The following is a 63,507-nucleotide window of genomic DNA, read 5'->3' as shown; positions in this document are numbered from 1 at the left end:
GGTACTTTGTTTATATATATATATATTTGCAGGAGCTCGTGAAGGAGACTTGAATCTGTTGTCTACTTTCTCAGTTTGGAGTTTGACTTTTTCCTAGGATGTGACAACGATGGCAGCTTGGTTTATGCTGCTTCAGATTAGGGTTTCTTTATTGTTTGTTTTTGCTGCCTTTGGTGCCTAAGTTTGTGTGGGCTTTCTGCTGTATCTTGGGTTGTTGCTCTTATTTTGCTTGGGCCCTTTACTTTATCTGTTGTTGTTTAGCTGGCTCTTTTTTAGCCTTGTACTAGTTTTTAATAAAAATAATCTTGTTTGACCAAAAAAATAAATAAATAAATTAGTGCATAATTTTGCACTGCTAGAGATTAGAAAAACTAAAGCCGAGATTATATGTTGTAAATGATATATTGGTAAACCACAATGTAGCCTTCCGCGCTCTTTAGCCTTCGCCGCCGAAGATGTCCTTACTATGGCCTCAAATAATCAATCTTCCCACATGAAGATGGAGAGAGGCTTTCTCCATCCCTTTGCAAGGATAAAGTAGGTGATTATTCCTTACTGAACCAGATGACATAGAATATTTACGTGTCAAGCAAAGTGAGGATACTCTGTCTGAACTTGGAAAAAGTGGAAATATAAATAGAGTAGTGCGAGACGAAATTTGAAGGCAAATTTTGTAAACTAAAACAACCTTCAAAAGAGATGTCAAATCATAAGTAGAATGTTATGTAATCAAATTTGAAGGTAAAAGAAAGTTCTAACTGATATGTCAATCCACGTAAGATTGACATATCAAGTTTCATATGTCAAATTTGACATATGAGAAAATGTTATGTCAAATAATTTTTAATTCTTTTATTATGTGGATCTCAATAATGCATCAATTATAGATTTTGAATACTTATTTTAATTGATTTCTTTTTAAAATGGGTTCTAGAAATATAATTTTTTTTTAGAGCAAATGAAATATCATTTATAACAAAAAAAACATATCAATTGGAAAAAAAAAAAAATTGACATTTTCATTTCAGCCATCAAATTTACATTTGTCATTTATCTTTTGACACCTCCTTTACATATGCTCTAAAATAACGTGTTACTAATAAAAAATGAGCATGTTTATCAACGCTTAAGTAATAATTCGATAATCAACTTTTATGTCATTTAGTTTATAAATTTTTATCTATAAATTTAATTTCTCTAACAGTATCTATATAAATATCAGCACATCAAAATTGGCATGAAAGACATTTGAAGCAACAAGCAACAACCACCAAGGTGGCGCTTCAAAAAGGCCAGACGCCAACATTGACCTCTTCTCCTTCTCTGCCTCCACCCTTTCCTATTCCTTCCCTCCGCCGAGGCCGACTCCCCTTTGACCTACTGGCCCTTCAGCAATTTTTGTAATAATCAAATGCAACGCTTTCAAACAATATGAATTTACTCCTTAATTTGGAACCCAGTAACGGAAAAAAAGGTTACGAATTTACGGTGACAATACAAGTAACATAACGATATAGCACGTAACATAATGGTGTTTAACACGTTGAGGTTGATAGACATTTTATAAAAATACGCATGATTATTAATACGATTTGCATCTTATATGATCCAATAAACTCTTAAAAATGATGTCTGATTTTATTTTTCCTTTCATTGTACTAGAATAAAAGAGATAAAAGTCCGGATAAAGTCACGAGATTAAAATTCAAAATTAAAATCTCTTCTAATATTGAAAAAAAAAAACGTAATACTAAATTGTGAGCTAATTGACGAGTTTCGTTGCTTAATACTATCATCATAGTGAATTGCAAGATTCGATACCTACTTATTTGACAGTAACTATTTTGTTCCTAGTTAATCACTTTTGACCCAATTTCTCTAACAACACCACCACCGCAAGAACACAAATCTCTTGTGCTTTTGGTGAATAAAGTGGAATATTCCCACAACCGACATCTTTTTGGAAATATCCAATGAATCATAAACCCTAATGCCACGTCGCCTTCCTCAAAATATCTCCTCTCTTATGACATGCTCAATTACCAGCTTCATAGATATTTTGTCCCAACCAGATTACGACTTCCACAATTTTTATTCTAATCATAAAGCAAAAGCCATTGCCACACACTCGCAAAGACACTAGAGATGGAGTAGCTTTTAGTCTTTCCAAATTCCACTACAGTCCCACTGGCGTGAAGGAGTTAAAACCTTAATACGTCCTTTCGTTTCGACTTTCGACTTTCTTAAGAACGGTTTGTAATTCAGGTCGTTAAATTTTATAAAAAATAATTTGTATCTTAAGTTGTTAAGAGTGTAAATCGAGTATTTCATTTTTTCCCCCTAACAAAAAGTCCGACTCTTGTAACCGTGACACATGTCCTGCTTCAAAGTTTTTTTTTTTTTGGTTTTTATGCAAGTGTTGATTAAACAAACGAGGAAAAAGTTAAGGGCCAAAGACGTAAGAATCCTTTGTGTAGTTGTTGCCAACTGCTACTCAGCTAGTGGATTTTTATCAATTAAATATGACAAAATTGCATAATCTATTCTCCCAAGTATGACTGTTCAAACCACTCTTGGCATAACATTACTCTAAGATCCAACCACGGCAGTTATGAACGAATTGGTCTCTATTTTTGAGATTCAACCCTGCCCCGCTTCGGTTCATAAAAATAAATGAAATATCTGAAAAAATAATCATAAATTAAATTTCAATTATTGAACTAATCATATATAATATCAACATCGTCCTAATAATTGATTATTTACGCAACTAGAATTTAAAAAAAAAATGATCGTTTCAGCCAATTTCTCGATATAAATTGAATTATGTGATCTAATCACTGGCATCATGCCCTTTCAATAAAGAACCAGCTCATACAACCACACTGAGTGTTACAAGCCGCTGCCACAAGCTACGAAGGTGAGAAGGAAGAAAACAAATCATATTTAATGTATCCACAAGGCAAATTTATCTACAGTTTAACAACTCGAACCGAATCAAAATCAAGAATTTTGTGACACGTCTATACAAATTAAGAAAATAATGAGAGTCAATCTATAACCAGATGCATAGATTAGTAGCAAAAACTGAAAAGACAAATGTGAGAAGCACATTTTTGTTTTCCTTCATGCAATACACTTTACGGTACAGAAGTTAGTAGAACAATGCACCAACCATGACAATAAACCCTTACAGATCTCTATGAATGCCTAATCTCAAGTCAACATAAGATCGTTGCCCCCGAGGTGAGGGCGGAGGCAAACACGAACCTCGTGTTCTTCTGGCCCGGCGCGGAGTTTTGGAACCATAATCTCAAGCACAGAACCTGGCCCGTCGTAGTAAGCTTCTATGTTAGCGTCTTCAGGAATGCGGGTGGCAAGCGGGATCTCTCTGACAAACTCTCCTGGGGGACAATGCTCAGAGGCTGGATCCGTAAGCATGAAAGTCCGATCATGTCTCTTGATGTATGGCATGCGGGACGTGCTCATACAAGATACCTTAATGATGCCTTGAGTAAGGGTATTCCTCCAAGAAACTTTCACCCTCTGAAGATCCACAAAGGGTAAGCTGATGATGATTAAATAACCTGCATCATCCTCATAGATTGTTTTGGAAGCTGTAACAGGCCCGTAGACATTCTTCATTACGCCACTAAATTGATTTGGCCATTGCACCTCATTTGGGTGGGTTTCCGTATCTGGGATTCGATCAGACAGAGGATTAACAGCCAGGTAGCAATCATCATCGTTCCCGTGGGGGAAAAACTCCTTCCTCCTCTTGCTGACAGGAGATAGGTCCATTCCATCAGAATTGTTGCTGTTAGATGGCTGGGTAGACAAATTTAGCCCAGATCCATTCAGAAGTTTCTTTGAGTGGGAATTGGGCGCGCTCTTTATTGGAGCTGGTGGCCTCTCAAGCTCAAAATCTGTATTCGGAAGGTTTCTCCACGAACTAAAATCGCCCGCTTCTGTAGGAATTGTGAAGTTCACATCCCTCCCAGTCAGTTCCATCCACCTTTTACGGTCTTCTTCATCAAGAGCAATCAAATTAGGTGTCCGAACAAGCTCAATCCCATGCACACACTGGGGGTTTGAAAGACCCCGATAATGCTTCCGCTGCATCCTGTGAGATCGAACAAAACCCTTGTCGACACTAAACGGAAATGGACGCTCCCCTTGGCGGGAATGCCCATTCATGTAGCTCCTTAGCTGCATCTTCCCCAACGCATTCTCAGGCCTCTCCTTGAAAACCCACATGTACATGTTCTCCATATCATGCTGCACCATGAAAACATCGAGCTTGAGATCAGATTTATCAAACCCAGAAACCCCATTGCTGTCCCGGACAATTTTGGCCTTTGACTTCTCATTCAATGCGGGCTTGAAGTAAAAACTGAAGAAGAACCAAGCGCCCCATATGCTGTCTACTCGCTTGGCGCATTTCCGTCCAACCTTGGGGATCGTCAGCAAAGTCTCGGTCTCATACACCTGGGGACCAAGCCCAACATCTAGAATATCACAAGCGTCTGAATTCCACGAAGGCGGAGGTGGGCTGCGCTCGGCTGACAGGGGCAAGTTGATATCAGGGGGGCGGGAAAGTATGATCTGTCGATTCATCTCCAAATCCAATTCGTCGTGAGAGGAAGCGCTGGAATCCATGGACAATAACGTGGACGGGTGGTGATTCTCCATTGACAGGGCCGTGAGCAGAGAATCTCCCATTTCAGCTGAACAACTCCTGGGTGGGGATTGTTGCTGGTGGATTGAATATTTCCATTTTTCCAAAAACAATTCAAAGAAAGAACTTCATCACATCAATCAATCCCCACTATATCTCCCCTCCATCAAAACCCTAGATTTATCAAACCAGATAAGAAATTCCTCACACACCCACATCAAATATTCAACAATATAAAACAAGATTCAATATCCCCCAATAAATCATTTATAAAAATAAATAAAATTTCTGAAAAAAATCAATCAGAAGAAATTACAGTATATAATTTATTTCAATCACTTAACTATGGAGGGAGAGATATTTCTAAAAACGCTATAGAAAAACGGTACCCAACTCTAGCCCAAGAATCTCCTGAATTCCACCAGACCCAGGTGGGAGACACTGAATCATAACCATCAAATCCATGAATTTTTAAAATTAAAAAAAATCTAAAAAAGCAAAAACCCACCCAAAAAGCACAAATTTTATCCCAAAAAAGCTACAAATCCAGAAAATCCAGAAGCAGAAAATCGAAGGAGGGATCTTGAAACAGATTACCTTTTGGGATAAACATCGGGGAAGCGGAAGCAAGAGGAACCTCCAGAGGCGACCATGATGCTCATCTCCAGCATATCATCAACTACCATGTTTGCTCTTTCCTTATTCCAGTTTTAATTATCTTTAATTTCTCTCTAATTTTTAATTGAAAATTTAATTAAAATTTTGGGTTAATTTGGCTTCCGAAAATACAGAGACATGCGTGGAGGGTGAAACAAAGAGGGCTAAAATTGGATTTGGGATTTAGGGTTTGAGGGTGGGAAATGGGATTTGAGTTAGAAAGCGAAATCAGAAACGTGCGGGAGCGTCTACTTATAGGAGGTGGTGGTTCAACGCCCCCACTAGCTGTCACCCGTTTGGTCTGCCGTTACCGCCGTGAAGGTGCTTGTTTGTTCCTTTCGGGTATTTTTTTTTTGGGTCCGAATTTTGTACTTTTGGTTTGGACTGTGAATTCACCTAATTGAATCAGAATTTATGATTTTTGTTATATCTACGAAAGAATCCAACCATTGACCTAATTTTATTATGTTCTATTTTTTGTTAGTTAACTCAAATATTTTGGGGTGGTGCTATGTACATTAACTTCGCGCGTCAAATATTATGGGGCATTCTACACTATATATAAACTTTTATTATAATTAATTGTTTTATTAAACGATAAATTTTGTTAAATTAGATATTAGATTAGTTTTTGACGGAGTTTGAATCCACGTCATCATGCAATGACTTAACACCTTTCCATTATAGTAAAGAGCCACTTGGTTTAATGTAAAATTGAGTGGTGACACATTCATTAGAGTACAAATTTAGTGTACCCAGTATTATTCTTTTGTTATTATTTATTCAGTATTTTGAGTTTAGTCAAGTTAAGTTTTTTTTAACAAAATGAACTTCGGATGCATGAGTGAATGCTATTACCCAACTAAGTTACAAGCTACTTACATTTAATAAAGTTAGTTACAGTAGCGTATTTTTGCACCGGTGTTTGAATCTTCTTTTGTGTGTTAAATTATCCTATTGCTTATAAAAGGTTTGTATTTAATTTACAAGTTAAACCACAAAAAGAAGAATCTACATTTTAGGTGCAGAAAACGAGCACATTGGTCTAACAAATTTTGGCAACACCCATGTTTATTGGTCAATCCAAACAACTTGATGGAATAGACCAATTTCATATGCTTATATAATTGCACCAGTTTAGTAAGATAACTTTTACCAAATAAAAAAATAAATTAAGCATGCTGTCATAATAAGAAACACTAAATTTCACAAAAGCAAGTGTTGACTTGACTTGTATTATTCCCCCTCCTTATCATTCAACTCTTATCTCTATCTTTCTCTTTTGCCACTTGCTTTTAACTAATTTACAATACTACCCATTTTATTTTGAAAGTTATTTTCATTTAAATAAGGATTACAATTGTTAGCAAATGAAAACAGCTTGTTTGGGATTGCTTAAATTTTTTTTAAAGGCAGCGTCTTAAAAAAGTTGGGGCTCTAATTGTGTTAAGTAAATGAAAAAAAAAATAAAAAATTTCTTTCCCAAAATTATGGGTCCAAAACAGCAAAAATCAGAGACATCTCTACACATGCTTCTCAAAAAAACAAAAAAGCGTTTTTTTCTTTAGAGGCAGACAAACAATACCAATTAATGAAACTTTCATGCTGCCAATCTTACCCCCATATATATATATATATATATATATATATATATATATATATTTTTTTTTACTAAAAATACTTTTAGCATTATAATTTATCAAACACTTACTGTTTTTTTTGTTCACAAATATTTATTATTACATGACAGCAAATGCAGTTTTGAAAAAGAAACATAGTACTTGCTGACTAGCCGACTGTTCATATCGGATAGGAACATGTCATATACATTCCCATAAAGCCATAACCACATAAAATAATACATATCTATTTATAATCACCAAATTACCATTGGGTATTCCCATAACCAAACCATTAAGTAACGAAGTCCCATTAATTAACGATTTATCCATTTCATCAATAAATACTTTTTTATTTTCTCATAATTAATTAAACAAATCTTTGATTAGATGATGTCAAGCAACATTAAAAAGAATTTATGAATGGAGAACCTAACCTTAAATCATCCACATCCAAAACCAAAAATTATGATTGGAGAAAATAAAAATAGTGTATAACCATACAATACTTGGTTGTTGACGTTTTATGATTAAATCTCTACCCTTCATCTTACTTTATTTTGGTTCATAATTGTCGTCATGAAAGTAGCCAAAGGTTTTGGCTCCAATTGTCACCCTTGATATGAGTTTTAAGCTGCAAGGCAAGAAAGCTCTAGGATTGTGCCAGTTTCTGGTTTAGTCAGTAAGGGACTATGAGTTTAGTTGGTATGATAATCTGGTTCTCTTTGGGATGCATAAGGGCAACACTGTCATGTTCCATTAGCTTGACTTTGTTTAATAATTTTTTAAAGGGAACTTTAACGAAAAACTATCGGTACTGTTCACTTTAACGAAAAAACATATTTTTATACTAAAAAGTTAATCCTAATACTATTCACTTTACCCTTTATTTTGTCGGGGTGTGCTATTCACACACCCCATTTTACTTCTCACACACCCTTTGATAATTTTTGTTTGTTGATCTTTTTCAATTCATCCGATCCGACGCCCGAAAATTAAAAAGATGTGTGAGAAGTAAAATGGGGTGTGTGGATATCACATCCGTATTTTGTCCTTATCGTTAAAACTCAAAGTTTTCAAGTCACTTTCATTCGTTTTTTTTTTATTTTTAAATGATCTTTGTGTCATAGGAAATTTAACGACTCTATTGATCCCTTTAATCTTGTAATTCCCATTAAACTCGACTTTCAACAAAGTGCTTGTAGTATACATGCTCATTGTTTTGCAATCAGTCGTGCTTTGTTCTATTTTTTCTTTAAATCTAGTTTTTTTTTTTTTTTTTTTTTGGGTCAAATGATAGATTTTGTTAGATTAGTTACCGACAGAGTTCAAACTGACGCCATCATGTAAAGGCCCAACCCCTTTCCATCATTGTAGTAAATGATCACTTGCTTATTTAAATTTAGTTTGAAAGAACTCTCTTAATTTTAATATATATATATATATATATATATATATATTATAATGCTCTTTATTCAAAATAAATTAAAATTTGTTGATGATGTTGTAGTTGTACCAAACACTCTATACGTTTGTCAAGAGATGGAAATGATGAGTAATTAATTTACTAGGTGGCTGAGGAAACTGTGGCTATGGATGCTCTCTCTTGTTATATGGAAACATTTTTGCTCACCACCATTTAGTATAGTGTATGCTCATCATCTTATTTATCACCGTTAGATAAGTTTTAATTTCAAAATTTGTGTAGTGGATAAGTACAAATCTCAAAATTCAAACTTATCTAACAATGATAAATAAAATGGTGAGCATACACTACACTAAATAGTAGTGAGCAAAAATACACTCCTTGTTATATTATTAAAGCTCTCGACTCATTTAGTCTTTGAGGGACCTCCCCGCACTCCCTAAACGCCCAAAATTCTATCATCCCATTCCCACCCAATCAATAAAGTGGTATTGCTTCTTTATATAATGTTCAATGTTGTGGTTTGTGCGCACATTCAATAATTTTTAGCTTTTGTTGTGCTTAATGGAACAAAAGATATAGCTTCTCTCTCTAATATCTCTAGTGCAGTTTAAAATGGATAACGTTTCTTCAATTATTCACATTTAAAATGAACTGTTATTAACATTTTAAAATGTTCATTATGTGAAGCAATTCAATGTCTCTTGTATAAATCGTTTTAGTGGGCAGCACAACTGACATAACACTTGTCACATTGTCGTTGTGACATCTCAATAATAAAACGACATATGTAAATTTCCCTTTGCATAATGTCGAATGACTTGTAAGTGAGAAGTCTTAGGTTTGATTTATGCCAAAGGCAGAGTTGAACCATATTATTATGACCACCCCTATTGTAAAGCTTAGCACACTCCCTACCGTCTTAGTGTAAATATTATTACTTGTTAATGTCGTATCAGTGATATAAAAGTAAAACGTTATAATAATTATGTATATATATATCATGTAAGTCGATTTTACTGATGAGATCGCATTTGATAAAACAAATATTCGACAATTGCATTGTCCCACATGAGCAATAATGACTTTGGTCCATTAAGTCCCAAGTGTAAAAAGCTAATGGTGACAAGCAAACACAGTTTCCTCATATGCTTACCACATAAACTATATATTTTCATCGTACATAGTATTAGTACAGGATAGTCCTCTACATTTTTATTTATTTACTCGCGTCCAATTATTATACACCTCATCTGCACCTTTTCTTCTTTTCTTTTTCTTTTTTTTTTTTATATATTTTTTTTCTTTTTCTTTTTCTCAGCTTCTATTTTGGAGTCAAAATCAAAGACGCAAGCCAATACATCAGTTGAGCAAGTGCAATAATGTAAAGCTCATAATAATTATATCCCACGTAGTCAGAGAAGGATTTACGTACTACAATTTGTACAAGTAGGGCCCGGATTTTTGTACCGGAATACGAATCCGACTTGTAAAATCCCAAATTGAGTACCTAAGCCAATTGAACTGTTTCGGTCCGGAGATGATGACCTCCTCGCCATATTTGCTATGGGTTGTGATTTTCACACATTCTTAACTACTTTTTCCACGTCTTTTCATATTTTTTTAATACTTAATTGATATCCTACTATTTAATATTCCATATATACCCCTCTCTATTTAATCTTTTATTAATTACCATAAAAAAGTAGAAAGGGTATATATGAAAGATTAAATAATAGGATACCAATTAAGTATTAAAAAAATAAAAAGGGGTGTGGGAAAAGTAGTTAAGGGTATGTGAAAATCACAACCCATTTGCAATTATCTTGAACCGAGCCGAAAATTAATATATATATATATATTTAAATTTTTGTTAAACAATATAGATAATTTTAAATAATAATAGTCATCGGATTGATTGGGATTAAATCTCAACTATTACTTTGAAGTCTTATCTTAGAGTTTGAAGATGAGTTTTCTCTCTCGAGTCTCTCATCCTTTCGATGTGGAATCGAACCAGACTTAAACAATACCTTATTAGTCACCACCACTATTGGATCGCATTTCTCTTCTTGTTCTAAACAACGGCCAACCATCACCACTCATCTACTCCATTGTTAGATAGAACACCACCGGTGCACCACTGGCACACCTTTGTTTCTCTCTCAATCTCCAACCTCTTCCTCCACCTTCCTAACGAAACAAATCTGGGTTTGGGAGGAACCTCACCTCAACTCCATTTTCCACTTTCAATTCAATATGTAATAGAAAATGTAAAATTTGAAATTAGGTTTTTGATGGTCGAATCGGGGTTAGAATTTCCTCAAAACCGAATTAATTTTTTTGGTATTACCAAATTTCAGAATCCTAAAAGTTTTGGTTTGGTATCGGTATACAATTTGATTGAATTAAAAATTTTGATTTGGTTTTTAGAATAAGAATTTTGGTTCGGTTACAGAATCCAACCCAACCCTAAGTACAAGTTCCCCATTACACATGTGGTGTTGTTGTTTTTGTTGTTATTGTTGTTGTGGGGTGTGTGTTCTCTAAAGTCTGAGGTATCCCACACTTTGAAAAGTAATCTTTAGTGGGGCCCGAAAAGGCTAAAAATATTTTAGCATACCCCCTAGCCATAGTCAAATGGCACACGTCTTTCAGAAGTTTTTAACCAGGAAATCACCTGTATTTTTGCCAACTTTGTACATCAAACCCAATACCATTATATAATGTTTTAATCAACAATATAACATCATGTGAGGAGAAATATTCATATAACATTGTATTATTAGACTCGAACATCATTTGTCATTATACTTGTTCCATGTAAATTGCCTTTCACTTAATCACCTCCTAGTTAAAACAGCATTTAACTAATCATTCCTTCAATTACACAGAAAAATAAATTCCAATATAACTAATCTTTTAAACATGAATAAACTAGAACGTGCACTATACATTGGGTGGCTAACACAATACAATTGATCGACCATCCACTCACATCACACTCAAATCACGCAAGATTTATCTCGCACACCACACAAGATTTGTCCCCCGCATAAGAATTCTTGTTATTTGCATAATTAAATGTCTTTGTACTAAATATTATGTTATTTACGTAATGAACAATTTCAATTACGAGTTTATGATTCAGATAGTGTAACATGTATGCATGTTAAGAAGATCACTAGTTTTACTAATCTATGAGCAGATTCCTGGTAAATGTGGAGAAGTAAAGTGCACTCTCATTAGCATACATTACACCAAATGATGGTAAGCAAAAATGCACTCCTTGTTATATTATTAAAGCTCTCGACTCATTTCGTCTTTGAGGGACCTCCCCGCACTCCCTAAACGCCCAAAAATCTATCATCCCATTCTCACCCAATCAACAAAGTGGTATTGATTCTTTATTTAATGTTCAATGTTGTGGTTTGTGCACACATTCAATAATTTTCAGCTTGGGGTGTGCTATCCACGCACCCCAATTTACTTTTCACACACCCTTTGTTAATTTCTATCCATTGAACTTCTTTAATTCATCTGATCCGACGATCGAAAATTAGAAGAGTGTGTAAGAAGTAAAATGGGGTGTGTGGATATCACACCCCTTTAGCTTTTGTTGTGCTTAATGGAACAAAAGATATAGCTTCTCCCTCTAATGTCTCTATTGCAGTTTAAAATGGATAAGATTTCTTCAATTATTCACATTTAAATTGGACTGTTATTAGCATTTTAAAATGTTCGTTATGTGATTCGTTATGTGAAGCAATTCAATATCTCTTGTATAAATCGTTTTAGTGGGCAGCACAACTGACACAATACGTGTTACATTGTCGTTGTGACATCTCAATAATAAAACGACATATGTAAATTTCTCTTTGCATAATGTCGAATGACTTATAAGTGAGAAGTCTTAGGTTCGATTCGTGCTAAAGGCAGAGTTGAACCACATTATTATGACCACCCCTATTGTAAAGCTTAGCACACTCCCTACCACCTTAGTGTAAATATTATTACTTGTTAATGTCGTATCAGTGATATAAAAGTAAAACGTTATAATAATTATGTATACATGTCATGTAAGTCGATCTTACTGATGGGATCACATTTGATAAAACAAATATTCGACAATTGCATTTGTCCCACATGAGCAATAATGACTTTGGTCCATTAAGTCCCAAGTGTAAACAGCTAATGGTGACAAGCAAACGCAGTTTCCTCATATGCTCACCGCATAAACTATATATTTTATATAGTATATAGTATTAGAACAGGATAGTCCTCTACATTTTTATTTATTTAGGGTCTAAAATTTTGATACTCGCGTCCAATTATCGTACACTTCATCTGCACCCTTTTCTTCTTTCTTTTTTTGTTTTCTTTTTTTTTTCTCAGCTTCTCTTTTGGAGTCAAAATCAAAGACGCAAGCCAATACATCAGCTGAGCAAGTGCAATAATGTAAAGCTTATAATAATTACATCCCACGTAGTCAGAGAAGGATTTACGTACAACAACTTGTACAAGTAGGGCCCGGATTGTTGTACCGGAATACGAAACCGACCTGTAAAATCGCAAATTGAATATCTAAACCAGTTGAACTGTTCGGGAATTGATACCGAAAATTTTCGAGAATTCGGTATGGAGATCAGGACCGTCTGGCTATATTTGCAGTTATCTTGAACCGAACCAAAAATTAAATATATTTATTTAAATTTTTGTTATACAATAAAGATAATTCTAAATAATAATATTCGTCGGATTGGTTAAGATTAAATCTCAACTATCAGTCTGAAGATGAGTCTTCTCTCTCGAGTCTCTCATATTTTCGATGTGAAATCGAATCAGACTTAGACAATACCTTACTAACCACCACCATTACTTCGTCATCTTTCTCCTCTCATTCTAAACAACGGCTAACCATCACCACTCGTCTACTACATTGTTAGATAGAACACCACCGGTGCACCACTGGCACACTTCTATTTCTCTCTCAATCTCCAACCTCTTCCTCCACCTTCCTAACGAAACAAATTTGGGTTTGGGAGGAACCTCACCTCAACTCCATTTTCCACCTTCAATTCAATGTCTTAGAAATTGTAAAATTTGAAATTAAGTTTTTGATGGTCGAATTGGGGTCAAAATTTCCTCAAAACCGAATTTTTTTTTTTTTTTTTTTTTTTTTTGTATTACCAAATTTCATAATTCTAAAAATTTTGGTTTGGTATCAGTATACAATTTGATTGAATTGAAAATTTTGATTCGTTTTTTAGAATAAGAATTTTGGTTCGGTTACAGAATCCAACCCAACCCTAAGTACAAGTACCCCGTTACATATGTGGTGGTGGTGTTTTTGTTGTGGGGGTGTGTGTGTTCTCTAAAGTCTGAGGTATCTCACACTTTGAAAAGTAATCTTTAGTGGGGCCCGAAAAGGCTAAAAATATTTTAGCCTACCCCTAGCCATAGTTAAATGGCACACGTCTTTCAGAAGTTTTTAATTGGGGAATCACCCGTATTTTTGCCAACTTTGTACATCAAACCCAATACCATTATATAATGTTTTAATCAACAATATAACATCATGTGAGGAGAAATTTTCATATAACATTGTATTATTAGACTCGAACATCATTTGTCATTATACTCGTTCCATGTAAATTGCCTTTCACTTAATCACCTCCTAGTTAAAACAACATTTAACTAATCATTCCTCCAATTACACAGAAAAATAAATTCCAAGACAACTAATCTTTTAAACATGAATAAACTAGAACGTGCACTATGCATTGGGTGGCTACACAATACAATTGATCGACCATCCACTCACATCACACTCAAATCACGCAAGATTTTTCTTGCAAACCACGCAAGATTTGTCCCCCCGCGTAAGAATTCCTGTTATTTGCATAATTAAATGTCTTTGTACTAAACATTATGTTATTTACATAATGAACGATTTCAATTACGAGTTTGTGATTCAGATAGTGTAACATGTATGCATGTTAAGAAGAGCACTAGTTTTACTAATCTATGAGCAGATTCCTGGTAAATGTGGAGAAGTAAAGTGCACTCTCATTAGGATACACACTTTCGAGGCAGCAGCCACTGACTCAATTATTTAATGGGAACACACATAAAAACAGAAAAGGATCATCGTTGGATTTTTTTTTTTAGAGATCTCGTGATTGTGACCGTTCATCGTACATCGTGCGATTAGAAATCATTTCAAAATTTAAAATTTAAAATTAACTATAAATAATACTTAACGAAAATTAATCGTACAATGTACGATGAACGGTCACGATCACGAAATTCCTAAGATCCTCAAGAAAAAAATCCGATGAGAATACTTTTCCCATAAAAACCCTAGATAAATTGTTTAAAGCAGAGATAATTTGTTCAATTTTTCCACTTAAAGCAGAGAGGGAAATGGGGTTTTTCTTAAAAAAAAAACATGAAAGTGCAGAAGAATAATGGACACATATGTACTGTACAAGCCAGCCTCAGATATCACCTACAGATATAATTCAGGTGTCTTCTGTTTGAGAGAGTGCACTTACCGGCTCCAGGTCTGTGTCTTCTGTTTGAGAGAATGCACTTACCGGCTCCAGGTCTGCTGTCCTGAGAGCATTTTTGCTCACCATCCTATTTATTATCGTTAGATAAGCTTGAATTTTAAGATTCATATAATGGATAACTACAAATTTTAAAATTCAAACTCATCTAATGATGATAAATAGGATGATGAACATACACCATACTAAATGATAGTAAGCAAAAATACAATCGTATTTCTTGTCTCATTTGTTTCTCTTGTTTAATTTTATGACAAGTGTCTCCTACTTTACACCTACATCTAACACTGTTAAGTTAACTTAACAAAAACACTGTTAACTTTTTATAAAATTCTTTAAAAAATTAAAGAAAGCAACTCTCGACCCACCCCAAGACTTTTCATCTCTCTCTTTCTCTCTCACCTGGGAATTCTTTGTGTTGTACTGTGATTTAGAAGTCAGGTGTACAGAATTCAAACGACGGTTCCGATGAGGGGTGCCGTCAAGCACAAATTCTTCAAAAAAAAATCAAACAACTGCAGACCATTGCTATCGTGATTGATCGGATCAGAGCTCCCACCGTTTGGCTCCCAATCGCAGCGTGTGGGCTCCGGCCCTCTTGGCCGACCGATCTCGCTGGTCTCTTTATTTAGCAAGCCATTGTCGTCATCTTCTTCTTCTTTAGCTTGATTTTCTAGTTTTTCTGCGATGAGTTCAGTTTGCTCCTTGCTGGGTTTGCGATTGCGAGGTGGACGAGCACAGAAGCCGAATGCTCTCTCTGTGCTGGATTTGCCATTGTTCGATGAGAATAGACGCTCCAGATTAACCCGTTTGGTTTAACTTTTGGTTTTTATTTATTTTATAATTAGTTTTATTAAAACTAAACAGCTTTAGATGTGGGTGTAAAATAAGAGATTTTAATTATAATTCTGATAAGTTTGATATCAATTTATTATTTCATCTTTAATACAAATATATATTTATTTAAAAAAACGTGTATAATCTTTCATAATCGTTGTTTATGTGTGTATATGGAAATCAAATCTTCTGCACCCATAGGTGTGACATTTTTATGGCCTCAATAAGTGTCTGACACGTATTCATTATTTTAACTTGTTTTAATTTTGTTGTCATAAATTTAATATGTGTCACACATTTATTGGAGTCACAGAAAAACTACACTCACTTTGAGTGCATAAAATTTGATCTCGTGTATATGCGGGTCTCTCTATTTTTAGCAACATAACCACTAAAATATTTAGACCACATCCGCACCGTACTAGGTTGGAGTATAAATTTTCTTCACGCCGACCACAAATAAGCTTTTCTCTCGAGCGACGAAATTAGGTTATGGTGCAATATGGTTATGAAAGATGAAGATAGATTCATAAAGGGGAAGTGTCATTGAGTTTGTTGGAATCTTTGTGTGGGCTTAGTATATAGGGGCAGTTTAGTCACGCATTTCACGAGAAAAAAAATAACCATTTAATTTGTAATTTAGTCTCCAAATTTAGTTTTTTTAGCATTATCCTTAGAGAATTCCATACCAAAAGCAAGAAGAAAGTTGAAATGGAGTATCATGATGTTTGTTTGTAGTACAAGAAAGTGTTGACCCTAAATTTTATAAAGCTTAAGTGGCGCGCTAGCCATGTAACTATGAACTAACTACATTATTTTTGTGAATGTGGGCATGCCAACTCGCATCGTGGTCGGTCAGGCGAGTAGAATAGATGTGGTGATGGTGGTGTCGAATGCTTGCCTACTTCTGAACTTGAGCAACTACGGCCAATGAAGGAACTCGTCTCCGTCTTGGGTTTGAGAACCTAAAAACAAGGTTGCTTAGTTCATTGCGAAGTTTAGGATCTCATGTACCAAGTTTGGCTGCCTTGACTATATTCATGAGAATAAAGGCACACTGAATTTGTACTAGGCTGTAAGGGCACATGTACTCAAAGGAGATGAACGTTTTTATGGTGAACGTGGTTCAATTGTCTGAATGCCAAAATGCAAAATGCACCTAAGAATAACCAATCATAGAACATTTCACTTCGCTAGGAAGCTAATGAAGCTACCTTTTTGGGCAACAGAATTAAGAACTCTTTGCCTGGCCAAAAAAAATGGAAATCCTGCTAATGCTTTGAATTTTTTTTTTACAATTTTATTATTATTATTTATTTACAAAAATTTTCCTATAACTTCTATTTTTCATATTTTTTTTAAATTCCATTTTTTTCCTATAACTTTTATTTTACAAAATTTGTTTCATATATATTTTTTTAAATTCCATTTTTTTCCTGTAACTTTTATTTTACAAAACTTGTTTCATATATTTTTTTTTAAATTCCATTTTTTCCTATAACTTCTATTTCACAAAATTTGTTTCATTTTATTTTAAATTCTATTTTTTTTTCCTATAACTTCTATTTCACAAAATTTGTTTCATATTTTTTTTTAATTCTATTTTTTTTCCTATAACTTCCTAAGCCATTATACAACATTAAATTAAATTAAGTAACATGAAACAACATTAAATAACATTAACCAACATAAAAATTATACTACATAAAAAAAAACATTTAACAACATGAAACTTAAACAACATTTAAGTTGTAGTTTTTAAATAATAAATTATGTTTTGACACACCCCGACCTAGATCAGGGCGTGCTGGCCGTCACGTGGAAGTGACGTAGCCATGTGCACAGTGCGGAAGCTAATAAAATAGTAATGTAAATAGTACGAATAATAAAAACTAGCATACAAAAGGTAATAGAAACAAGTGCTAGCGTAAGTGAGACACAAGTTCAGAGCATAAGCCTAAAGCAGTCCAAATGAAAATGATGCGACAACAGTACACCCAAAGATGGCCCTACGCTGGTGATCGTCTGTCAGAAATGCTGGGAAAGTCCTCTGGGGAAAACCACCAAACCTGCTAGTCAACTAGAACCTGGAGGGGCGCAAAACAAAAGCGCGAGTGGGCAAAAACAAAGCTTTTCGAAAACCATTAATAAATACTTTCTAACCCCTCGTCGTAAAACCTGTATACTTCCCAGAAAATAGATATACGTATATATATACCAATCATGCTCAAGAATACGCCATGCCAAAACCTAAAAATGAAATGCAAGTGCTCAGGTATAAATCATATCGATAACATATAATCTGGCAGCCGGAGTCACCTAACGTGACTTGTACGGCTGAATCTAGAGCTCAAATCTCAATCTCACTAGCTGGACCTGCACACGAGTCGGAACCACCTAAAGTGGTCTGTACGACAGGCCTGGGTGTAATACATATATACGCTCTAGTGCTACGATCACGTGAAGGCTGGGCGAATAATCGCGAGTCACCTACGAGTCGGAACCACCTAAAGTGGTCTGTACGACAGGACTGTGCACCTAACTTGGATCCAAGCTGAGCGTGTGGTGCGGGAGGTGAACATCACGTGAAGGACTGTGCCCAACTCTGGGCGGGAGCACTAACATCGGGGGTACAGGTTATGAGCTCTCTATGCATCTCAAATCACTACTGAATATAAACATGAATAACATTTACCTGGCACTTACCTGTGCGTTCGCAGCACCAAATATGCATATAAGTATGTATACGATTAATATTGCAACTAACGATGCATAAACAACGATAATATAATGCATGGCCTATGGCAAATAACAATTCAAATCGATTTCTAGGAAAATATATATATATATATATATAGGTATATACGGAAAACCAAAAGCCCATTCACTGGTATGTGGAAGGGTCGTAGCCCCCCTACCTCGAGTGACCACGCTCGTCCTCGGGATAGGTATCACCTATATGCGAAACAACTACAAAAACGTCAATTTTAAAGCACATAACCAAACCTTTAGAAATAACTTCTCATATAATGCTCAAATGGGGTGTATGAATACACCAACGTGATCTACTCAACCTCAGGAACATCCCCATATTTTTAAAATAATTTTTCACCGTCACAAACGCCCCCACGCGCCGGCCAAGGCACGGCCACACGCGCCGGCCACGCGCAGGCACGTGCCTGGCACGCTGATGGCGTCAGTTGACGGCGTCAGGAATATTCCGTCAGTTTTAAGAGATTCCGTCAACGGCGTCAGGAATATTCCATCAGACTTGACGGAATATTCCGTCGTCTTCTCTGGCGAGCCTCCGGCGCTGGAAAACTCGGAAATTTTCAAACTTTGATATCTTCTTCGTTTTTCACCCAAATTTCACAAAATTGGTACCAAAATGAAGCTTAGAACTAGAGGAACACAATCATACTACTTCCAAGGGCTAAAATCCACGAAATCTCACCTGGAAAATCACCCCAAATCCGGCCAACCTCGAAACTCACTATCCCGACGTCCAAAACCTTCAAACGAACCACCCCGAGCCTCCTAGGGACTTCACCAAGCTTCCTACAAGCTTGAAATTCCCTAAAACGTGAGAAATCACGTGAGCATGAACAATATCAAAATCGGGCATCGTGAGTTCGACGTGAAAACGAGGGTATTCTCACCTGGAAAAGGTATGGTTGGACTCCTACAAGCCTCACGAGCACGAATATGGCCTTGGTTTCTTCGATCTGTGGAGGTTTGATAGGTTTGTGGGTGTGTCCGTACGTTTCAAGAAGAATGGGAAGGAATGGGGACTCGGGACAGGGTGCAGGAAACAGGAGGAAAGGTGGTGGAGTGTGGGAAAGTGTGTGTGGCTCCAAACATGCCAACAAAACACAAAAAACGTAACACAAAACGTAATGGAAATAAACTGGGGGTAAAATAGTATTTTCACGCGTACGTTTTAATATTTTTGGGACGGGCTGTCACATGTTTAGCCCTCTGTTGGAGACCGTTTTTTGTGACAATGCTAAAACGAGCCCTCTGACCCTTTGGCCCTTGGTTGGAGACGAAGGCAAATATGGCCATGTATTGTTCATTAAAATATTAATATCTTGGAGGGTCAGATGGCTTAAACGAGCCCTTTGGCCAACCATCGGTTGGAGATGGCTTTAGAAGTAGTGCTGTTTATCCAAACTGAAAGTGCTCTTATGTTGTTTCAATCTACGGTGCCAATGTTGTTTACTTATCCAAATTGAAGGTGTTGCCGGTTGTCAACACAGTACTGTTTACTTATCCAAATTGAAGATTTGTTGACAAGAGGGTTTGGATAGTTAGTGTTTTTCTTAAAGGTGTGAGAAGGGTTTCACGTACAGTATTTGAGTTGTTAATTGGTTGAAGGGGCTCTCTACATTGCAAATCCTCTTGTATTTATAGGAATGAATACGTGATGGCCAAGTATACCGAATGGTATCATTATGATATTCTAGTTCTTCGACGTAGTCTCTAAATATACTCATAATTATTCTCGGCCAAATCTCTATCACCACCAAGTTTCGCAGTTTTCGATTAGGAATCCAAACCTGAATTAATTATGCAATTGATTCAACTTTTATCCGGAAACCAATCTTGATCTTTAATATTTTTCTCATCCAACAACTTAGAGTATAAGCTGAGTGCGTGCAAAATCGGTCCAAACATAACCTTGTTATTTATGGAGGATTTAAGTCGGCAGCCTATATATGTCGTTGGCAATGACAAGTAACATGTGAAAATGGCAAACCGAGGAAGTAGTATGTGCAGATCAAGGCCATTCCCTTGACATTTGGGACACGTTTTGCAAGACCCGAACGATATAATAAAAATCAAACAATAAAAATAAGTTAGAAAGAGAAAGATTTATAAAATAATTATGTGAAAATGAATTAAAATACCACAATAATTGAGGCAGCTGGGAGAAGAGATAGAGATCTTGAAAACGAGGTGTGAAGATTTCTGGAGAGAGGATTGGTGGCATTTGGAACCCTACTCGTCCACAGATACAGAAAGTGCAGAGCTTTTTACATGGAAAAGCAACATCTCTTAACAATAATTTGAACAATCTTTTGGGGTTTGAGAGTTGGTTGGAATCAAATCTTTGTAGTTATCATCATCTATGTTGTGCTTAGTTGGACTAATAGCAATCTGCCAACGTGTGATGTTAATTTTCAAGTTAATTTTGTTGTTTTGGTCATTAAGTACTATAGTCTAATAATATTTATCTTCACTTGTAAACGAGAAATTTTATATTTGATGCTGATAGATTACGAGTTCAAATCAAATTATTGATGCTAACTTATTGTATATATATCCTTGTCTTGAGAAAAGGTCAAACATACCAATTTACATTTTCTTCTATTTATTTTTTATCCACTTTCAAAAGAATTACATGTGAGAGAATAAGAGGTGCATTTCGACACGCATAAACGACAAAAGTTGATAATTATGTTCGATGCAACTACAAATTGGCTCAATACAACTCGAGTTCTGAACATATTTAGGTCAAACTAGAAGGGTAGAGAAGGCTAGAAAGGTGTTGGTACATGAAGAGAATGTAATAGAGCAATACTGGCGGTGCCTTGAGTATGTTCTAGGGTTGATTATGTTTCAACTGTATGTTTTACTTGGGAACAGGATCCTTTCCTGATCTTTGTATGGGGATCCTCATAACCAATAAGTGTGGGCCGTTAGATGAAAATCCAACAGTTATAAATATAGGGGTCATTTTAAAGTTATAATAATTATAGCCGTTCATCCAACAGTCCACACTTCTTGGTCATGAGGATCCCCATACAAAGATTAGGAGAGGATCCTGATCCTTTTACTTGTCACAAATTTTGGATTTGAATCCCATCCGAATCCAAATTGAGGGGATTCTAGGAATCCTCACATTATAATCATTCATCGTGTATCATGCAGTTAAATTATTTGATTTTTTTATTTAAAATTAAACATAAATAGTATCTGACGAAAATTGACCACATAATATATGATAAATAGTTAAGAAGTTAAAATTCCTATGCTCCCCACAAAATAGATCTAGAGAGAATGCTCTTCCACAAATTCTAGCATCAAATCATAAAGATGTGCATATACTATCTAGTGTGGACCCCAAGGAATAAGCAATTAGAGGAAGAATGGCTGGCCCATGATCAAAAGGAATCTCCTTGGACCCATGTTACCAAAAATTAAAATAAAATAAAAAATAGGTTTTTTACAAAATGATCTATAAAATTTGTATAACTTCTCATTTTAGTTCCTGGAATTTAAAATTGATAGAGTTAGTCCCTGCATTTGTCCACCATCAATCATTTTTGTTATTCTGTGAAAAATCTTCATTAAATAAAGATAAAATGACAAAAATACTCTCAATTTTTGTCAAATCATTTTGGCCTATTGTTTATTAAATTGAAGGTAGTTTTGTTATTTTAATCTTTATTTAACAAAACTTTTCACGAAATGACCAAAATGATTGATGATGAACAATCTCAAGGACCACTTGTATTAATTTCAAATTCTAGAGATCAAAGTAAAGAGTTATGCAAATCTCAATGATCATTTTAGCTTGAAAGCCTAAAAAAATAAAAGAAAGAAGCAGCGGCCGAATTGAACGAACAATTTTCACTTCTATCAGAGTTTGGGCTGGATCAAGTCACTACATGTTTGTGATGGACCAACTTTACTTGAATTGGGCTTCCTCACACCAAAACCCATAAGCTATTGACCGACAGCGTTGACTTAAATTCCCTACTGTGTTGACTGCTACCTTGATGATATTTGATGTTCAAATGCTAACATTTATCCTTACACAAGTCAATATTTTTATATTATTCCTAATTATACTTGTAATAAAGTCATTTTCTTTTTATCCGTAACACCGACGTTTAAACTGAGCATATATTAAAGCCTTTATTTTGTCACAATGTCACAAGACAAAATCTCAAATCTCTCCAGGTCACCTATAAAACAACAATGCCAATTTAACATGCCCAAATCCTCCTCTCCATCAGCCACCATCTTTATCTCTGATCTCTCCACCATGGCCGACGGAGAACCGCACCACGGATACCAACTCACCCCCGAACTCATCGGCCTACTGGGCGTTGCAGCCGGAGCTATAATTGTCACGACGTACCAACTCATTGTCATCCACTTTTGTTGCAGCCAAATGCGCGAAGAAAACAACATACAACAAGAGCAAACACAACATGAACAACGTCGTCAATGGCATGACGTCAACCGAAACTTCAGATCAACAACTGCACGCAGCGTTAATTCGCCCTCCTACGAAAAGAGGATCCCAGTTTTGAAGTACACCAAGGAATGCAGTGAAGGAACCTGCGCCGTTTGTTTGTGTGTGTTGAATAAGTGGCCAAGTGGCCATTCTTTAGAATTAACAATCCAAAGGTGGAAACACCTTTCCTTATTTTGGGGAGGAAAATGGGAAAAGATGTTTTGTTGTCTCTTAAACACCCGTGAGTGTTGGCTAAAAGAAAAGGAAATATTGGTTCAAAGCAAGGGAGTTCATTCATTTCGGTTTTGGTAGGAAACAAGTGAGAGAAAAAAAAGCTCCTTTTGCAAAGAGAAAAGATAGAGTTTTGCAGAGAGTTTTGCAGGGAGCAAGGGAGTCTTGCAGTCAGCCCAAAAAGAAGAACAAGTTGCTGCTTCAATTGGTTAGTAATCATCCACCAAAGTAGGTGTTGTTGTAATAGCCGAGAGCTATATGTATAGAGAAGAAATTATTCATTATATTTCTTTCTCTATTTGTTTCTTTGGTGTGTGAGAGCTATTGGGTGTATTGGGCTTTTGGGTTGAGAGATTGTCAACACTTTGTAAACTCCCATTTGGTTGATAGTGGATTATTGGGTGAGCTCCTACTGCTCCGAGGACGTACTCCAGTTACACTGACTGTGGAGGAACCTCGTTAAAATCTTGGTGTCTTTTATATTTTGTTCTTGCATTTTATTTGATATATTTCCTGTGGGTTAGCTTGAGTTGGTTCCAAAATAGATTTGGTGCTATCCTAGCACAACAATTGGTATCAGAGCACTGGTTGCTCTTGGGTACTGTCTAGTTGCCAAAGATGTCAGACGGGCAAGATGAGAATCCTTTTGGAAGCAGCTCCGGGTTTGCAAGAACTACGGTGCAAAATGCAAAGTTCGAAGTGGAAAAGTTTGATGGCACAAACAACTTCGGGATGTGGCAATGTGAGGTTAAAGATGTGTTGGCTCAACAAGATCTTCTTGCCGCCTTGGGAGAGAAGCCTGAAGCTATGTCGAAACTGGAATGGGAGAAATTAAATTTGTGGGCTTGCTCTTCAATTCGGTTGTGCCTTGCAAAAACTCAGAAGTATTTTGTGATGCGGGAGACTTTGGCAAGTGTGTTGTGGCAAAAATTGGAAGACAAGTATATGACGAAGAGTGCAGAGAACCGGCTACACTTGAAGAAAAAGCTCTACCGCTTCCAATACAAAGAAGGTACAAAAATGATTAGACACCTTGATGCTTTTAATAAGTTGATTGCCGACTTGTTAAATTTAGATGAGGATATTAAGGATGAAGATAAGGCCTTAATATTGTTGAATTCCTTGCCGGACTCTTATGAGCATTTTGTTACCACTATTATGCATGGTAAAGAAACTGTGAAATTTGAAGATGTGTCAAATGCCTTGATGAATTATGAAATGAGGCATAGAGATAAAAATCATGATAGTACCTCTGAAGCTTTATTTGTTAGAGGTAGATCATCGGAGAGGAGATCCTCTTCTAGCAGGAAAAAATCACAGTCTCGACCTAGAGGAAACTCTAAAGGTAGAAAACCTTTGGAAAGGGATGAATGTGCCTTTTGTCGTAATAAGGGCCATTGGAAGAAAGATTGTCCTAGATTGAAGACCAAAGGCAAAGAAAGTTCTGAAGCTAATGTTGCTGAGGTTGAAACAGATTTTTCTGATTTTGCTTTAACCACTTCCTCATCATTTGATTGTGCTACTAAGTGGGTGTTGGATACGGGTTGTACTCATCATATGACTCCTCACAAGGATTGGTTTTCAAGCTTGAAAGAGTTTGATGGTGGTGTTGTGTTCATGGGAGATGACAATCCTTGCACAACAAAAGGGATTGGTACAGTTCGTTTGAAGTTGCATGATGGCATGGTTAAAGAGTTGACAGGTGTTCGGTATGTACCGAATTTGAAGAAAAATCTTATTTCTTTGGGAACTTTGGAAGCCAAGGGCTTCAGGTTTCATTCAGATGGGCAGACATTGAAGGTGACTTATGGTGCACTTGTTGTGATGAAAGCTCCTCGAAGTGGCCATTTGTATTTATTGCAAGGAAACACTGTGACAGGTGAAGCATCTGTAGTCTCAGAAAATATGGGCACATCCGATTCTGATACTACTAGATTGTGGCATATGAGATTAGGCCATGCCGGTGAGAAAGCTCTACAAGGGCTTGTGAAACAAGGTCTTCTAAAAGGTGCCACGACTTGTAAGCTTGATTTCTGTGAGCATTGTGTCTTGGGAAAGCAAACTAGAGTGAAGTTTGGTACTGCTGTACATCAGACGAAGGGCATTCTTGATTATGTGCATTCGGATGTTTGGGGTCCTACAAAGACTCCCTCTTTGAGTGGTAGACATTGGTTCGTGACCTTTGTTGATGATTATTCAAGAAGGTCTTGGGTCTACACTATGAAGCACAAGAGTGAGGTGTTGAGTATTTTCTTGGGTTGGAAGAAAATGGTTGAGAACCAGACTGGGAGAAAGATTAAGATTTTGAGATCGGATAATGGTGGTGAATACACATCCGACCCTTTCTTTAAAGTTTGCAAAGAAGAAGGGATTGTAAGACATTTCAGTGTCAAGGGAACTCCACAACAAAATGGAGTTGCAGAAAGATTGAATCGAACCTTGCTTGAGAAGGTTAGATGCATGTTGTCTCAGTCGGGTTTGAGCAAGTCGTTTTGGGCAGAGGCAGTTACTTATGCATGTCACATCATCAACCGATTACCCTCAGCTGCTATTCAGGGTCAGACGCCAATGGAGGTATGGACTGGAAAACCTTCTAATGATTATAATTATATTCGTATTTTTGGTTCACCTGCTTATTTTCATGTAACTGAAAATAAACTTGATCCTAGAACCAAAAAGGCTATCTTTCTTGGTTTTAGTAGTGGTGTCAAAGGTTACAGGTTATGGTGCCCGGAGATGAAGAAACTCGTAATCAGCAGAGATGTGACATTTGATGAAGAAAATATGTTCAGAGACTCTGAAAAGAATGTGAAAGATGTCCAACAGGTGGAGCTTGAGAAAGTTGCCTCTAGTACTTCAAATCCTATTTCCGCTGATGTCGAAGCCACTACAAGTGAAGAAGTGGGAGACCATGAGGATGTTGAAGAAGTTGAACTTGAAGATTCTATTCAAGTTGAAGAGCAAGTTTCACCTCAAGAGTCTATTGCCAAGAACAGAGGAAAAAGACAAATTACCAAGCCAGCTCGGTATAGTGACTATGTTGCTTTTACTCTTCCTATTATCACTGATGAGATTCCATCCAATTTTGAGGAAGCCATTGAGAGTGAGGAAAAGGAGAAGTGGTGCAATGCCATGGGTGACGAGATGAATTCTCTCATGAAAAACAAGACTTGGGAGTTAGCTAAATTGCCTAAGGGTAAGAAAGCTATTGGTTGCAAATGGGTGTATGCCAAGAAGGAAGATGCTGATGAGAAACGCAATGTCAGATTCAAAGCAAGATTAGTTGCTAAAGGGTATGCACAAAAGGAGGGCATTGACTACAATGAAATCTTTTCTCCAGTTGTGAAGCACTCCTCAATTCGCATTATGTTAGCTCTTGTTGCACAATATGATCTTGAACTTGTGCAACTTGATGTGAAAACGGCTTTCCTACATGGTGATTTGAATGAAGAGATCTATATGTGTCAACCGGATGGGTATATGGTGAAAGGGAAAGAAAATTTGTTTTGCAAGTTGAAGAAATCACTTTATGGCTTGAAGCAATCTCCAAGACAATGGTATTTGAGGTTTGATAAATTTATGAGAGGCCAAAATTATTCTAGAAGTCAATATGATCATTGTGTGTACTTCAAGAAGTTGCAAGATGGGTCTTTCATTTATTTGTTGATATATGTTGATGATATGTTGATTGCCTCAAAGAATGTTGAAGAGATTGAGAAATTGAAGAATCAAATGAAGAATGAGTTCGAGATGAAGGATCTTGGTGAAGCAAAGAAGATCCTTGGCATGGAGATCACTAGAGACAGAGAGAAGGGTTTGGTTTGTTTGAATCAAAGACAATACCTTGAGAAGTTGATTCGGAAGTTTGGAGTTCATGATTCAACTAAACCAGTTAGTACCCCTTTGGCTCCTCATTTTAAATTGAGTTCTCTACAATGTCCTAAAACTGATCAAGAGAAGCTACAAATGAAAAATATACCATATGCAAATTTGGTTGGTAGTTTGATGTATGCAATGGTATGCTCTAGACCGGATATTGCTCATGCAGTTGGCATGGTGAGTCGATATATGCATAATCCTGGTAAAGAGCATTGGAATGCAGCTAAGTGGATATTGAGGTATCTCCATGGTACTCGAGATGTTGGTTTATGCTTTGAGAGGGATGACTCTGGTATTGGTCATTTTGCTGTTGGTTATGTTGATTCAGATTATGCAGGTGATCTGGATGGAAGGAAGTCTACTACAGGCTATGTGTTTACTATGGCTAAAGGGCCAGTTTGTTGGAGGTCCATTTTGCAGTCGTCTGTTGCCTTGTCTACTACAGAGGCTGAATATATGGCAGTTGCTGAAGCTATAAAGGAGGCCATTTGGATACATGGACTGATTAGAGATTTGGGGGTTGATCAGAAGCAGGTGGAGGTGCATTGTGATAGTCAGAGTGCCATTTATTTGGCTAAGTATCAGGTTCATCATGCGAGGACCAAGCACATAGATGTGCGTTATCACTTTGTTCGTGAAGTTGTTGGTGAAGGAGAAATCATTCTCCAGAAGATTCCAACTAAAGACAACCCCGCTGATATGTTGACTAAGGTTGTTGGTGTAGCCAAGTTTGTTCATTGCTTGAACTTGGCTCACATTTTGCCTATATAAAGAAGGCGTTGAGCAGTAGGAGTTTTTGGAGATTTGGCTCGGCATGAGTTGTTCTCTTGCTAGTGATTGGGAGTGATGTTGTGTGTTAATTGTGTTGTTTGGCTTATCATGGCGTTTTTCGGAACTTGGCCAAGGTGGAGATTGTTGAATAAGTGGCCAAGTGGCCATTCTTTAGAATTAACAATCCAAAGGTGGAAACACCTTTCCTTATTTTGGGGAGGAAAATGGGAAAAGATGTTTTGTTGTCTCTTAAACACCCGTGAGTGTTGGCTAAAAGAAAAGGAAATATTGGTTCAAAGCAAGGGAGTTCATTCATTTCGGTTTTGGTAGGAAACAAGTGAGAGAAAAAAAAGCTCCTTTTGCAAAGAGAAAAGATAGAGTTTTGCAGAGAGTTTTGCAGAGAGCAAGGGAGTCTTGCAGTCAGCCCAAAAAGAAGAACAAGTTGCTGCTTCAATTGGTTAGTAATCATCCACCAAAGTAGGTGTTGTTGTAATAGCCGAGAGCTATATGTATAGAGAAGAAATTATTCATTATATTTCTTTCTCTATTTGTTTCTTTGGTGTGTGAGAGCTATTGGGTGTATTGGGCTTTTGGGTTGAGAGATTGTCAACACTTTGTAAACTCCCATTTGGTTGATAGTGGATTATTGGGTGAGCTCCTACTGCTCCGAGGACGTACTCCAGTTACACTGACTGTGGAGGAACCTCGTTAAAATCTTGGTGTCTTTTATATTTTGTTCTTGCATTTTATTTGATATATTTCCTGTGGGTTAGCTTGAGTTGGTTCCAAAATAGATTTGGTGCTATCCTAGCACAACAGTGTGAATTTACCGACGGCGAGGAAATCCGTGTGCTGCCGGAATGTGCACACTTGTTCCATGTGGGGTGCATTGACATGTGGCTCAGCTCACACTCTAACTGCCCTCTTTGTCGAACTGATATTATTCCTAGACGAGCACCGCTACACGTTGTTCCTCCTCCGCAAGATGTTGAGGCTCCTCCTCCGCAGAATGCTTTGCCTGCACCACATGTTGTGATACTGATGACAAGTGTTGGAGTATGAGTACTTGTTCTGTGGAGTCATGGATTGATGGCTTTTATTTTGAGTTGATTAAGCCACTTTTGTTGAAGGAGTGTGTGCAATTAGACTGAACTCAAATTAGTGGAGGTTTCATGTAAGGGTTGTGATTTTGACTCTCCAATTTAGCTTCTGATACTGTGGCTTACGTAACTATACACTCGTAATTAGAGTGACAAAACCTCAAACGAAAGTGGAGTTTTCATTCATATGTAACTGTAACTATAATCTAAACTGCTTTTGAATTACTGGATGCATATGTGCCCTTATTGCGAAGGACTATAGGATTGGAATAATAGTCATCTCAGCTCGTTTGGCAGCTGGGACGAAGCGGATTGAAAATAAGTCCAATCTGAATGAAAGTCTCACCTTTTATGTAGAAAAAAATTTCTAGAGTCCGCTAGTCGAACCATAAAAAGGGTCCTTTATGGTACAGTTTGGTATGCAAACAGGATAGAACGAGACAGAATGGGATGGAACGGAGGTTCCATGCTACGTTTGGTGTACGCTAGGCCGGAATGGAATGAAGGATTAAATGACAATCGTACCCATCCACTCTTACGAGTTCGACCTTACCTGGGCCACCGCTGACGAGTTCCACCTTACCTGAGCCACCGCCGACGAGTTCCACGTCATTCTTCACATCTTTTGCCTAATCCTCGCCGTCCCATCCCTCGAGCAATGGCGTCAGCCACGTCCTGCGAGTGGGTGGTCTTAAGGTTTTCGCGGTGGAGGGCGACAGTCTAGTTGTGGGACTAGCTAGCAGGGAGGAAGGTGGGGTTGGGTTCGGATGGGTTGCTGGGTTTATGGTGGAGGAGGAGGAGGCTACATGAGTTGGTAGGGGGGGAGTAGAAGAGAGGGAAGCTACGGGAGAGAGAGTAGATAGTGAAATTAATGAAAAAAAGGAGGGGTATTAGTATCCAAAAAGTTATAATTTTGTGTTCTATGGGCTGGAACAAGTCGTTCCAGGGGGAGGGTGGCACAAAAAATTGACATTTTAATTCAATGGGATAGTGCACCCTAGGAAAATTGGTGCACCAAACGTGGGATGAGTACGTCCTGTCTTACTGCGTTCCGTCCCATCCCACGTACTAAACAGTATAAACGTTGGAATCGTCCATTGCGATATACTACCTTTTTCTGCCGTCCCTATCCGTAGTCTCACGGTCTCACCCAGTTCTCTCTAAAACTTGGGCGGTTGATGAAAGTTTTTTCTTTCAGTAGAGGAGATTTGTAAGCCGCTACCCGATACGATATCATAGATTGTTAGTTTGAATCCATTTAGTCATATCATGCACAACATGTCTTACCCTTAAACAAGTAAATATATCGTTCCATTTAAAAGAAAAACAAATCAATCCAACATGCCAAACTTGCACACCAACAGCCAATTACCAATTGTTCGATAGCAAGTCAACTTCGAATCATATTGCAAAAGGTAGCAAGGGCCCAGATAGGAAATCATGTTTTAGAGTCATTAGGGTGGGAAATCCCAAAATTAAGCCCCATAGTTTCAACTATTCATCTATATGTATGATTTTATTAAACTTTTGTACTTCATTGATTTTTTTATATTAATATTTTTGGAATTAGTTTATGTATAATCTATCTTGTTTTATTTTTACGAACATTTTGATGTAACAAAATTCAAATTCCGAAAAAAATTTGCTCAGATATTTTTGAGTCGGATGGGTATTACAAAGTCTTTTTTTGGATTTCTTAATAATATTATTTTGATTATAGATTTAAATTTAAGCTGTTTGATTTTTTTTTTTTATCGTTAAAATTGATTAACCTAGATGTGAGCTGTTGGGTTTAAAAAAAATAATCATTGAAAAAAGAAAAAAACTAAAAAAAATGACCATTGGATTGCAATGGTAAAAAAATATGCGCCACACAACAAAAACGCATTCAAGTGGAGTGTAGCTGGGTGCCCCGCAATAGATCATAATGAAAAAAGTTGAGGTTCTGTCATAAAACTAATTAGCAATATGGTGAGTAGCCTAACCTCTTAGACCATCTCCAACCCTAAGGGATAAAACTTAAAAATTTAAGTTAGAAAATTTTAAGCCATAACTCAGAAATTATTTATCTCCTTCAACTCTTATTGTTTAAAATTTTAATTCGAGATTATTAAATAATGATTATAGCCTAATTTTTTTTTTTTTTGGTATTTTTTTTAAAAAAATAAAATTTATGTAGATTATGCTTTGTTGCAGTCTTATTAGATTAGAGATGTGATTGTGTAAATCCTAGTGTATATAGGGATATCTTAGAATATTCCCTAAGAGTTAGATATTATCCTATTAGAATAGTAATCCTATTAGGATAAAGATTTAACCTATCATACTACTATAAATAAAGGCACAATGGACTGATACAACACACACCTCAGAATTACGTCTCTCTCTTACCGCCAGCCTTCTCCTTCTCTAGTCCCAAATACAGTTCTGTAAATTAGGCCTACAACATGTTATCAGCACGATCTTGCCAGAAACTAAGAAACTGAAGGATCGCGGAGGAGGCTCTTCCACACAATCAAGGGCTTAATCATTTTCTGCCAATCACGTTCTTTAAAAATAAATTAAGATATTTGAAACAACCTTTAAGCATGAAAACATTCCCCATGATGCATGAACACTCTATATTTATATTTCCTTTCAATTATATATATTGCATATGTGTTAAATATTTTTTCAATATATATATTTGTTCATGCAATACGCAATTAAGCTATATGGAATTTGTGAGTCAAACCATCGAAATTAATTTAAAAGCAATTAGGGTTTTTAACCTTAGAATTCGAAGAAAGAAAAAATTGGATTTTTCATGGTTGAGTCACAACTCCATGCTGCGCCGTCGAGCCGACATAACTGGCCTGTAGCCACGTCACCAGGACGGCGTCGTTTCGACGTCATGGACCATCTTGCAATATCCCCGTGGGCTTGCTGCCCCTGCACTGACAACCAAGCTTCGACCTGGGTTGGGTTTTACGCGAACCTAAAGCTTTGAGCCCACCAACAGGCCTACAACTTTGTTGGACCGTCCCCTACAGCTTACCCCAACCTGCCAACAAGCCTTGTGCTTGCTGAGCTTTGTCCTAGCTCCGGCCTGCCTGTAGCAAGCCTCGGCTTGCTGGGCTTCACCATTTATCACGACCCGCTATCACCAAAGCTAGCCCAGATGGCTGAGCTTGTTTCCCAAGCCCAAAATTGAAGCCAGCATGCGGCTAGGCTTCACGCGCACACCCCCAGGCCATCACATGTGTTGGGCTCGTCTCCCTTCGCACCATTTTGGCCCAAAACTAGTTGCTTGGGCTGCTAGGTTCCTTCCCATAACCGGCCCGTGGCCTACATCCATGATTGGGCTGCCTTTGCAACCAACCCGTGGCCCATTAAACCCCTTAAGGGCTTTGCCCCGTACACGACAACCAGCCCACTAATATTAGGCTATGATTTTTCAAATCCAATGCTATTTTTTTAGCATTCCCGCTAATATTACCCCGAATGTTATTATATTGCTCCTACATTAAACCTGGATGGTTACAATCTATTAAATTAATTAAAGTGACCAGCAGTCCATTAATCTGACAATTAATTCAAAATTATTGGCTTGAAGCTTATTTTTTAGCAATTAACGATTCAATAAATTATTTCTTTTCTTTGAACAGTTGACTATCTTTCGTAGTCCCGACACACTCACACATAGGTTCCTGAAGCAATCCACAAACTCACTACACTTAGTTGTATATTGTATTCTGTGTTCTTGCAAGTACCCCTATATATGAACTAAACATTCATAACTAAATCGAACATGTAGTTTGGAATTAGCGCCTTTGAAACCCGAAGTTTTCATTCAAAACTTACCACATGAAACCCGTAGCTTTCATACTTAAATTAAACCAATACGTCTATAGAACCCAAATGTTCTGTAATGTATATCTATGGTTTTCCATATGACTAACCAAGTTTTTGTTGTACCATCTGTTTTAGGGACATGTCGAACTTAAACAAGCTCGATTTCACTGCTTTGGAAGTATTTGGCAGAAACTACCTAAAGTGGATTCAAGACATGAAGCTTCATCTTACTGCAAAGAGTCTTCGAGCCACCATCGAGGAACCTACCGACAACCCACTCAATGAAGCTCAGAAAGCTACTGCTATGATCTTCATCCAAAGACACATCCATGATGCACTGCAGATTGAGTACTTCACTGAAAATGACCTTCGCACCCTCTGCGTTACTCTGGCCGATCGTTTCGATCACCAAAAAAACATTTACTTGCCGAAGCAAGACACAATTGGCAGCATTTACGCTTCTAAGACTTTAAGTTTGTGAATGAATACAACTCTGAAGTTTGTCAAATCCGATCACTGCTTAAGTTCTATGAAGAGAACTTAACTGAAGAGGATTTCATAGAGAAGACCTATTCGACCTTCAATGCCACTAATATTCTCATACAACAACAATATAGGGCATAAAAGTTCACTAAATTTTCGGATTTGATTTTTGTTTTACTTCTCGCTGAAAAGTAGAATCAACTTTTGATGAAGAATTATCAAGCTCGACCTACTGGCTCGAACGCTTCGCCTGAAACGCATACAACGAATTCTAGCATGCACAACAGACAAAAATCCTGTCATGTTCGTGGAAATGGGCGGCAAACCCCACAATGAGCCTAAGGTCAACAAAGCAAAGGCCCACCCAAAGGAGGAAATTTGACCCAGAAACGTCAACCCATTGCCCTTAAGGCCCAAAACTTCAAGAATAAGAGAAAAGTTACCGTTCAATTGAATTTCACTGAGTTGGACATGTGCTACCGCTATGGATCAAAGGATCATTGGTCACGCATATGCCGAGCTACCCCCAAGGCTATTGCCAATTATCATTCTCGTCGTACATGTGGAACATCCCGAAGATGCTACTACAACTATGGAGGTTTTAGATATTCAAGAGGTATCTGCTCCCATGGAAGAATAAAGTTTTATTTTCCTAAGACATGTTAGGGTGTTTTATACCCCTACTGGCCAAACTCACTAGGTGTGGCCGAACCCCCTTATTTTTCTAGGTTTATCTTTAATTTTTGGACAATTTTTCTAAGTCTTTGGAATTATTTGTTTGGTTTTGGTTTGTTTTGAATTATGGATAACTATTTTTATGGATATTATTTCTTGATTAATTAATTGACTTAATGGAATTATATTTATGCATGTGACCGATTCAATTAAATTATTTCTAGGTAAGACTAGTGGGGAAGTTAGTTATCTGGCTGATAGTGCTACCTTGCACACCATCTTGTGTAAGGAACACTATTTTACTAACTTCATACCTAAAAATGCACATTTGACAACCCTCTTAGGCCTATCCAACCTGATAGAAGGATAGAGAAATGCCGTATAATATTGTCTAATGGTACTGAATTAACCATTAAAGATGCCCTCTAGTATCCAAGTTCCGAAAGAAAGTTGCTGAGCTTTAGAGATATTCACGAGAATCAATATCATGTTGAAACCACCGAAGAGAATGGTTCTGAATTTCTTTGTATCACTTCTTACGAATATGGCTAGAAGCGTATTCACGAAAAGCTGTAACGTCTCCCGAATGGGTTGTACATAACAACCATTTGATCTGTGGAGACCCACCATATGGCCCACCCTATGCCTGGGTTCCAGAGCACTCTCTTGCTTTGGCATGATCATATAGGACATCCTATACGGGATATGATACGCCGTATCTTCAAAGTATCACATGGGCATCACCTAAAATCTTATCCTGACCATTTACCATGCAAAGCATGCTCCATGGAGAAGTTGAATATTCAACCCTTAGCTATAAAGATTATTCACGACCCCCTTAAGTTTCTTCAGAGAATTTAAGGGGATACTTGTGGACTTATCGAACCAACATGTGGACCATTTAAATACTTCATGGTATTGGTTAATGCATCAACACGTTGGTCACATGTCTGCTTATTGTGCATACGCAAATCATTAAGCTTAGGGCTTATCACCCTAATTATCCGATTAAGTTAATTCGACCGGATAATGGTAGAGAGTTTACGTCACAGACTTTTGATGATTATTGCATGTCAGTTGGGGTTGAAGTTGAACATCCATTACCCCATGTTCACACCCAAAATGGCCCAGCAGAAGCTTTCATAAAGTGCATTCAAACGATAGCTCGGACTTTGGTTATGCGAACCGAATTGCCGGTATTTGCCTGGAGCCAGACAATATTGCATGCAGCTATACTGGTTCACCTGAGGCCTACCTCTATGAAACCTCATTCATCGTTATGGTTGGTTACTGGATAGGAGCTTGATATTTTGCATTTATGTGTGTTTTGCTGCGCAATCTATGTGCCAATAGCGCCGTCGCTACGTACCAAAATGGGTCATCAAAGAAGAATAGGAATATATGTCGGTTATGATTCACTATCAATTATTCGCTACTTAGAGCCCTTGAAAGGAGATCTCTTTACTGCACGTTTAATCGATTATCACTTCGATGAGACAGTCTTCCGATCGTTAGGGGAAGATAAGATCACTAACGTTCCTATAGAACGCTACGAATTGTCATGGATTACTCCCACTTTTGTATCATTTAGATCCCCGCATTACCCAGTCTAAAATTGAAGTACAACATATTCTAGATCTTCAGAGCATTGCTCAAAGCATGCCGGATGCTTTTATTGATTTAGCAAAGATGACGAGATCACATATACCCGCTGTTAATACACTTGCAAGGATGAACGTACTTAACGTATGCCATAACACCACATTGGAAGGCCGAACCATCCCCAAATGTGGGGTGGCCGCACCTCCCACGCGGCCCAGTACATTAATGGTTAGCCAATCATTTGCTTTTACCCTAAAGCATGGCAAACCCTTTGGTTTAAAGGATTCACAACCCCGGAAGAGGAAAATGACACAAACTAGTGACTCTAGTCTAAATCCGACCACCGCTTACTCTTCTGTCCAACACATAAGGTTATTCTAGATTATAATGATGCCTTAAACGAGACTAACCGGCCTTCTGAAAATCGTGAGATTTCAGTCCATTACACAGTATTGGATGAGGTTTGGAATCAAAATGAGAGGATTGTTGATGATGCATTAACGTATATAGTTGCTACCGACATCATGCTTAGAGATGACATTAAACCACGTTCCATCGATAAATGTCGACGTAGAGCCGATTGGTCAAACTGGAAACAAGCAATCTAGGTCAAACTCGATTCGCTTGCGAACCACAAAGTGTTTGGGCCCGTAACTCTTACTCCACCACATGTGAAGCCTGTAAGCTACACGTGGGTTTTTCGTGATGAAGCGTAATGAAAAGAATGAAATAGTGCGAGCGATACAAAGCATGCCTCGTAATGCAAGGCTTCTCTCAACGCCCTGGGATTGATTACGAAGAGACGTATTCCCCTGTAATGAACGTCATAACGTTCAACTATTTTATTAGTTTGGTAGTTTTCAAAAAACTGAATATGAAAATTATCGACGTGACCGCGTATCTCTATAGGGATCTAAATACGGAAATCTACATGAAAGTTCCAGAAGGATTTCCATTGACTAGATCAAATAGTTCTAAACTGCGGAACACCCTTTTGATTAGATTGAGGAGATCACCCTACAGATTGAAACAATCTGGACGGATGTGGTATAACTGTTTAAGTGAATATTTGACAAGTCATGGTTATGTGAACAATGAACTATACCCATGTGTGTTTATCAAGAATTCACATTTGGGATTTGCGATCGTTGCAATTTATGTCGATGACATGTATCTCATCGAAACTCCGGCGGTGTTTGAGGAAATTGTTTACTTGAAATCGGAATTTGAGATAAAAGATCTTAAGAAAACTCAATATTGTTTCTGCCTGGAGATCGGGCATTGTTTGGATGAAATCCTAGTATATCAACTAATCCCGTAAGGTGTTGCGACGTTTTAATGAGGATAAAGCAAAGCCTTCAAGTACTCATATAGTCATTCAGACTCTAGACACTAAACAAGATCCCTTACGTCCCAAGGAGGATGATGAAGATATTTTGGAGCCTAAAGTTTCATACCTAAGTGTAATTGGTGTTTTATTGTACTTGACTTAATGCACTAGACCCGACATCTCCTTTGCTTTTAATCTTTTGGCTAGATACAGCAACGCGCCTACAAGCAGACACTAGAATGGTGTTAATGACATTTTCCACTACCTCAAGGGTACGACGGATTTGGGCTTATTTTACACTTACGAATCCTTGAGAGAGTCGCCGTCCTCCTTGGTCATCGGGTTGATTCTCGCCTTGTTAGTTATGCAGATGTTATTTATCTATCTGACCCACATAGGGCGCGTTCTTAAACGGGCAATGTCTTTATTGTTAGAGACACTGCACTATCTTAGAGGTCTACCAAGCAAATGCTAGTTGCAACTTCTTCGAACCATGTTGAGATTTTCGCCTTGCATGAAGCCTCGTGTGAGTGTTTTTGGTTGAAAGTAGTCATAGAACACATTCGAAACACTAGTGGTCTTACTACCGTCGTTGACCTTCCTACAACGATCTTTGAAGACGATGCAACATATATTGAGCTGTTAAAGAAGGGATACATTAAGAGAGACAATACCAAGCATATAGCTTTGAAGTTCTTTTAATCTCACCAGCAACAACATCAGAACATTGAAGTTAAGCAAATTTGTTCCCATGACAATCTGGCTGATCTCTTCACCAAGTCTACTTTTTAGAAGCTCGTCCAAAGAATCGGAATGCTTAAACTATCTAAGTTGAATTGCTTGTAGTTTTTTTATTTGAAAATTATGTCTAACTCAGGGGGGAGTATCCAAAAGCATACTTACTTGATCTTAATGTACTCTTTTTCCTACGATTAGGAGCATTTTTCCCATTTGTTTTTGCTACTTAACGAGGTTTTGATGAGGCACCCATTCTGGGATGATCATATTCCATTGAGTTCACTACTTTCATCCCATTTGACATTTGTTTTAGACATTATGCATACTTCTCACTCTTCTCCTTAGTCTATGGGTGTTTACCTACCTTAGGTTTTACCATAGCGAAGTTTTGTGAGTTTTTACTACTATTGCATACTTTCTTTAAATTTGAGACTCACATTTGCCCGTTGTGCCGATGGCTTCACTACTGGTCAACCTTAATTGCTGAAGACCTGATGCGAAGCTTTGTTTAAGTATTTGCACACTCAAGGGGGAGTGTTGCAGTCCTATTAGATTATGAATGTGATTGTGTAAATCCTAGTGTATCTAGGGATATCTTGGAAATATTTCCTAGGGTTAGATATTATCCTATTGGAGTTGTAATCCTATTAGGCCTCGTTTGGCATGCCGTATAAGATCATCGGATAGTACTAATAATACGGAGCGGATGTTTGGTGAGTGTTGTATTAAATAAGCACCAAATTATTTAATTCGGCCCCACTTGTTTTATCCCCTTCACACTCGCTTGTTTATCCCGTCCCAAACCTCTGTATTATTAGTCGGGTGCATCTCTCTCGTTCACACTGGCTCACTCCGTCCCTCTTTCACGTACTCTCCTTCAACTCTCTCACATCGCCTGCTATCTCTCGTCTACTTCCAGGTTCATCTTCGTTGCCATCTTTTTTTTTTCTCTCTCTTTTCCTCCCTTCTTCTTTGCACATACACCTCCCACATCTCTGTTCGCCTTTGATTTCTGACAACAAAACTTTCCATGGGTTGAAGGAGGAAGACGATGATTCAAATTCTTCCGATCTGGGCTCCGACGACGAGAATGACGACAAGGAATGGAGCTAGGCTCCGACGAGGAGGGGGATAACAATTTGGATCTGGGCTACGATGAGAAGGGGGACAGGAATTCGAATATAGGCCCCAAGTTCTTGACCTTGGCCCCTGCTCCTCTGCAATTGGTCGCCAAGGGTGGGATTGATTTGCCAGGAAGATGGTGAAGAACGAAGATGTGATTGAGAAGAGTCCTGGGTTTTTTTTTCTTCCTTCTGTATTTTGTATTTTGTATTTTTTTTTCAATTTTGTCTACAATGATGTTTAATTTTTTTTTTCTTTCTGTTTTTGTCTTCCTTTTTTTTTTTTTTTTTTTTTTTTTAATTTTAACAACAATTATTGTGAATTTAAAAAAAAAATTATTATAGTCGGATGTATTATCCGATGCATAAATTAATTTAATACAATACCAAACGCCTGACTAATTTAGTCAGTATCATCCGACGACTATTTATCCTATCCAACTGAAATAGTCAGTACAGTCTGAGCTACCAAACGAGGCCTTAGGGTAATGATTTAACATATCCTACTACTATAAATAAAAGCACAATGGGGGTGATACAACACACACTTCAGAATTACATCTCTCTCATCTCTTTCTCTTGTTACTAGCCCTCTCCCTCTCTAGTCCCAAATACAGTTTTGTAAATTAAGCCTACAACACTATTTGTTTTTATGAACATTTTAATCTAAAAATATTTAAATTCTGATAAGTAATTAAAAATCATACAAATACATAGGTATATAAAAAGTTTTAAGTTAAATTCGATTTAAATAATTTTCTTAAATTATTTTAGATGTCAAATTTAATTTTGGACCGTCAAATCAATTTTTTTACCATTAGATTTGGTCTCATTTGATCATAGCCGTTAGATTATAAGTTAAAAACAAAAAAAATGTTCGAAATATGACAGTTTGGCGGTCCAGAAAAATTTAAGTCAAGTTTAAATTCTGAGGGGAATCTAACCCAGAGATATATTTTCTCTTCACGGCTTATTTTAGCTCACTAGTTGGAGATGATATTGGGGGGGGGGGAGAGGGGTTTAAACTTATATTTTAAGCTTTATCTTATGGGTTGAAGATATCTATGTAAGATCCTTCATTTCATCAATATTGAACTCATTATCAACAACATAACACAGGAACGTGCGCCAGCCGTTGGATTCCAACAGTGCACCAATCCCAGTCGTAGAAAGGTTGCTTGTTGTGCACTCGCCCATATACAATCTCTCCACGCTTCTGCATCTGACGCACAGAGCCTGCTTTTGTCTTGTCTTCACGTGCACTGCAAGCTGTGGCCCTCGACCCACTTGTTTCCCTTGTCCATCCGCGGGGGAAAGGGTGGCAAAACCAAATTCCCACCCTCAAACTCTTCTTCTTCATTTTTTTCCACCCTCAAAATACGTTTTTGGAGATATTGTGGGACCCAGAATTCAGGTTTCTCTTTTTTTGGGTTTTTTTCCGCCCTCCCTTAAAGACAACCTTACATAACTAGCAATACAACTAGGCCATACTTCGTGGAGCTTTTGTCCATATTTTCCTGGGCTGGTTTAATCCAGTCTGTTCTACAAAGTAGGCTTCTCTCGCTCTTCAAAAAAAAAGGTAGGCTTCTCTCTCGTCCAATTATCTTTATCTTCCCTCAATTCGTCTTACATTTTTGTTTTTGTCTTTTTCTTTATATAAAAAATTTAAAACAAGATATGAATGTAATTTAATCGTAACCGTTTAAATAAAATGGAAGAAAATAAGAGAGATTAGAAAGGGAGAGAACACTCAAGACCCAAATACACACAAGATCCCTTATTAATAGGGCCTAGACAAAGCTCCAAATTATTGAATATCTAACAAGAAATTTTTTAGTCTGGCTGTAATTCCGCTCCGAATGATACTAATTTACTCATAGTAGCACCTATGATGGTTATAGGAATTGTGGTTGGCATTTTGAAATAATGATTATGTACTTTTTATATTAGCACGTATCACTCTATCAAAATCGTTTTTAGCTAAAATAGTGATAATGCTCACCTCAGTTTTATGTTTTATGAAAGAAACATTGAAACGAGATGTATTCACGGCTATAATTTTAGGTTGTCAATAATGAATAACACGTAAATTAATAATAACCTCATGATACATAACACATAACGAGTAAATCAATAATAATAACATGACTATGTACATATTAAAAAATAATATCACATCGAAATTGTAACGTAATAATGTGTAACTTAAATGTAAGAACTTCATATCTGACTGTTTAAAGTTGTTTAAAATGTACACTATCTAATAGGCGGTTGTTACGTGTACTAATTGGGGAAAAAAATACGCATCTATCATGAAATTACTCGAAACTTGTCCTCAAACCCCACACATATTCCCATCAATAGTTGCTCTTCACAAACCCAAAGAAAACTCCACCACAATGATAAATTTTTAATTGTGATAGAAACACGGATAGTATATCACGTGTTTTTATGTAAATGAAAGAAAATTTTAATTTTTAAATTATTAATTTTTTAACACACATAACCCACAATTTATATAAAGATACGTGATATACCAATTCGTGTGACAATCATACTAAAAAAATCTATCCACCACAACACAACACACAAACAAAAACACAAACACACTGCTTTTTTCCAACTCCACCAAACTCCAAAACCTCACACACGCAAACACACACACACACACACACACTCTCTCTCTCTCTCTCTCTCTCTCTCTCTCTCATATCATGGACAGCCCACCCACCGTTTTGAACAAACCACCGCCACCTTTCCCAGCACCGCCGCGAAGCGTCGACTTCTCTGCCCTCGAATTCATCCTTGGCCTCATCGCCGTCATCACCATCCCCGCTCTCATCTACGCCTTCTTCTTCGCCATCAAGTGCCCTTCCAACCCTTTCCGCCGGCGACCCCGCAGGACCTCCACCACCGTCCCCAGCCCCACCCAACACGAACCCAACACCGAAAACAAAAAAGACGTCATTTCGGAGCTCAAGTACCAGAAGGAAACTCACGTTAAGGAAATCGGAACTGAGTGCCCTGTTTGCTTGTCTCTGTTTGCCGACGGCGAGGAGGTCCGGCAGCTCTGCGTCTGCAAACACTCTTTCCACGCTCTGTGCATAAACATGTGGCTTAAGGAACACTCCAACTGCCCCATTTGTCGAGCTTCGGTTGCCGTTGATCGGAGCAGTAGTAATAATCGGACGGCGCGTGCTGCAGCTAGAGGTAGTGATGATCTGCAACAAGGTTTGCCTGATGATTCTGCCATGGTTTGACTATTAATTGTTTCTGGGTTTTGGTGGCTTAATTCTTTTGCTCTTTTTCTGTTAAGTTATTCAAAAACTCGCCGACAAAAGTTGTAAACCTGCAGCTGGTATTTTATTAGCTTTTAGTGATGAGAATTAGGGTTTGAGAGAAATGTAGAAACCAGTGGTTAATCTATGATTTCAATAATTTGAAGACCCTTCGAAATTTGAACTTTCACATTTTTCTGGGTAGCTGGAGGATATGCATAATATTTGGGGGTTAAAGATTGAGACTTGAAACTCATACGGAAATTTCAGTTACTAGTTGGTCTTGTTATTGTAAATTACTATCTGACGCACGCAAATATAATTTATTAAATCATTGAAACAAAATTTATGCAGGTATATAAAACTGTGATTTCTTTTTGGAGATGAATGACTTCTTATGCATGAACAAAGAATTAAAAATTAAATTAAACTTGCTCTTATTGATGGAGAACATTTTACTACTGTTTTGAAGTTCTTTACTTAGATTTTATATATATATATATATATATATATATATAAAAAGTATAACTTTTAGGGTTTTCATTATTTTATTTAATTATTTTTTTTGCTTAGCGAGCAACTGATAAAGAATGTAGTGGGTAAATTTTGAATCCTCTCTGGATTCTTATTGTTAGGATTCTAAATTAATCAATCTTAGTCCCTCACCACATATTTTGCAATATGAAATTATTTGAACAGTTAATTCTTTTTACATGGCATAATGATTTTTAACCGTAGCATATGCGGTGTGCGACTAAGATTGGTTGATCCTATAATCGGAAAAAAAATCCAGATCCGAGTGGCTGAGTCATAAAAGTTTTTCTTTTCATCAGTCTGAGTTCATACTACACGTAATGGTGCTGTTGTTGTTTGCAGTTTAATTAAAAAATAAACAACCAAATAAACAACACGTTTTATGGGTCCATATAGCTAGATTGATCAATTTCAATATTATAGCAAGAACCTACATTCGGTGAGTTGTCAACAACCCATTTCACCTTGATGAAGAAGTTGCCACATTCTTTTGAAATTAATAAGGACTACTTGATTGTTCATTAAGAAGTAAGATGGATGATCATGTATAATTTATAATCTTATCATGAAAGCGGTGAGATTTTCAAATACAACAAAGGATATGTCCTGCTTATCATATGATATACAGCCGACGATATGCTTTACTAATCATGTGGTCAGTGTTGTATAATATCAGTGCTTAGTGCTTATTTGGACAGAGAAAATAAAAAACTCACCCTATGGGAGATTCCCGGTGCAATCTACCAAGTCTAAAGTCTAACTTGGCGATGGAAGCATCATGGTGTGGGGAGGAAATTTCCAATGTCACATTAATCAATTGAGTGATCGGATAATGTGGCGCATTTTGTACCAACACGTGTATTTTTTCCATTGTCTTGTAGTCCTACTGGTGTCTTCAATGACATAAACTTTTTTCCCAAAGATTGACTCATACGGTCCTTTATATTTCTTCGGAGCATACTTTGGTTACTCAAATGATAAGTTGAAACTTTCACTCACAATTTATCATTTTTTATTAAAAAAATACGTATTTAGATTAGAACTGTTCATATTATAAATTATTATATAAAAATCATTTCTGAAAAAAAAATATATATATATATATATATCAATTAAAACTAAGATCGTTTAGTCATTGAAATGTATAAAAACTTAGAGGCAAAAATGGTAAATGCAATACAAACCGTCTGTCTATTTGCTACAATTGATTGTTTAAATGATCTTAGTTTTAATTTATTCTTTTGCACAAATATGATCTTCACATAATGACTAATAATATGAACGATTCGGATGGTAAGCACAAAATTCTTTACGTCAGACACGAAAAATTTTGAGTAGGAGTTTTTGTTCATCCTTGACTCGTCAAGCATTATTGTTTATTTTTTTCTCGCACCACTAATGAACTATCAATCACATTAATTTCAAAATGATAGATATGTTAAAAACTTGGAGGAGTATAGTTGAATTCCTCCTACTAATGGTCACAAAGACCACACTATATATTATCTATGATAAGCTAGATATAGCCATTGCCAACCCTCAGTGGATCAATTTATTTCCCAACTTCAAAATACACAATTTCCCCATCTTTGGTTCAGACCATGGTCCAGTTAACCATCCTGAGTTTAAAAACTTAGTTAAAGCCAGTTGGGTTTGTAACTTTCAGGGCCACCCTAACCACCTCTTCCGAACCTGTGCGAACAATTTTAAATTTAAAGCCAAGACTTGGGGGAAAAACACATTTGGTAATGTTACCAAAAAGATAAGAGAGCTTCAATATCAACTTTCTCTTGTCCAAGAAAATTGTTTGAAGAACCCCTTAGACAACAGATGGATTGAGTAGGAAAATAAAATCAACGAGACCCTTCTAAAATCTTTACAGGGATGAAGAGAGCCTCTAGGCTCAAAGGGCTAAGGCTAATCGGCTTCAACTTTGGGATAGGAATATTAACATTCTGTTTGGATGAAGAAATTTAAGATTACTAAACCATTTTAAAATGACGAAAATTGAAATGATAAAATTTTATTTTCTAAAATTTGTAAATTTTCTTGTTTGGTTAACGTAAAAAAACAATGGAATTTGAATACGGAATTGTTATTTTTAAACTCTCACTCATAGAAATTGGGAAGTGACACCTAATTACTTGAAATTTAAACTTGGGAATTGGAGGTTCCAAATTCCAAGTTTTCTTCCAAGCGGAAATTCCAAATTTTTATGTTTATAAATCCAAACAAGAGAATTGGCTCATGCCAATTTATAAATTTTGACTTTTATCTAAATTTCAAGTTTATTTCTCTCATCCAAACATAGTGTAAGTAATTTTTCATAACCAAGCAACAATTAGGAATTAGACCTATTATTCAAGATATCAAATGACTTGCATCCTCCTTCAAGTTGGTGGAATGCAACCATGTTTTCAGAGAAACGAATTTTACAGGCAAATGCTATCACACCCGGGGATCATCATATTAGTAGTATGTGTATTTGGGATGGTTGTCCCTCACCAAGCCAAAAATACTCTTCTATTTGGCTCTAGAGGTATCAAATGTTGCCGAGGCTTCACTTTAAATTAATTCCTTTTTTTTCCTAAAATAAAAGTCCTACTAATAATTTTTACGATCAATCTTTTAACTAGTTTAATATAACTTTTCCAGTGAGAGAGCAAATTGAGCTAGGCTATGAGCTACTCTGTTACGATATCTCGGCATATAACTGCATTCTTAGCTTCCTCCACAAGTTGCCAAACCAAGAGAGATCCTCCTCCAAACATCAAAGTTAATTTATGGCATGCCATTTTTAGTGTAGGCATATTTACACAAGAGTAATGTTAAGGAAACTAAATTTTTAAATCAAATTGCAAACTAAATGACGTATCACCAATAAGAAATCCTCCTCCAAACCACATGACTGCATTCTTAGCTTCCTCCACAAGTTGCCCATCAAGAGAGAAATCCTCCTCCAAACATCAAAGTTAATTTATGGAGTAATACTAGGAAAACCAAATTTTTTAAACCAAATTTGCAAACTAAATGATGTGGTTGTAGATGATTGGATTATTAATTAAATGTCGATTAACATGCTTGTTTTTTTATTGGTGACACATCATTTTGGTTTGCAATTTAGTTTAAAAAATTTGGTCTCCCTAGCATTACCCTAATTTATGACATGCCATTTTTAGTGTAGGCATATTTAGGGCTGGTTTGGTATTGATATGCTTTGAAAAAAAAAAACTGCTTCTGCTGTGCTATGAGAATAAGCTCATTTTTGCTGCTTCACGTTTTCAGCCTTTTTTTTTTTTTTTTTTTTTTTCCACCCAAAACTGTGAAAATAAGTTGTTTTTAAGTGTTTACCAAACACCTTTTTGCTCAGTTTTTTTTTATACCCATTTTTTATAAAAGCACCTCAGTACCAAACCAGTACTTACTCTTTACAAGTAATGCTAGGGAAACCAAATTGCAAACCAAATGATGTGTCACCAATAAGAAACAAGCACGTTAATCGATACTTCATTAATAATCCTATTATCAACAACCACATTATTTAATTTTCAAATTTTGTTTACCTAGCATTAGTCTTTAGTATTGGTTTGGTACTAAAATGCTTTTAAAAAAAAGTGGGTATAAAAAAAAGCTGAGCTCAAAAAAGTGTTTGGTAAACACTTAAGAACAGCTTATTTTCACAGTTTTGGATGAAAAAAAGCTGAAAACATGAAGCAGCAAAAATGAGTTTATTCTCACAGCACAGTAAAAACAGTTTTATTCAAAACACAGCAATACCAATCCAGCCCTTACACAATTAGGTCTTAGCACAAGACACAAGTCCGAGCGGCAGCAGATCATAACCGACATTTCAAATTCAATAACCAGATTGGCAGCCTTTCCCTCTCCCACTAAACCCATTGCCCACCTGCATCCACCAAACCAAACCCAAGCTTCACTTCACGCCGACAGCCACCCTTCACCTTCTCCCTCCTTCCTCCAAACAACCGCCCAATTCCCCAAATCTCTCATCTTTTTTCCTTACCAATTTCCCCCAAAACCCACCTCTCCTCCATGAAAAGAGCTCGCTCTCAATGGCTCATGATTTTAACCGCCACCTCCCTCCTCTTCCTGTTCCTCCTCCTCAGCCTTACTCTCGCCGGCCACGGTAAATACTCCCCCTCCGCCGCCGCCGACTTTTATTACGAGCAACGCGAGTTCACCACCCTCGACCGGAATTTCGGAGACACGACGGAAGACACCGACAACGAAAACAGCCACGGGTTAGGGATTCCGAAACTCCCGAGATTCGCCTACCTCATATCGGGCTCCAAGGGCGACGGCCCCCAGCTGCGGCGGTTGCTTCAGGCGGTTTACCACCCCAGAAATTACTATTTACTGCACCTCGATCTCGAAGCTTCGGATGCTGAGCGGCTCGAGCTGGCGAAGTACGTGAAGTCGGAGAGTGCGATTCGGGAGTTTCGGAACGCGATGGTGATCGGGAACGCCGATTTGGTCACCGCCAAGGGACCCACCATGACTGCCGCCACGCTGCACGCCATTGCGATTTTGCTGAAGCGGGCGAAGGATTGGAATTGGTTTATTAATCTCGGCGCCTCGGATTATCCCCTCATGTCCCAAGACGGTAACTTTACTAAATTTGGTAATTCTAATTTAAATTTTTGATTAAGGGTTAATTATGTTTGCTAATTAGGTTTTTATTACTTGGGTTATTCAGATCTGTTGCATATATTTTCTTTCTTGCCAAGGGACCTCAATTTCTTGGAGCACACAAGTAACATTGGGTGGAAAGAGTGAGTAAAGCTTCAAGCTTTTTAATTTGAACTTGTTTGTTTTGAGTTCTATTGTTGGACTTGGTTTTTATGGTTTGTTTATGCGCTTGTGCAAAATGTTGCAGAAATCAAAGAGCAAGGCCTATTATTATTGATCCTGGTTTGTACCACTCTAAGAAATCCGGCGTGTTTTGGGCTAAAGAGCGAAGGTCAATACCCGCTTCGTTCAAGTTATTCATGGGTACTACTCTTCTACATTTAAGCATAGCATACGTTCTGCGTTGATTATCTTATATGCTGGCTAGAATAGAAATTGATATGGTCATTGCATATATGATTTCCAGTTGAGTATATGAAAGGGAGAACCGAGTGGATTCTGCTAGGTACTAATGGATGCTGGCGTGTGCTAATACAATGTATGCTTCAAGAGTTTTTAGACTACTAATAGGGTTTTGTTAGGTGAATGGGAAATTATGACACGGAACGGAAATGGTTTCACAGTTTTCATACTGTAGGTTTCTAGCGAAAGATTAAATACTGCTTCAAACCCAAAACAATATGGTTCTTCTTTAGCTTTAAGCTATCTGTACAGCCTCCTTAATCTAATTTCGCATTACATCATTTACCTTGAGAAGAAAAGCAGAAAATAGCTGGGATTTCTTAGAACTATGTGTTGGATTTGCTTTCTTCAAATAATCAATGCAGTTTTAGCGCTGAGTACCATTTCTAATGAAATTGGATAATTTGTGTGTTTTGTAAGACTGGAGGTCATTGGATTATCTTCAATGTCAGTAAAATATGATATTTGAAAACGTAATAGATTGTCCTCATCACTGTTTCCTTAGATTTTTAACTAGTCTGCTGTCGCAGTAGTCTTGTGTAACACTTGAGTGGTAACCTGTTATTTTTATATTTGGGTTTTGCAACCTTGTTTGGGAATCCGAAAATGCCATTTACTTGATGCAAACGAAACTTTTTGTACTTGTTGGGAACTCGTAATGGATTATGGAACTGTAATTTATCTTTGTTAGTTGCACCATCTGTGGCTGATGGTTTGTTGAACCATTTTATTTTGCACATCGTAAACCTAAAGCTTTTTACTTTCAGGGTCGACGTGGGTGGTGCTGACCAAATCATTTCTCGAATTCTGTGTTTGGGGATGGGACAATCTACCCCGTACTCTTCTCATGTACTACACCAATTTCTTGTCATCCCCAGAGGGCTACTTCCACACTGTTGTGTGCAACCACAAGGACTACCAGAACACGACCGTGAACCATAACTTGCATTATATAAGGTGGGATAGCCCTCCGAAGGCAAATCCAATCAATCTAACGCTGGAACACTACGACGACATGGTCCAAAGTGGAGCTCCGTTTGCGGGTACATTTTCCAGGGACGATCCAGTTCTCAACAAAATCGATAAGGAACTCCTGAGGAGGCCAAGTGGCCACTTCACTCCCGGTGGTTGGTGCTTAGGAAATTTTGGTAAGAATCCTTGTTTAGTGTATGGGAATTCAAATGCTGTAAAACCAACTGTAGTTTCAAAGAGGCTGGAGAAACTCATTGTGAAACTTCTGGATTCTGAAAATTTCCGGCCTAAGCAGTGTAAATAGTGTTGCAAAGCTTTGTCTTCCCTCCCCATTCTCTTCTTTAATCCTTCTTCTCACTAGAGCTCTTGCAGAATGAAGCGTCGCTGCTATGTATTCGGAAAATGGATTGCTATATTGTAACGGCTAGTGATTCAAAGTCGAAAATTATTTCATTATGAAAAAAATAAAAAACAGGCGAGATACTGTCGTAAGTTCATCCGAAATTCATAATATGGTTAAAAAAAACGGATGTACTTAATGGCTTCGCCCGGGTTCGAACCGGAGACCTTCAGTGTGTTAGACTGACGTGATAACCAACTACACCACGAAACCTTGATGCTCTATTCTCACAACAGGGGTGGTAAATATAAAAAATGAAACATGGGCTGGCCCGTTTGTCCGTGCAATTTTGTCAATTCAGGATTTTTCTCCAAGATTCTAAAAAATGCTAGGCACTAGTTAGGTGACGGGTTGGGGCTTAGCGCGTAGGCAGGTAGGCAGGGTCTAGGCAGACATCTAAGCGAACTAGGCGTATTTAATTAAATGTATTATATTTCGTGTAAATAAGTGTTTGTTTATACTTAAAATATATACTAGTCTCTCTGCACGCATGAGGCATTTTCTTATTCACGGGCGCTACGTGCCCCTAAAGATATTTTGCGTTAATTGTTTTTCATTATAATTTTTAAGATATATTTTAAAAAAAATATGATCCAAGTATGGAGGTGAGGTTGAAATATGCAAGATAGCTTCTAGTGAGTGCGTGTGAGGTCTCTCTTTTTTTATTTTATTTTATTTTATTTTTATTTTTTTTATAACAAGGACGTAGCACCATAAAGATGTCTTGCAATAGTTGTTTTTCATTGTAATTGTCAATGTATGTGTTTCAGAAAGTATGATACCAAGTATGGAGGTGAGGGATGAAATTTGGAAGATGGTTACACATAACTAGAAGCAATAAATTTGAAGCTGTTGACGTGGATACTCTTTCACACACAACAGTGGCGATAACGATGTTCTCTAACATTACCTTCGCAAGCATGAAGCATGTACAATATAACTTATTTTCCTTTTCCTTGTATTTTAAAATCATTTAACTTGGGAAAGGTCATAATGTTTTCATTGGCCACTTCACTAAGGCTCTTCTTTGGCAAAGGATCATGATGATATGAAGACCTCAATGTATTGTTGTAGAGCACAAAGCACATACTCATGAGTTATTGTCCTTGTTTGCTGAAGGACTACGTTAATAAGGGAAAAGATTGTTTACCAAAATGTAGAACAAAGGTGAAATAGGGAGAGCAGTAAAATATAATGTTTGTGGTGCTTTTTGTACTTGGGGTCGGGGATGAATTTTATTTTATGTTTTGTTTTGGGTTTTTTTTTTTTTTTTTTAAATGCAAATTTGGATTTAGTGGTAACTGATGTTGTAGTTGATTTTTCAGTGGAGTTGTGTTGTGGATTGTGGGAAACAAACTAAACTTCCATGTTATATGCAAAGACCATAATCAGAGTTTGGTTTGATGGGAACCAATTGGCAGGAAACGTATATGAATCCTTTGGCGTCTATCCAAATTTTCAATCTATAGATCTAAACAACATAAATTATATGGTGAAGTCTCACGCAACTAGGGAGAAAATGAAGCTGATTACAAAAGTAAAAATGAAGTCAACCTTCTTATGATTGAGATTTATAATATGAACATTCACAACCCAAAATACACAAAATTATAATAATCATGTAAGAACAGATATTGAACAGAGGACAAAAATAATTACCTAAGCCATAAGTGCTTTGGGCAAAATGGGGATCGTGATATTAATTGAAGATTAAGAATGTTTTTGGCTGCGATGTTTGTATGTTTACTCAACAAACAGAGGAATACATAGAGTAAGGAGAAAAATCATGTCTTTGTACGACATCTTACCATTCACGTCAGCATTGGTTGTGTTGTCGAAGAAGATGCAAACTCTTCTCTCGGCCGAAACATTCTTCTCAAAAGTAGTTGGGTGGATAACTGATCGCATCTTATCCATTGTGGCATGCGGCTTGCAAAATTATTTAAATGTACCCACCAATTCAAATATTTTCTGAAATGGAAGTCCATCTCTTCCTCCTTTGTTTTCTTTTTTTTGGCCATGTGTAACTGAAACGACCCACGCAACTCTCTAATGCGTGGAATCGTTATCAGATTAATCTTTCTCTGGAGTAGCATCGGTTCTCTCCACCAACCACCCCCCCCCCCCCCCCCCCCCCCCCAAAAAAAAAAAAGTGCATGTCGTCTTCTTCCTCCTCTTGATTTCCAGAGTTGCACGAACGGTTTTACAATATGAAAATGATGAGGAGAGAGCGACATGGGTTTGTAGGAGGAAAGAGTGAAGCGTCTTGGGAGAACAGTGAACTCACTCTTCTTATCCTTATCCTTCTCCATGTTCCAATCTTTATTTGTGCCTTTGCTTCCATTCAAATCTTTATCCTTCCGCACATTCAAAGAAACAAAGAAAATGAAAAGACTGACTTATTTACCAGATTGCACCGTTTATATATGAAAGGACAGCCCTGGTCATGTTTTGACTTGTGAGGATCCCATGTTTTCATATGATCAAATGATTAAGTATGAAGTTTATCCACCAATAACAGCTTATGCTCCTCCTCCTTCCACGCAACACCTTCCCATATCAAAAACCAACCAATGCAACAATTAATCAAGTAAAAATAATTAATCCAAAATAAATGAACAAATTGAGATAATTTAATTCCATATCAGATATGTGAAAGGTAGGTGAAATATGGAAAGTAAAATTAACGACATGAGAGTGAAGACGATTAATAAAACCAATTGGCAACTGCTAATTGCATTTTCAAATTTGAACGCCATTTTTTTTTTTTTTCAACGTGTCTAAATTATAACCGCTCAGTTTAGGAGGATAATTATCTCTCTCTTTTTTCCCAAATAGGAGGATAATTAGCCAACTGTTCATCTTCAAATATTGTCCAATATTTTAGATTGAATTGTAGAGATAAAATTCAGAAATTGAAGAAACGTGGCATACCTGTAAAGAAGGTGGATGGATTAAGGTGCAAAACAGGCAATGCTCCTTTAGGTTTTCCTTCTGCAAATTTGTCAAAGCCTCCTCAAACAAAACCCCCCCAAAAAAAAAAAAAAAAAAAAACTTCACCATTGCCAAAGCCTCCTCAAGCCAAAAACAGAATGCAAGTATCAATTACAAAGAAAACAAATTTCAGACCTCATTACTTGTTTGTTCCACGATTGGTAAATTCCAGAGACTGATTTGTAGAAGAACTTCAATTTAATAATTCTATGAAAATGCATGAGAAGATTAACATTAAGGAATAAGGAGCACTATGATAGAGAACAAAATACTAAAGTTTAATAATTGAGAACTATTGAGGAGGAATTAGACTCAGTTAACCGAAAGAAAAAAAAATAGTATCACCTACTTTATCGAATGACCCCAAAAACAATTTCAATTTGTTCTTTTTAGGTTCTTTTATTTTGTGCTTTATTTACATCTCCTTCCGCAAAACCGCTTCCTCTCTCACGTTTGAATTTATTTTCATGCACGTTCACGTTTATTTCTACAAAACTACTCCCTTCACATGCTTCAAGTGTTCAACTGCTGAATAGCAGTTCTAATTCTAAACATATTAGGGTTCTTTTTATTTTCTTTTTTTTTATTCCGTTAGTTTTACGATAACGTGAGTCTGTAAACTGAAAGCAGTTTGAAAACTGCAGTCTCTCCCACGTTTCTTTCCGCAATTTTTTTTTCAAAATTTTCTAATTCTAAACGTATTAGGTTTTTTTTTTTCATTCCATTAGATTTTACAATAACGTGAGAATCTATAATCTGAAAACTGCAGTCTCTCTCCCACGTTTCTTTCCTCCTTTTTCTTTTTTTTTTAACTACATTTGTCTCTTTATGTTTTTTTTTTACCCGTTTGTCCTTATTTTTTGAAATTTTTGAAATTTTTGGGTTTTGATTGTGAAGAAAACAAATGAACATTTTTGGTATTTTGGAAAGCTTTACCAAACTGAGCCTCTCACTTTATATATACTAGCCTCTCCACACAAAACAATAAGCATGGAGATCACAATTGCATGAAAAAATATATTGGTATTTACAGACTTCATCATAGCATTTGGTAGAGAAAAATAAAATTATTTTTCTGTTTACAACAACACTGACACCATAAATATTCGCAATATCCAAAAGCAGTCCCTTTCATTATGCAACCTTACTACCAGAAAACAGGAAACCCATATATGTCGGCTTGCTCTGTAATAGTAGATATTGAACTAATAATTTAGGAGGCTCTCCTCTCCATATTTTCTCTTTAACTTTCCTTTCCGTACAGCTAGTAGGATTACAACTCGAAGAATTGCTTTGAAGAGATATATACAAACAAAAGAAAACTAAAAAGTAAGGCATTGAAAAAATTATATACAAACAAAAGGAAACTGAAAGAGATTTTGAATACACAAACACCGCTAAAACTCAAACTTAAACTCAACAGAAACTAAATAGTAGACATTGAAAAGATATATGTTCTTGAATCAAGAACTTCAACAAACGAACATCAATAAAATCTAATATAATCTGTCAAAAACCAAAACAGAGAATTTGAAGGCCTTGTAATGTCGAGGCTGTGCACACTTATATTAAATGGTTGATGCACCTGTAGCTCAACCAAATCCTTTGCTTGGCTAAAAAAAAAAAAAAAAAAAAAAATACTATAAATGCATTCATCCAATTTATGAGAAATCAAGCGAAAGCAAGGGTTAATGATAACTAATCATGAATACGAATAAGAAACACAAACGTGCTAAAAATATAAATTGTCATAGCGTGTCAAGATACTCATAGCATATATTTTTATGGCATTACCATTTCGCAATTCATTAAACAATATATGGTTTGAAAAATCTTTGCTATGATTCACATATTATAACATCAATTCATAATTCAATGTCTATAGTGTATGAAAATTTAATGCCTTGGTTGCTCACGATTATAATAAATCAGATTAAAAGACGGCCCAAAAAGCAATCAAATTTAGAAAAAAAAAAATGAAAACTAATGAAAGGGGCTTGAAAACTTTAAGTTTTAATGATAAGGACAAAATAAAGGGTAAAATGAGTAGTACCAGGATTGACTTTTTAGTGTAAAAGTGTGGTTTTTCGTTAAAGTGAATAGTACCGTGGGCTTTTCCTTAAAACTCCAAAAAAAAAAAAATCTTCAAAAGTGCCAAAACATAGTTACTAAAAAGAAAGTATAATAGCATGTTAATTGCAAAATACATTTCCAACAATGTATATGAACATTTGAATATTAAAAAAAAAAAGAAAAAAAAGAAAAAAAAAAAAGCAAAAATCGGAAAAAATACCAGGCTTCTACTTGGCATCCATAACTCCGTTGGTGACTCTCGCTTCAACGTTTTTAATGGAAAAAAAACCCAAAAGAAACCTTTACACAAAATAAAATTATCCAAGTAAAATTAAAGCATGGACAAAAAAAAGAAATGAAGGCAGTTTATTTGAACTTAATTAGTGACTTACTGAATAAGCTCAGAGTCTGTTTCACCTAGCCAAAAGAAAAATATAAATCAAGATCAAATCACACCACAACCCATATGAAAAATGAAAAATATAAAATAAAAAAGAACAATAATAAATTTACGAAATGGGAACCAACTGTTATTGGCACTCAAAAAGTGTAACTGTAAACTCCAAATTTTTCATATTAAAAAGAAAATTACTCTCATGAGAAGTGCTAATAGATTTTTGGAGTTCCAATTATAATTCCCTATAAAATTAGTTGATTTCTTGCTTAAGAGTCAGTTTAGAATAGGAAAATATGAGATTAGCAAAATTTCAAAATTGCTTCTTACTTGATAAATTTACTCTTTACTATGTCTAAAGCAACTTCGTTCTGCAAGCATCATCAAGAGTTTCACGATACTTGGGGCTGGTTTGGTATTGCTGTGCTTTGAAAAAAAGCTGATTCTGCTGTGCTGTGAGAATAAGCGGTTGTGAAATAAAGCAGCAGAGTGTTTGGTAAACTTTTTTGTAAAAGTGTTTTTGAAAAAAAAAAACAGTATTATAGTGTTTGGTAAACTTTTATGTAAAACAGATGTGAAAAAAAGCTGATTTTTCAAAGCTGGGTTTTGCAGCTTCTTGTTTTTGGCTTTTTTTCACCCAAAACTGTGAAAAAAAGCGGAAGCTGAATGTTTACCAAACACAAAAACAGCTCCCAACTTTTTTTGATACCAGCTTTTTTCAGAATCACCTCAGTACCAAACCAGGTCTTACTACATGCAAAAATAAAATAAAAGCTTTGAAAATGTCAGCTACACATACTCAGTTGCGGGCTGCGGCCTATGTGACTTTGGTTCCATTAAAAATAGCCATATGTTGCTCGGCCTATCCCTCCTCCGTCATACAACGCAGTACCTCTATCTCTCGTTCCTGCAATGCACTTCGTATGGGAAAGAGCAGGAAAACATTGGAAGAAACTGGGGAAATGGATGAATAACAACAATCCTAGAATCTGAAATTAAAACGCAAGATAAAAAGGAGATAGAAATCAAAAGCCAAAGAAACGAAAAGGGAACAGTACAAAATTCAGTCGAAATGGAATTCAAATTACAAAAGTGGTTGCTTCGCTTTTCAAAATTTTATCAATTTTCGGATTCGAATTCGAGAGTGATGAAGTTGGAAAGGGACCTCAGGGAAGAAATTGGAGACTTAGAAGCCCTGGGCGATGAGAGCGAGCAATCGCTTGAGAGCCTCTTACTTTTCGGAGTCGAATGGAGAGGAGCGACGCTGACGTCGTGGGGATCCTCGTAGAGATGGGCGTCGGTGCCGATCTGGAACACCATTGTCGAGGCCTTGCTTAGTCTCCTTCGTTGCTCCGAACTTATTGAACATCTTCCGCCACGGGTTTCTCTTTCTCCTAAAATGGAGGAGTTACTTCAGCACGTCTCTTTTCTATCTGTTTTTTCTTTTGAACAAACTAGGCGGGTGAGTGAGTGGGTCTGAGCATGCTAGGCAGTCTAGACGGACGCTTCAGTAGATCTAGATTCTCTTCTTTAATTTTTAAATGCGTAGATATTAATTGGGACGGTGACTAAATAGATATTGATTGGGACGGTAACCAACCGCCTAGCGCTTAAACGTACAATGGTTTTCGCTAAAGCACATACTTAAATGAAAGATTATAAAAAATGATTCTGAAATGGCTCGGAATCAGAAAAATAAAGCCATACGATACTTTCCTTTTTTACAGTTTAATTCCCAATTTAAATCTATTGAGGTCTTTTATGAATCTGGCTAATGCTCGGAGATGGGGTGCAAATAATTATCTTTTTTTTAATTAATTAAAACTCCAAATTAAATTTGTAAACTGAAATCTGCTTCTCTCTGGGTTAAGACGGTGGTTGATCCGTTTTGCTTGGAGAAAAGGAAGCAACGGGTGTGTTGCAGAACCAGGGAAATGAATTAGATGATGGGTTGCGTGGCTGTGTTGATAATTTTGCAGGGAAACAGAGATTGGTGGAGGTCGGAGGTCGGAGGGGGGTCTTGGGGTTATATTCTTTAGGTGGAGCCGTGGAGGTGTTTGGGCAGTGGTCGTGCTATGGCAAAGGATGCTGGGGGAGAGGTAGGGGAGGTGACGCCAACGTAGAAGAAAGAGGAAAAGCTGACAACTTTCGGACTCATCAATTTGTTATGTTTCCTTTTATGATGCAAGAGAAAGTTCAAGCTGTAAACACCTACGAATTTGATTTGCAGATTTGAACCGAGGAATTTGACGATCACTGCCAAGTGTAGATGCTAGAACAATATCGATGATAATTACTCAGGGGACTCCTCTCGTGGATTCTCTCAGAAAGATTCTAGTGCAGCAAGTTCTGTTTCTGCTTCAGTGATGAACAATGCAGCTGCTTCCAGAGTGCCTGAAGTTCGGTTGAGACGTGAGTAACGTGCTTACGCGTATCATATCAATCGCCTGACGCTTCCATAGTTCCATACGTTTTATTTCTGAAATGCAGCTGCTTGATGGCTGCATCAAGTGGTATTTGTTTCTGAAATGTTTTGTTCATTTTGTTCTTGCAAAAAAGAAATGCACCGAAGAAGAGAAGGGTATCGGCAATAATGGCGGGAGGTCTGCGTGAGTTCAGTTCCAGAGGTCCGTAATTCATATGAACGTTTCAGATTTGTGTATTTGTGAAATGAAAGAAGACTATCGTAGTAATAGAGTACTAGTTCTAGGAGATGGGGCTAGTCAACATATGATTCTCTTCTTCTTTTCAGTTTGTAACTGTGAAGTTTGTTTGGTGAAGGAGCATCGCAGGAAATAATTAAGAGGTCCCTTATGTAGTAACTAGTAACTGTTTATTGGATAGTGTATGTATGGTTTTTCATTGAGGATAATTAGTGTGTAAAATTTCTTCAATACGAGGAGCTCTTCTATTTCATCAATATTTCTAACATACTGGTTAAATATCAAAGGAACTTTTCTATTTCGTTAAAACTAGTGTTTTGACAATCTCTAAAGTTTCATTTTAAATTAGGTAGGGAGACTAAATTTGTAAACAAAAATATGGTAAACTAAATGACATGAAAATTGATGATTGGATTATTACTTAAGTGTCGATAAACATGCTCATTACTATTGATGACAAATAATTTAGTTTACAAATTTTGTCTATAAATTTAGTCTTCCTAGCATTTCATCATTTTCATCGAATGCAACCGATATTGATATTTGACATATGCATCGATATTTTCATAAATTTGCATACATATTTATAGTGATACCAATATTTTAAACATTGAGGATAATGAATACGGTTTCTCTTTGAATTAAAATTTGGGAGTTCGTCGTGGTTATGCCAAGCAGAGTTTTCCAGTGCCACACAATCGTCAGAGTTTTGTAATTTATTTTGGCTTATTTGACCAATGACTGGTTGAGTATCAGTATTTATAGTGATGATGTTCATGTTGCAGATGACGTAATTTCTGAGTTTTCTGAAAATGAGAAGTTAATTTGAACCCAACAGGATTCTCTCCAGATCCTTTTGATGAGGATTCTGGGGATCCGTAAATCGTGTCCGTTTATCGTATATTGTGCGGTTAATTTCTGTTAAGTACTGTTTGTGTTTAATTTTAAATAAAAATATTTAAAATAATTTCTGACCGCATGATTTACTGATCCTCGGGATCTTCACAAAGAGGATCCAGATTCAATTTGAATGTTTTTTCAGTTTGGTTTTTTTCTTTCGACTTCAGTTTGTCAGTACGATTTGGTTTTTGAAATCCACCCCAAAGACCATCTCCGACCCATGGGATAAAGCTTAAAATATAAGCTTTAAACCACCCCCAATACACACACACACACACACATACACACACACACACACACACACACACACACGTTTCATGCATTACCCAATTTTTGCTATGTGGAATTTGTGAGTCAGAGCTGAAATAAATTAGAAGCAATTAGGGTTTTTCAAACCTTAGAGTCAAAAGAAAAAAAAAATTATGAGAATTTCATGCGGCTGCGGCACGCCACTGGCACCATCGCGCTGGCCTGTAACCTAGTCGCGTCGACCACGCCACCAGGACGTCTAGACCATGGCAACAGCCCTTTGGGCTTTGCTGCGTCTAAACGAACACATCAGGCCTTCAACCTGATAGGGTTACATAGGCCTGAAGCCCCAGCCCAAACCAAGAAGGCCTGCAACTCTTTGTGGACCTGTTTTCGTGTCTTCAGCCCAACCTGCCAAAAGCCTTATGTTGTTGGGCTTTGTCTCGTGCCATAAACCCACCTGTAACAAGCCCATGTTACTCACTGGGCTTCACCACCCCTCGACCAACTTGCCAGCAGCTTCTATTGCTGGGCTTGGCTTGCCTCAACCCAAAACCCGACCCAAATTTTGGCTAGGCTTCGCAAGTTCTAACCAGCAAGCCAGCCTTTGGCTGGGCTTGCTCTCATACCCCGTTTTGGCCGTAACTAGCAGATTTTGCTACTGGCTACACGACCCAAGGCATGTAGCCCTCCTCGATGGCCAATAGCCTGCAGCCGAACTGCAAGGCATATCCTCGCGTCGTTACTAGCCCACTTTTGGCTGGACCGCATTATTTTTTGACCTAATGCTAATTTTTGGCATCCCCGCGTTATAAATCATACCTAAATAATTTTTGGGGTACTTTGGTTTATGCTAATTAATTCTAATTTAATTATCACTTGGTTTATCACCAACTGAAGCTAATATGACCTGTTTGTCATTATTTTGCTTCCACAATCAACCCTGTTTGGTCCTGATCTATTGAATTAATTAAAAGTGACATGCAGTCCATTAATCTGATAATCATTCCAAAATTATTGACCTGAATATCACATTTAGACATTAACAATCCAATCATTTATTTCTTTTCTTTGAACTGTTGACATCATTTCGTAGTCCCGAAGTGCTCACACTTGAGTTCCTAAAGCAACTTAAATCCACTACACTTAAATCAGCATATCGTATTATGTGTTCTTGTAGGAACCTCTCTTTTACGAACTAAACGTTCATAAACTAAATTGAACCTGTAGTTCCAAATTTAGTGCCTTTGAAACCTGAGGTTTTCATAAAAATAAATACACCTATGAAAACCAGACGTTTTTCATGAAAACCATGTCTTAGAACTCGAATGTTCTAACTTTGATGCTTATGGATGATTCATTCTTATAGCACCAATCACAATCTTGTTCCCTCCAAATCAATGGATTGTCAAACTGTGACATCCCACATCGCCCAGGGGAGTGATCCTTATATGTATATTCTCATCCCTACCTAGCACGAGGCCTTTTGGGAGCTCACTGGCTTCGGGTTCCGTAGGAACTCTGAAGTTAAGCGAGAAGGGGGCTAGAGCAATCTCATGATGGGTGACCCATTGGGAAGTTGCTCGTGAGTTCCCAAAAACAAAACTGTGAGGGAATGGTAAGCCCAAAGCAAACAATATCGTGCTACGGTGGTGGAGCGGGCCCGGGAAGTGATCCGCCCCGGGCCGGGATGTGACAAATTGGTATCAGAGCCAATCCCTGGCCGGAAATGTGCCGACGAAGACGTCGGGCCCCTAAGGGGGGTGGATTGTGACATCCCACATCGCCCAGGGGAATGATCCTTATATGTATATTCTCATCTCTACCTAGCACGAGGCCTTTTGGGAGCTCACTGGCTTCGGGTTCCGTAGGAACTTTGAAGTTAAGCGAGAAGGGGGCTAGAGCAATCCCATGATGGGTGACCCACTGGGAAGTTGCTCGTGAGTTCCCAAAAACAAAACCGTGAGGGAATGGTAAGCCCAAAGCGGACAATATCGTGCTACGGTGGTGGAGCGGGCCCGGGAAGTGATCCGCCCCGGGCCGGGATGTGAAACAAACCGTTACAAATTCAATTTCCCTTATTTGGACGTTTCTAATAAAAACCACTTTATGTTGGGTATAAGACGTGAATCTCCACTTGACTATCAAGAAGCTGAGAAACCATTGACACCAACAATGGCAAGGAAGAGCTAAATAAGCATCTGCCATGATCTTCATTCGAAGGCTTATGCCTGAAGCATTCCCATGGAAGTACCTCATGAACGAGGATTCCATGGCTCTTTGGCTCGCTTCTATGACTGTTTAATCATGAAAGACATTGTCTGAAGCATACCATGATTACGTCCATGAATGAATGCAATTCTGAAGTTTATAAATCCAATTGAATTTTGATTAGAGAATACTTGTCTCGTCATTCCTTGTTTCTAACTCGTTTCTGAATCAACCATGTAGAAAGTGGAAGTTTACCAAATTCTCGGATCTGATTACTACTACAAACGTGAGAGAAAGGTATAAACCCAGCTTCGGCTGGAGTCTATCGAATGGTATAGATTCAGTTCAGTTGGATTCTACTAAATGGCTCGACCCATTTCGGTCAAAGCTTACCAAATGGTGGTGTCTTACTTTAGTAGGGCTACACCAAAGGGCATGCTCTGCTTAGGCAAAGATGTACTGAACGGTATTGCTTTGCTTCGGCAGATGCCTACCAAACATACCCATTTAGTTTCGGTTGGAGCCTACCAAACCCAAGTCTGGGTCTATCTCTCTCATAATCTAATTTCAAGTTTGGTTTTACAACATATGGTATAATCAGGCCTTACCAAGGTGTGGCATCATGCACGAAGCATGATCCTTGGCACCTAAGACCTAAAACTTCAAGAATAAGGGATAATATTTCCAAACCTTAACCTTGCAGAATCTACTTCCATCTCAATGGAATAGATCATTGGTTATGCACCTGTTCGTGCCTCTACCAATTTCGTTGAGGAGTACCATTCTCGTAGTCAATATGTAATTTTGCTTCATCGAACATTGTTGGAATAGCAGAATCTTGACATGGATGGCCTTGTTGGCCGAATCCCATCAGTAAACTATTTACTTTATGAACATTTTTTCATGTTCTTGGATTCAAGTTTGGTGTTTTTTTTTTATTCCGGATAATCTTATTGATATTGTCCTCAAATACAAGTTAATTGAATCATATTTCTTGTATACATGTGACCGAATTCAATTAAACACGTGATTAGGTACGAATGTCGAAAAGTTAGTTGTCTGGAAGAATGTGATAGTACGCACACTAACTTTATACCTAAATCACATTTGTAGCAACGACTTCAGGTCTATCCAACTTGATTAAGAGCATTGGCATGCTCATCGTTGTATAAATGGTATTACATTACCATTTAAGAGACCTTATACTCTATCTGTTATGGAAGAACGTCGTTGAGTTTTTTTAAGGATATTCTAGAGAACAATGGTCATCAATGAAATCGCTGAAGAAAATAGAGTAGAATATCTTTGCACCATCTCCAAAAATGTGCCCGAAGCTTTAATTTGGGGCTAATGGGCTATCTCCCGACTGGGAACATGCCACATGTGGTCGGCCTGGAGCCTGGTGATTAAGCAATTTACTTACTTTGGCACGACCATTTGGGACACTTAGGTCGAACAATGATACTACGACATATCTTCTTACCCGAAGTAAGTTTATGCCTACAAGCACACTTTGCCAAGCCTGCTCATTAGGGAAATTGATTTTCTAATTCATCCCTTGCAAAGATACGAAACGACTCACTTTTCACAGTGGATTTAAGGGAATATATGTGGACTAATCCAACCAAAATGCAGACCATATAAATACTTATAGTTTTGGTTGATGAATTGATAAATTGGTCACATGTTTATGCACACACATTGCTGCTAAACCTCCTGGCCGATTTTAAGGGTTCACCACCCTACTTATCCCATAAAGTCTAGGAGACTGGATAATGCTGGAAAGTTTATATCGACGGTTTTCGATCAAGTATTGCATGTCTTTTGGGTTTATAATTGAACATTGAATTCCCACGTTCACCCCAAATAGCCTCGCCTAGCGATCATAAAGCGCAAGTTGCGCCGCCACAACGTACCAATATGGGTCCTCAAAGAAGGATGTGAATCTTTGTCAATTATGATTCTCCTTCACATTAGCTCTCTTAAAGCCCTTGCATGCAAGCTCATTTGTGGATTGTCACTTCAATGAGATAGTCTTCCCATCGTTAGGGGGAGATAAGAATGTCAAACGTTCCCGTAGAACGACGCGAATTTGCGTGGACGTTGCCTACTATGTCTTATCTCGATCCCCGTACTGCACAAAGTGTGATAAGTAAGTGCGATGTATTCTAGCTTTCAGAATGTTGTTCTAGACGTATTTCTCTGATCTCTACAGTGACGAGATCATATACTAGCCGAAAACATGCTTGCAATGATAAACGTACTTAATGGACTTCAAGTCAACATCCCCGAAGGGTTTGCTACCTCTGTTAGACGATTTGGTCGTCCCTATTAGGAGGCCCAGTACATCGGCGGATAGCTAATTAATTTATCTTGGCCTGGAGCACGATCGATTACTCTGTTGATAGGATTCACTTCCCTAGAAGAGGAAGACATGGCACAACAATGAATCCATACTCGATCGCTGTTTCAAATCATTTCCATCTCATGAAAATAATCCAGATTACTCTCGAGACTTGAAGTTGTTGGTCCAGTATACTAGTTTGGATGAGTTAATGGAATTGAAATGAGATTATCATCGATGATGTTTTCACTTATATGGTAGCTATTAACATAAATGAAAAGCAACAATATTAAACCGTGTTCCGTTGATTAAGTGACAATGTAGAACTGATTCCTTACCAAAGTGTGTTTTGGACCTATCGTTCCTACACTGCCCAAGGTAGCCCTGCTATGTTACAAGTAAGAAAGGAAATGTAATAAGATAAATGAAATAGTGCGATATAATGCATGTCTTACAGCGCAAAGTTTCTCTCAAACGCCCTGTGATTAATAGTAGTATTATAAAATGTGGTTAGTGTTTCTCCATAGGGATTTTGATGCAGAGATTGACATGTAAGTTCCCGAAGAATTACATGGACTGGT

At 37.2% G+C, this 63,507-nt stretch overlaps 3 protein-coding genes, 2 long non-coding RNA genes and 1 other non-coding gene across 8 annotated transcripts; 2 read left to right on the top strand and 4 right to left on the bottom strand.

Moving 5' to 3' along the window:
* Nucleotides 1-3,044: 3,044 nt before the first annotated feature.
* LOC137744890 (uncharacterized) lies at nucleotides 3,045-5,592 on the bottom strand. Of its 2 annotated transcripts, none has more exons than XM_068484702.2 (2): nucleotides 5,276-5,592; nucleotides 3,045-4,852 (listed from the first exon to the last, which is right to left on the bottom strand). In XM_068484702.2, the coding sequence occupies exon 2, from the start codon at nucleotides 4,720-4,722 to the stop codon at nucleotides 3,217-3,219; it is 1,506 nt and encodes a 501-aa protein (XP_068340803.2). In that variant the 5' UTR covers nucleotides 4,723-4,852; nucleotides 5,276-5,592; the 3' UTR covers nucleotides 3,045-3,216. The 2 variants fall into 2 exon arrangements, with proteins under 2 accessions (XP_068340803.2, XP_068340801.2); XM_068484700.2 differs by having other exon boundaries at nucleotides 3,045-4,738; nucleotides 5,276-5,561.
* Nucleotides 5,593-14,024: 8,432 nt separating this feature from the next.
* Nucleotides 14,025-15,022, bottom strand: LOC148692281 (uncharacterized). Its single transcript, XR_015954377.1, has 2 exons — nucleotides 14,938-15,022; nucleotides 14,025-14,272 (listed from the first exon to the last, which is right to left on the bottom strand). It is a non-coding gene; the product is annotated as an uncharacterized LOC148692281 (long non-coding RNA).
* A 25,969-nt stretch (nucleotides 15,023-40,991) lies between these two features.
* Nucleotides 40,992-42,270, top strand: LOC137744038 (RING-H2 finger protein ATL33-like). Its single transcript, XM_068483902.2, has one exon. The coding sequence runs from the start codon at nucleotides 41,517-41,519 to the stop codon at nucleotides 42,060-42,062; it is 546 nt and encodes a 181-aa protein (XP_068340003.2). The 5' UTR covers nucleotides 40,992-41,516; the 3' UTR covers nucleotides 42,063-42,270.
* Nucleotides 42,271-46,452: 4,182 nt separating this feature from the next.
* On the top strand, nucleotides 46,453-49,011 carry LOC137745953 (beta-glucuronosyltransferase GlcAT14C-like). The gene is made up of 4 exons (XM_068485984.2): nucleotides 46,453-47,238; nucleotides 47,332-47,407; nucleotides 47,512-47,627; nucleotides 48,494-49,011. The coding sequence occupies exons 1-4, from the start codon at nucleotides 46,668-46,670 to the stop codon at nucleotides 49,000-49,002; spliced, it is 1,272 nt and encodes a 423-aa protein (XP_068342085.2). The 5' UTR covers nucleotides 46,453-46,667; the 3' UTR covers nucleotides 49,003-49,011.
* Nucleotides 49,012-49,237: 226 nt separating this feature from the next.
* On the bottom strand, nucleotides 49,238-49,311 carry TRNAV-AAC (transfer RNA valine (anticodon AAC)). The gene has a single exon. It is a non-coding gene; the product is annotated as a tRNA-Val (tRNA).
* Nucleotides 49,312-53,294: 3,983 nt separating this feature from the next.
* LOC148692280 (uncharacterized) lies at nucleotides 53,295-55,994 on the bottom strand. 2 transcript variants are annotated; one of them, XR_015954378.1, is made up of 5 exons: nucleotides 55,725-55,994; nucleotides 55,359-55,548; nucleotides 54,558-54,582; nucleotides 54,386-54,465; nucleotides 53,295-53,705 (listed from the first exon to the last, which is right to left on the bottom strand). It is a non-coding gene; the product is annotated as an uncharacterized LOC148692280 (long non-coding RNA). The 2 variants fall into 2 exon arrangements; XR_015954379.1 differs by lacking the exons at nucleotides 54,386-54,465; nucleotides 54,558-54,582.
* Between the last annotated feature and the right edge of the window lie 7,513 nt (nucleotides 55,995-63,507).

The sequence above is a fragment of the Pyrus communis genome, chromosome 12, assembly GCF_041283825.1.
Source record: "Pyrus communis isolate YQ-2024b chromosome 12, ASM4128382v1, whole genome shotgun sequence".
NCBI classification, from domain to species: Eukaryota; Viridiplantae; Streptophyta; class Magnoliopsida; order Rosales; family Rosaceae; genus Pyrus; species Pyrus communis.
Note: the sequence above shows the minus strand (reverse complement) of the source record. Positions and strands in the feature narration are given on the sequence as shown.

Excerpts from the sequence above, each read along its gene's own strand:
- LOC137744890 (XM_068484700.2), bottom strand. The coding sequence starts at position 5,364 with ATGGTAGTTGATGATATGCTGGAGATGAGCATCATGGTCGCCTCTGGA. Across the intron at positions 4,739-5,275 it reads CCCGATGTTTATCCCAAAAG|GAGTTGTTCAGCTGAAATGG; the intron begins GTAATCTGTTTC and ends ATCCCCACCCAG.
- LOC137744038 (XM_068483902.2), top strand. The coding sequence starts at position 41,517 with ATGGACAGCCCACCCACCGTTTTGAACAAACCACCGCCACCTTTCCCA.
- LOC137745953 (XM_068485984.2), top strand. The coding sequence starts at position 46,668 with ATGAAAAGAGCTCGCTCTCAATGGCTCATGATTTTAACCGCCACCTCC. Across the intron at positions 47,239-47,331 it reads TCCCCTCATGTCCCAAGACG|ATCTGTTGCATATATTTTCT; the intron begins GTAACTTTACTA and ends TGGGTTATTCAG. Across the intron at positions 47,628-48,493 it reads TTCGTTCAAGTTATTCATGG|GGTCGACGTGGGTGGTGCTG; the intron begins GTACTACTCTTC and ends TTTTACTTTCAG.